At 36.2% G+C, this 65,990-nt stretch overlaps 7 protein-coding genes across 11 annotated transcripts; 4 read left to right on the top strand and 3 right to left on the bottom strand.

Annotated features, from left to right (window-relative positions):
• The first annotated feature begins 6,293 nt into the window (after window positions 1-6,293).
• On the top strand, window positions 6,294-7,059 carry LOC114302248 (pathogenesis-related leaf protein 6). The gene has a single exon (XM_028247243.2). It carries the CDS (start codon window positions 6,347-6,349, stop codon window positions 6,833-6,835), a length of 489 nt encoding a protein of 162 aa, XP_028103044.2. The 5' UTR covers window positions 6,294-6,346; the 3' UTR covers window positions 6,836-7,059.
• Window positions 7,060-10,301: 3,242 nt separating this feature from the next.
• LOC114301948 (putative xyloglucan endotransglucosylase/hydrolase protein 10) lies at window positions 10,302-12,917 on the bottom strand. Its single transcript, XM_028246912.2, has 4 exons — window positions 12,664-12,917; window positions 12,468-12,568; window positions 11,253-11,449; window positions 10,302-10,889 (listed from the first exon to the last, which is right to left on the bottom strand). Exons 1-4 carry the CDS (start codon window positions 12,854-12,856, stop codon window positions 10,484-10,486), a joined length of 897 nt encoding a protein of 298 aa, XP_028102713.2. The 5' UTR covers window positions 12,857-12,917; the 3' UTR covers window positions 10,302-10,483.
• Window positions 12,918-16,847: 3,930 nt separating this feature from the next.
• On the top strand, window positions 16,848-35,475 carry LOC114302256 (GPI mannosyltransferase 1). 2 transcript variants are annotated; one of them, XM_082914186.1, is made up of 5 exons: window positions 16,848-17,058; window positions 32,038-32,310; window positions 32,929-33,111; window positions 33,857-34,404; window positions 34,647-35,475. In XM_082914186.1, the coding sequence occupies exons 2-5, from the start codon at window positions 32,040-32,042 to the stop codon at window positions 34,959-34,961; spliced, it is 1,317 nt and encodes a 438-aa protein (XP_082770312.1). In that variant the 5' UTR covers window positions 16,848-17,058; window positions 32,038-32,039; the 3' UTR covers window positions 34,962-35,475. The 2 variants fall into 2 exon arrangements, with proteins under 2 accessions (XP_082770312.1, XP_082770311.1); XM_082914185.1 differs by lacking the exon at window positions 16,848-17,058 and adding an exon at window positions 30,991-31,268.
• Window positions 22,858-24,080, top strand: LOC114302039 (uncharacterized). The gene is made up of 2 exons (XM_028246997.2): window positions 22,858-23,356; window positions 23,445-24,080. The coding sequence occupies exons 1-2, from the start codon at window positions 23,096-23,098 to the stop codon at window positions 23,940-23,942; spliced, it is 759 nt and encodes a 252-aa protein (XP_028102798.2). The 5' UTR covers window positions 22,858-23,095; the 3' UTR covers window positions 23,943-24,080.
• Window positions 35,476-41,162: 5,687 nt separating the features above from the next.
• Window positions 41,163-51,905, top strand: LOC114302269 (uncharacterized). 4 transcript variants are annotated; one of them, XM_028247266.2, is made up of 2 exons: window positions 41,163-41,406; window positions 50,223-51,905. In XM_028247266.2, exon 2 carries the CDS (start codon window positions 50,289-50,291, stop codon window positions 51,750-51,752), a length of 1,464 nt encoding a protein of 487 aa, XP_028103067.2. In that variant the 5' UTR covers window positions 41,163-41,406; window positions 50,223-50,288; the 3' UTR covers window positions 51,753-51,905. The 4 variants fall into 4 exon arrangements, 3 of the variants coding, with proteins under 3 accessions (XP_028103067.2, XP_028103073.2, XP_028103081.2); XM_028247272.2 differs by having other exon boundaries at window positions 41,197-41,406; window positions 50,199-51,905; XR_003643362.2 differs by lacking the exon at window positions 50,223-51,905 and adding an exon at window positions 43,301-44,347 and having other exon boundaries at window positions 41,217-41,406.
• LOC145813127 (uncharacterized) lies at window positions 46,537-47,211 on the bottom strand. The gene has a single exon (XM_082908399.1). It carries the CDS (start codon window positions 47,209-47,211, stop codon window positions 46,537-46,539), a length of 675 nt encoding a protein of 224 aa, XP_082764525.1.
• Window positions 51,906-60,525: 8,620 nt separating the features above from the next.
• On the bottom strand, window positions 60,526-62,449 carry LOC114302290 (uncharacterized). Its single transcript, XM_028247297.2, has 2 exons — window positions 61,584-62,449; window positions 60,526-61,489 (listed from the first exon to the last, which is right to left on the bottom strand). Exons 1-2 carry the CDS (start codon window positions 62,174-62,176, stop codon window positions 60,799-60,801), a joined length of 1,284 nt encoding a protein of 427 aa, XP_028103098.1. The 5' UTR covers window positions 62,177-62,449; the 3' UTR covers window positions 60,526-60,798.
• Between the last annotated feature and the right edge of the window lie 3,541 nt (window positions 62,450-65,990).

The following is a 65,990-nucleotide window of genomic DNA, read 5'->3' as shown; positions in this document are numbered from 1 at the left end:
CTCATTCAATGTTATCAAGGAAAATTCACAAAAGACTCTCCAGAAGAAAATCCTAGAAAACTTCAAAGTAGATCTGGAAAAGTAATCCTAGTTTTTGGAGAAAACCAAGTACTTATAGAAATCTGGATTTTGAAGTTCGCTCGAGCGAGGAGCTTATCTCGCGTGATTTCCATAAGTGCCTTCGCTCGAGCCACAAAACCTTCGCTCGAGCGAACAATGAACACTTTCAGGTTTTTATGCAGACGCAGTTCTTCGCTCGAGCCACGAAACTTTCGCTCGAGCGAACAATGAACACTTTCAGGTTTTTATGTAGACGCAGTTCTTCGCTCGAGCCACCAACTCTTCGCTCGAGCGCACATTCAACTCTCTCAGGTTTTTGCCAAACGCAGTCCTTCGCTCGAGCGAGGACTCATTCGCTCGAGCGAGAAAGACAAAACAGAAAGGAAATTTTACAGCTCATTACAACTCAATTAACAAAGTTGTTCATGGGATTGACAAGAACAAGGGACCTAACACATATGTTCATAATATGTGGTGCACCCAGGCCGGTTCGATTGATGATTGCCCCTTCTAGCAGATTATTTCATGAAAAAAGTCAAAAAAAAAATTAAACTAGAAAAAATACAAAAATAATTATATATATTTGCAATGGATGAAAACCTGTTTACACATTTTGGATTAAATACCAAAGTAGTAGAGAAAAAGCCCGCCCCTTGACACATGAATTTTTTAGCCCGCTTACACAAGAATGGACACTAATGACTACTTATTAGAATGAGTCACAGAATAGTCAATAAAAAAACGTAATGAAAGACTAAGATTAAAACCAATTTTAGACTCGTATCCATATAAAAAAGTTGAATCTCAAATCGTAAGAAATGAAGAAAAAAAAATCATTGGTATTAGAGCTTGGTGCAGAACTTGAATAACAAATTTACTATACACAATGTGTTTGTAAGTAGGACGGCAAATGAATCGAGTTGTTCATGAACAAGCTCGGCTGGACTCGGCTCGTTTAATAAATGAGTCGAGTTCGAGCTCGAATATTAGACTCGTTTAGTAAACGAGCCGAATTCAAACTCGCACGAGCTCAGCTCGTCAAGCTCGTCTCATTTATCTTTATTTAAATTATATAATAAATATAGCATTTATATATTAAATAATATATATATATATATATATATATATATAAATAATATTTTTATTTAAATAATATTTAAAAATAATTATCGAGCCGAGCCGAGCTCGAGCCCAGTTTCTTATTGAGTCAAGCTCGAGCTCAATAAACGAGCTCAATAAGTAAACAAGCTGAGCTCGAGTTCAGCAAAGTTCGACTTAGCTCGATTTGTTTGCAACCCTATTTGTAAGTATCCTTCTCTATGTTTTGTGTTTTAACATATGTTTAGTATTTGGTCAAATTATATCGGCGGTCCCTATATTTTATTTCTTGTATCATTATGATCCATGAACTTTTAATTGACTCAATTTTAAATCTTAATTTTAGCTTTTGTTTCAATTTAGTCCAATTAATAATATTTGTAGTGTCTTTTAAGAAAATTCATCACTAAATTAGTTGATATTAACTAACTAAATTTAGTAAATTTATAATTTTACTCTAAAAATATGGCACGTGGCATTTATGTGCGTATTTTCTATAAAAAAAAATAATATTAAGAGTTGTAATTAATTAGACCAAATTGAGACAAAATTATAAATTTAGAATCAAAATCGAACTAATTGAAAGTATATCGACTAAAATAACATAAGAAACAAAGTACAGGACTATCATCATAATTTATCTTTAATATTTTAAATGTTTGATTGGTAATTTCAACTTATTAATCTTTGTAATTATTTATTTCATTTACCGTTATTCTAAAAAAACCTAGGGACATTTACACAAAAGTGCTAATTTATGAACTTATACTCCATTAAGTCTTAACTAAGATTTTTTAGACTTTCAAGTCTCATTAAATTTTTTATAGTTAAAATTTCCCTTCAAATAATGATTGTTCATCATTTATGATTATCTATAAAAGAACATGATGAACATGATAATTTGACATTTATTTTCATTTTGAAAACTTTAAAACATCAACTTTTAAATCGAAAAAACTAAAAAAAAAAAAAAAACTATGTGCAAAAAAAAAAACAATTTTTATTTTTTTTGAAAAAAATTGAAAAACTAAATTTTTTTTTATGCAAAAATGAAAATTGTGTATCTATAAAGGAGCATGATAATGGAACATTGATGTGCGAAATTGGAAAATATATATATATATATATTAAAAAATGAAAAAACTAATAATGTTCTCAGTTTTAAAACTAAAAAAAAAAAATTGATAATATCCTCAATTTTATTAGATAGTTGAATTAGACCAAGAAGTAGAATGACAAAAACATTTAATTTCATACTCTGTTTTTTTTTTTATTAGTTAGTGAAACAATTGTCTGGAACATTATTATGCAAAATTGATAATATTCTTAATTTTAAAAATTATAAAAAAATTGATAATATTCACAGTTTTACTAAATAAGACTTATTGATTCAAAAAATCTTAAATAAAACTTAAATAATCATAACATTTGTAAACACAACTTTTAGGTAATTAACTCAAAAACCGTATATGTTAAAGCCCCTATATCCTTAGATCATGGACCGTTCTGCCATATTAATATACAAGACTAATATGTATGATATTTATGGACTTCGGCGAAGTTAGTTAACGGTAGTAAGAAGACTTTTGGGAAGTTAAAAATTGATTTTTTTTAGTCAAAATTTATAAAAAGATAAAATAAGTTAAAATAATTAATAAGATAAAATATCACATCAAATCTATTATTATTTCACTTTTTCTCATAAATATCACATTCAATTAGAAAAAAATTTAACATTCTTCTCAAATATAAACATTTTAACCTAATAAAATAGCGAAAAATTAAAATAACTTATTAAAATAGTCAACTTTCCAAATGAAACTTCTGAGGATAAGAATTTATTTGTCAATTACTGAAGGGAAGGTTGCCTATTTATATAAGAGGAGGCGGATTTCAAAATTATATTTTGAAATTTACAACCTTATTTATTTACATTACTTGCATAATTATTTCAATACATATTTTATTTTATTAATTATTTATTGACATTTACTTTTGTCTAAAGTAATTTTAATGAATCACAAAAATAATCAACAAAAAAGTATAACCAAAGATTGAGATTAAGTCCTAATTAAGATTTTTTAGACCTTCAAGTCTCATTAAATTTTTAATAGTTAGAATTTCCATTCAAACAATGATTGTTCATCATTTATGATTATCTATAAAGGAATATGATGATTTAACATTTATTTTGATTTTCAAAACTTTTAAATTAAAAAACTATAAATATATATATATATATATGTGCAAAAAAAATTGAAAAAAATTGAAAAAACTGAATTTTTTTTTTTATGCAAAAAAGAAAATTTTGTGTCTATAAAGGAGCATAATAATGAAACATTGATGTGCAAAACTTTAAAAAAAAAAAAATTAAAAATGAAAAAACTGATAATGTTCTCAGTTTTAAAACTGATAATATCCTCAATTTTATTGGATAGTTGAATCAAACCAAGAAGTAGAATGGCAAAAATATTTAATTTCATGCTCTATTTTTTTTTATATCAGTTAGTGAAACAATAATCTGAAACATTATTATGCAAAATTGATAATATTCTTAGTTTTAAAAATTAGAAAAAACTAATAATATTTACAATTTTACTAAATAAGACTTATTGATTCAAAAAATCTTAAATAAAACCTAAACTACTATAACATTTATACACTGGATTTTTTGGTAATTAAGGCCAAGTTTGGGAAGACTAAAAAAGTGCACTTTTTGTCTTTTTGGACTAAAAAATTGAGGTTGAAAATATGAATGTTTGGGTTAACTTTTTGACTTTTTATTGAAAAATGTGTAATAAAAAATTGTAAAAATTGATTTGTAGAGAAAAATTTGAATTGGGAGTTGTGCAGCCGTAATTGTTGACTTTTGGTGAATAGTGTTAACTTTTTAGCTTTTTGAGTAACTTTTTGACTTTTTGACTTATTTGGGACTTCCCAAACTTAGCCTAACTCAAAAACGTATATGCCTATTGTATGTTAAAGCCCCTATATCCTTAGATCATGGACTGTTCTGCCATATTAATATACAAGACTAACATGCATGATATTTATGGAGTTCGGCAAAGTTAGCGAAGTTAGTTAAAGGTCGTAAGAAGACTTTTGGGAAGTTAAAAATTGGCTTCTCTTTTATTAAAATTTATAAAAAGATAAAATAGATTAAAATAATTAATAAAATAAAATATCATATCAAATTCATAATTATTTTATTTTTTCTCACAAATATCACATTCAACTATAAAAAAATTTAACCTTCTTCTCAAATATAAATATTTTAACCTAGTAAAATAGTAAAAAATTAAAATAACCTATTAAAATAGACAACTTTCCAAATACGGCTTCTAAGGGTAAGAATTTATTTGCCAATTACTCAAGGTAAGGTTGCCTATTTATACAAGAGGAGGCGGATTGCAAAATTATATTTTGAAATTTACAACCTTATTTATTTACATTACTTGCATAATTATTTCAATACATATTTATCTCAGTGATGATCTCACTTGCGTCCATCCCTCCCTCTATTTAGAAGAGATAACTATTATTTGTTGACATTTACTTTTGTCTAAAGTAATTTTAATGAATCACAAAAATAATCAACAAAAAATATGACCAAAGATTGAGATTAAATCCAGTCCTGACTTATTTAATAGAATATCAAGTACATTATTATTCTTTTGAACACCGATAAGGTTGATATTCTTAAACAAGTCTTTTTCGCTATATGTTGGTTAATGGAAAACGATAAGGTTAATATACTTGATATTTCTTGTTTTGAAATCACATTTTGAAAATGTGATTTTAAAATTGAAATTACATTTTTAACAGACAATTTCACCTTGAAATCGCATGTTAAAAATGTAATTTTAAAAAGTGAAGTCCACATCATCATAAATTGCATTTTCAACATGCGATTTTAAGGTAAAATTGCATGTTGAATATGCAATTTCAATTTAAAATTACATTTTCAAAATGCGATTTTAAAAAATAGGTTAGTTTTCCAAATAGTTTAAAAAGTGGGTCAATTTTCTAAATTATTTTTTTTTAGAATATTTATAAATAAAAAAAACTCTAACTTCCTATGGTTCATGCGATTGACCATGACCCAGTGGTGGCTATACATAACCATTTCCTAACACAAAATGGTGATCTCATTTATATAACTAATTAATCTTTTGAAATTAGTAATATGTCATATTGGAAATTTATTATGGAGTTTCTTAATCTCCTTTGATATACACAATATTAAAATAAAATTAAAAATCAAAAGTAGAGTTTAGCATCGAGAAGAAATGGGTTAATTATACTAATGGTTTTCAAAATATAAATTTGTTAAACAGTGAGTTTAGTTGTACATACACCAAACATAGAATGTGACACATATATCTCATATGGGATGGGTCCTATATGTATCCACATCATGTGGACCCCACGCTATGGAGGCGGGTTTTTTTTTTTTTTTTTTGGTAAGATGGAGGCCTAAGCCAAGGAACAAACTAAAAAACTCTCCAATCATGCGTCTCCTGAGCAAGAAGCTGTTTCAAACTTGATGACGGCATCTCCACTATTCTCAACTATGCATCCCCTTGAATAGCCTCCCTAGCTATTTGATCGGCACATCCATTTATCTCCCGAGTAATATAGCTGAGTCTACATTCCCAATTTTTGTCCTAAACCCTCCGAATTTGCAAGACCAGATTATTGGTTGGTCTTGGAATATTACTCCACATTGAAGAATAAGTGTCCTGTTATCTCCTAAAAAGAGACCAAAAAAGATGGTGGGTTTCAATGTTTCAACCAATAAAAATCAAGTTTGAATACCATATCAGCATGCCCCAGGAACAATGAATAATTTTCCCGCATTCAATCTTCATTTTTTTAATTATTTCATTTTGGTCTCTAAATTATGCAATCTATTACACTTAGTTCCTGATGTCAATGTCATTCAAAATTAGTAGGGATACTTTTGAAATTTTACATGAAATCTGAATAAAAATTAAAGTCACCATATACACACACGATCTCAAAATAGAAGGTTTCTGTCTAGGGGGAAGTGTGGATGACTATAGCTAATGGTTTCTCTTGTCCACATACTATTCAAAGTTAAATTTTCCTATAAATATCCCCCCAAACAAGCCTCATTTCTCATCAATTACTTGTGAAATCTTTGTATTCTAAACCAAAAGCCAAGATGGTGCTGTGTAAGCTTTCATTAGCTTTTGTATGTCTCTTGAGCTTAGCCTTGGTTCATCCTTCCTATGCCAAAAACTCACCACAAGACTACCTCAATGCCCACAACGCAGCTCGTGCCCAAGTGGGTGTTGGACCTATGACATGGGACAACAACATTGCCGCCTATGCACGAAGGTATGCTAATTTGAGGAAGCATGATTGCAATCTCATCCACTCCAATGGGCCTTATGGAGAGAACCTTGCTAAGGGTAGCGGTTCATTTACAGGTACCGACGGAGTGAACCTTTGGATAGGAGAGAAGCCTTACTATAACTACAACTCCAACTCATGTGTTAGGGGAAAAGATTGCTTGCATTATACCCAGGTGATATGGAGAAACTCGACCCGTCTTGGATGCGCTAGGGTTCAGTGTACCAATAACGATTGGTGGTTTGTGATCTGCAGCTATGATCCCCGAGGCAACTACATTGGACAACGTCCTTATTAGAGATTGGTGTACTTAATAATTGTATGCATGCTATTTATATATATTACTAGCATACATTTATAAATAAGCTTACAAATAATTAGCACAAAAATAAAACTAAGATGGGGGAGGTATGTTCCTATGTCATGGTTTTGAGTTAAAATAAGTGTAATTTTGGCTCTGTGCTTTGTTCTCTTTAATTGTTTGGTTTTTCTTTTGTTAAAGAGAGCTTATAATTTCATAAATCTGTCCTTTTATTGAAATGTTATAGCACTCATTGTACTAATTTTGTATGTGCATGAACGCTTTCCTGTAATTATTGTGAAGCTTTTTTTTTTTTTTGAGACAAAAAAATTTGGAAGCTAAAAAGGAGATTTGCAACAAAAAAATAAAAAAATAAAATAGTTGCGATGAAATAAATTTCAGGACATTTTCATTCATACTGTCATCATCCAAATTTTATTTATCATTAATAAACCATTTTAAGCATACTGTAAATAGAAAATGGATTCTCACCCGGTCATGCAAACAATTAGATTAATTTAATAATTGTAACAAAATAGTTGAAATCTTAAAAAAATAACAATCAGCATAATTTTGAAATAAGACTAATTTAATTTTTAAAAGATAAGCATGATAAAATCATATAACTAATATTGTTCAATCAATTTGATCTATGCACATGGACTAACAAAATGAACCAATTTGATTATGATTAATTTTTCGAATAATGTTGTGACAACCTTCTGCATTTGAAAATTTTACAAATTTTTTCTTAGTCACAGATAAATCCTCCTTCTGTTTTTTTTTTTTTTTCCTTCTTGTAATACAAACTAAATTTAGGGGCATGAAAAAAAAATCCTATTTTAATACAAGTAAAGGTGCCAATTAGGGATTAGGAAAACAAATTTAACTAAAAAAAAAAAATTATTAAAGATGAAAAAAAATGAAAATATACTGACTCAAATACCTGTATTATCAATTCTGAAATGAAAAGTTTATTATCGTTTTCTTTCATCTTTAGTGAACTTTTTTTTTAGTTAAATTTGTTTTGACTTTTTTAGGTGCATCTAATCTTGATGCATCTATAATGTAATAATGTTTATGAATAAATTTGAAAAAAAAGTTCACTAAACACTAAAAAAAAAAAAAAAATCAATTTTTCTTTTTTTGCATCCTTATTAAATTTTTTACATCACACATGGAGTTGATGTGTTGGAGATGTGTCGGATTTTGTTAGTTTTTTTAATGGAAGTTAGTCTAGGAGTGAAGTAGGAAGGATTGCAAACATAAATGGTCAAAGTGGGAAGAATTGCAAATATGAATGACCAAAGTGGGAAAAACCGAACTTAAAGGGTCAAAGTGAGAAGGATTGCAAACATGACGGGCCAAATTGAAAAAAAATCAAATTTAAAGGGCCAAAATGAGAGATTGATGAAACTTTAAGGGGGCAAAATGTAAGTTATCCAAAAAAAAAAAAGACAAATGCAAACATGTATGTAAATGCCCAAATTGAAATGGCCAATTTTATTTCGTGGTCCATCCATATATACCGAGTTAAGTGAGCATGCTTAGAATTTTGAAGTTCTCTTAAGGTCAAACTTGAGATGATAAAATTATTCCGATACTGGGCTAAGCTCAACATGAGATAATATTGTTGGAACAATCTTAGATCTGTGTAAAATAAATAACTTGAAACCAAATCAAACAAATAAGTGAGAAGGATTGCAAACATGATAGGCCAAATTGGAAAAAATCAAATTTAAAGGGCCAAAATGAGAGATGGATGAAACTTTAAGGGGGCAAAATGTAAGTTACCCAAAAAAAAAAAAAGACAAATGTAAACATGTATGTAAATGCCCAAATTGAAATGGCCAATTTTATTTCGTGGTCCATCCATATATACTGAGTTAAGTGAGCATGCTTAGAATTTTGAAGTTCTCTTAAGGTCAAACTTGAGATGATAAAATTATTCTGATACTGGGCTAAGCTCAACATGAAATAATTCTATTGGAACAATCTTTTGTGTAAAATAAATAACTTGAAACCAAATCAAACAAATAAAAATAAATTACTTACAGAATTTACTTACCGAAATGAATAAGTACAAAATTGATCAAGTCGAGTGTGTAACATTCTGTCCTTAAGGCAGATTCGCCCCGCTTCGGTGCTTACGGATAAATGGCTTCTATCTCTCAGGATGTAATGATCTATATACAGATTGTAGTAGCACTCCAAACAATCTGTATGACGAACTAGAACTTGTGTTCTATACTCTCAAAAATTTATCTAAAACTAATATGAAGAATAATGCAAAGAGAGAGCAAAACTAGGAAGAGAAAATGAATTTCTGGATGTATACAGCTGGAATGATCAAGTTGGTGACCATAGGATAGATCCGAACATATATGAATTTGAAATGAACAGGTATGGTTTGAAATTTTAATTGTTTGGTGCACTGTTTGAATCTGTTTGCTGGACTGCTGGAAATTGGACCGGACTGTTTGAACTTGCTGGATTGGAGGAGGCACTGTTTTTGGACAAAAAATTGAATTCAAATTTGGCGTAAAATTTGAATTAATTTCATTCAGAAAAAATAATTTTCCCACAATAAATTTTGGAAAAAAATTCAAAATAAATTGTGTCCAAAAAATTAATATTAGAACCGAATTGACCGACACCCAGCACGGTTCGGCCGAACGATGGTGCATGCGTGTGGTGGTTTAAGCCAAGGCTCACTTTGTTCATAACTCTCCCTTCTACAAACTTTGGGTGTCCCTTGGGGTCTAACCCAAGTATTTCTACTTAGAGCTTATATACCCACATAAGTTCACTTAAAGTTTCAATGTGGGACTATTATTTCAAAAAACCTACATTTTATACTTTAATTATCCATTCCACGAATCCGAAAATGATGTCAACTTCCCATTCACTCATAAATGATTTTGACGAACCGTGTGCACCGCGTAACTTGTCACGCGGCAAGGAACACATCACCTATTTGGACCCACACCAAAAGACGTGTGGGCCTCATTCAAATTTGAGCTCAAAGTTGATTCAAAATAAGCCTATAAAAAATCATAATTCCAACAATACATATGTTCATAATATGTGGTGGACCCAGGCCGGTTCGATTGATGACTGCCCCTTCTAACAGGTTATTTTATGAAAATGCCAAAAAAAATTGAAGCAGAGAAAATACAAAAATAGTTCTATTTTGCAATGGATTAAAACCCGTTTACACACTTTGGATTAAATACCAAAGTAGTAGAGAAAATGCCCGCCCATTGACACATGAATTGTTTAACCCGTTTACACATGAATTGACATTAGTGACTACTTATTAGACGATCATTAATTCGTATTTTTCTTTTATGAAGCCTGAAATCCTCAAGAATTAGACTGAGTTGCATATTCTCCATCTATAATGCAAACAAACAGCGGAAATATGACAATCTTGAATTTAAAATAGAGATACTTCACCAAATGAATTTTAAACCCTTTCCCATTCTTTCTAATGATTAACATTTTAGAGATAATACATGTTTGAAACTCATCGCCTATCTGATAATTAAAATATTTATACCTATTTAAGCCCTTAACAATCAATCATCAGGATGAAAAAAACAAAAAAAATGAGGAAAGAATGATTTTTTTTTTTTTTAATGATCAATACTTGGGAAGATAGCATTCCAAGGGAAGTTTGTTTTGGAATCTAACATTGTCTTGACAATAATCATATATGAGGTGGTACTTCCTAGCCCACTTGAATAACCTCCTCTGTGTCCCTGTTAGAGTGTTGAACCTCTCATTCTGCCACCAGTTAGTGGTAGAGTTGTCTTCCCCACAAGACTCTGCATCTCCATTCCACACACATGCATCAATTTTGTAGTTCTTGAATGAGGCTATGAATGGACCCTTTGACCAGTCAATCTTGTCGCGGCCACCTCTCGTTGCCCAGTTGTCGCCGTCCCATAGGCTGATTAAAAGTCTCATTGGCTGCCACTGTGGAAATGACACTCCCTTAGCTGTGTAGTTTCTATATGTTCTGATAGGAACCCAATCCACCATGAATCTGCAAGATCTTAAAAAATTAAAAATAATTAAAAAATGTACCACATAACTTGAGATTTAGGATATATGTATGTATATATATTCTGATCCTTCAGCCCTTGAATTCAATCACTTGAGTAATATTCAATTAATTCAAGTAGTTTAGCATTAGTAGTTTGTTAGATACATATCATCATTCATGATAACATTGAATATTAGTAGGATTGAGAATGAAGGATTTGAACTACTTTACATTACTTTAAGGTAAATAAAAACTGATATACTTCTAACAGAGTACATAAATGTTCTTTATCAATGTAATGTCACCTTTACCAAAAGTACTAAAAAAAAACTAGATGTGAAGTTTTCATCAAAACTGACTTACACAATTTGGTGAAGGTTCCATAAAATAGAGTAGGTATGGAAGTCCTTTGTTGGATCAAACCACAGATGAATTCTCTCTTCCCTATTTGCATTCCCATCAATAATAACATTGGTTTGGAGTATATATGGCTGTCCAATGACATTTCCAAGGAATTCAAAGTCCATCTCATTATCACCATTGGTTTGATTAGATTGGAGCTGCAACACCAAACACATGTTATAATTTATTTATTTATTTATTTTTAATATCCAAGACATTCCAAAGCGATCCATAACAAGCAAGCAAAAAGTTTGGGGAGTTATAAGCAGAAAAAAAAAAAAAATTAAAAATATATATAAAAATAATAATCTGAAAAGTTGTCAGAAAATAAAGTTTGGGTGTAATTAAAATTAAGTGGAAGTACAGATTATCCGTATTATTTGTCTCATCTTTTGTTTCATATTCATCATATATATTGTCATGCTATCAAAATTAATTGTTAGAAGAGAATGAGCCAGACAATAATACAAAGAGTAAGACAGATGTTCCCACACCATTTAATGTGATATGAGTCACATCTATAATGAATCTAATCTAGTCTACCTACTACATTTTTTTTTTATGTACTTTTGGAGTAACATTTTTTAGACTATGTAGCATTACTGAAAACTAAATATGGTGACACAATTTTATTTGGTTAATAAGACTGACGAAATGAATGGGGTGAGACTGACCTTGTCTCCCACCTAACTAACTACATAATTTTCATTTAGGTTCTGTTTGTTTTGATGTTTTACTCATTTTCTGTTGTTTGATTGAACAAAAACTAAGTAAAACATTTTTTAAAGAAAATATTTTTACATCATTTTCTCAAAATTGACTTACCTTTAAAATATCGTAAGTCAATTTTTATAAAATTGACTCTCGCTCACTATCTTTTCAGCACATTTAGCATTTTCAAATAAGTATCTTAACTCATTAAAAAGTCATAAATGACACTTTATTAAATCAAAATTTCTCTTTTAGGCAATAAAATATTTTTGTTTTAAATATCAACCAAATGCCGAAAAACAAAAATAAAAACATATTTTTTTGTGTAAAATATTTTATTGAAACAAACAAAACCTTAATCTTTTTAAATGTACATTGGTTAGTGATGCCACATAATATATATCAACGTTGCACTCAATAAATGAAAGATTAACATGAAAATGAAGAGAGGAAAAGTTTACTTACATAGAAGGCCACCACTGTGCCAGCTGAGTCACCTTCTATCAGCTTAATTTGCATGTTAAACTGACCAAATAGGAAAGTATCATTGGAGGCAAAGCCTGAGCCTGTAGAGAAGTTTCAAAGTCCAAAAATTAAGAGAATTAAACATTCAAGTGATTAGTAAAATTTGAAGTCTATGTAATTTTCTAGAGAAAGTTACCTGACTCATTGTCCAGCTTTAAGCTTCTCAATAAGCCATCTGCAGAAGTGTTTACATGGCTAGGAGACCACGTCACGAAGAAGTCCTTATCGAAATCTCCTTTTGATACAACAGAAGAAGCTTCTGAATTTTGAACCAAATGCATGGCAAGAACGCCGATAATGGCTATAAATCTCAGATATTTTTTCATCATTTGTGTTTTATTGAATTCAGATGAATGAATACAACATACATAATCAACATGCTTATAAGCTAGGTTTGTTTGTGTATATATATATAGGTATTGCAAGGTAGGGGTTGGAAGTGTGAAGAGAATTAATTAAGGTTGGTTTGGTTAAGCAAAATGATGTAATAAGAAAGCTTTAGAAGGAAGCAAAGGAATGTTTTAGCTAGCTGTAGCTTATAGTTGGCAAAGGAATGTTTTAGCTGTAGCATATACAGTTGGTAGGGTTTGTTCGGGTCCTCTTAGATCATTAGATAGGTGCTTTTTTTCAAAGTGTGTCTTTTGTTCGGAATATTTAACATCTAGTTAACCTTGGGTGGAAAAAAAAAAAAAAAAAAAACAAACAAAACAGAAAAAACAAACCAATAAATAGAAATTGTAAATCACACAAACAAAAATTCAAGATTATGTGATTCACCTTAAAATTAGAGTTACGCTGATTTCACTATCATTAGAAAGAGTTACAAAATGAAATTCAAAGATGATTTCCGGACAAGTGAGATTCTAATATGCTAGTAATTATTGCAGAGGATCTTGATATATTGTCTTTGATAGCAGCATAATTCATGTTATAACTATCATTTCTTCTACCTGATTACTCATTATTTCCTCTCAAGGGATTAAGAAATTCTCATTTACTTATAATTATTACATATTATTATCTGAAACTAAGTGCATGTTGCTTATTATACAATTTTAATTTTAATTTTGTAAGGTTACCTGCAGGGGAAGGGAATAGCTTTATGTCCAAGTGGCATGCTTTCAGGGGCTTTGAGGTTGCTTACTCTATGGTCATGTAAGCCCTTTTTTATGAACATGCCATTTCCAAGTTTGAAGCTAAAAATTTCACTTGGTGACAATAAGAAAAGTGGCATAGGAGAGGAAGAGATCTAGATGAGAGAGAAAATGAAAGAGAAAATATCATATCAAAGATAAATGGGGCACAAATTTTGCAAATCTTGACTGAATTGTAATTTTCTAAACAGTTAAAATTTGCATCCGAAAAAAGTTCTCACCCAATAAGCAGTCTTTTATACTGAATTGTTATTTTCCCAAAAAAAAAAAATGCAAGAAGAAAAGAAAATGCTTGGAAAATAATATTTCTTTTAAGTTTTTGCAAGGCCAAGGTATTGAAGTTTTACAGAAGACAAACTATGGCTTCTAAGAACAACTTCATTACTACTCATTTTGTATTAGTTAAAATACAGGGGGAAAAAATGTACACATTTTATTTTACCTAATCATTTTTTCATTTATGTACTCCAACGTTACACTTGATTTTATCTATTTATCTATACAAACTGTTTAAATTTTTTTTGTTAAAATATCTATCGTAATAGAAAGTTTGTTGAAGAGAGTAAAATAAGATGAGATTAGTTACAACAACCAATAAATCTTTTTTACAAAAGTCTAACAAATTCTATCAACAAAAGACTCTATTTTGCTTATAAATTTTATTATATGTTATGTTATGATAGGGCTTAATCATTATGACTTCATAAGCAATGAAGATCCATAGTAAAGCATAACAACATCATTGTCACTACTATGGACAAATGAAGGAACTGAGTTTTTCAAATTTTGTATCATTAGTCTTGGATACCTTGTCAGCAATTATATGGACTACCAAGAAAAAAAAAAGGATGCAAAAATCATCTGGAAGCCTTTTTCAGTCGATCAACCGGTTGATTCTAAGCTTTTTTCAGTCGTCCAATGACAGTTTTAAAATATTTTCATGATACACTTTTTTGTTGTCTCTAACATTTTCGTTCCTTATTTTGTACGAAAGAAAGTACAAAGTGGAGAATATAGGGAGTTAACTGTTACTTTAATCCAACTTCCAATCATTATCAATTAATGATAATTGTAAAAACCAGAATTAACACAGATCAAATAAGTGCAGAGTAGCTGCGGAGGAGGCAGTTGCAGAGGTTGAGTTCACTAGATTAATATTGAAAATCATATAGCAATATTGATTGCCCAATTGCAGACATAAATTCAACCTTTCCAGTGTAGATGAAATTCTAGGAATAAATGACTATAAAAAATAACTAGCTAAGAAATCATATGATCTTTTGAATAATATTTTTATGTGCAAGTTTAAGTTAGTTACAAATTAACAGATGGAGGATTTGCATTCAAACACTTTTCATATTTAAAATTAAGGAGAGGCTTGAGTTTGTGCCTTAACATTGTGTAATGTAATTTTTTCTTTTTTTTCTTTCCCTTTCTCTACCTTCCTATCAATTATAAAGAAACAATTTTTATAATTAATGGAATAAATTGAAACAAAATGTAATCAAGATGTTTGAATTATAATTAATTACATAATTGAGAGGCCGAAATGTAATTCAAAATAGGCTTAGTTGATACTACTTTCAAATTGAAAGTTGATAATTAAAAAGTAAAAATTAAAAAATTTCATTCTTTTTCAACAATTAGCTCTTTTTAAATTTATTTAATTTATTTTTATCTCATCAAAAGTTAACCAAACATTATGATAAAAATGGAACGTTTCGAAACTCCAAATTTATTTTATTTTATTTGGGTAACTAAACCCCGAATTTATATGGGTTCAAAAGATTAGTTGAGTTTTCAATCCTACAAATATATATATATATATAGAAAAAAAAAAAAAAAAACACTCTTACCAATGAAATTGTCCATTTTGATATTAGACTCTGTTAGTGAGTTGATTGTCCACTTAAATGTTAATCTCTTAATATTTGTAAATATTCTTTACTGATCCATTATAAATAAATATATAAAATATAGTTAATAAAAAAAAATAAAAAAATTACAAACCAATATATCTTTCAAAAAGTAATTACAGATATTATAAAGTTTAGGAACAATTACCCAAAAAAAAAGTTTGACTTTTATAACAAAAAATCTTAAGTTTTTAATTTTGTTAATTTAAATCATAATCTTTTAATTTGTTTTCAATTTAAATTATTTGACTATTTTCATTAACTAAAATTGACAAAAAGAACTTTATACTTCAGTCATTAAATTTAATATAATATATATATATAATATTTAAAATATTCATTTTCATTAGTTTACTTCTCTAATGACTAAAATACCTTCTTTTTTTTATCGATTTTATTTACTCAATACATCCCAAAATAATAGTTCCTTTTAGAAAATTTAACTTTTTTTGTAGTCCAATTATTGTACTTTAAAAATATTAGATAGCGTTTAGTAGAGTTTTAGAATTATGATTGAGAATAGAATTGTATTTTGAGTTTGTGAGTTTAGGAATTATAATTTGAGTGTAGAAAATTTGTTTGGTTATGAGTTTTGAAAAGTGTTTTGAATTGAGTTTGAAATTTTTGATATGACATATAATATTTGATTTAAAAACTTACAACTCATAATCAAGCACACAACCCAAAATTATATTCAAAGCTCATAAAAAATTTTTAAAAAATTTCAAAAATATTTTTTATTTAAAATATAAAAAAAATGTGCAAAAAAAAAAACCGAACACTATTGGTCAACTGGCTGGACGTCTGGGGGGACAACCAACCGGACGTCCGGGAGAATGACCGAGTAGACGTATTTTCAACCGTGGGTGTGAAATCAATTTTTGAAAGCTCTCACCAAACACCTCAAACTGTTTGGTGGAATTAAATTTACAAAGTTCTACCAAACCTAGTCTTAATTTTTCAAAATTTCCCTTTTAATAGTACATTTTTTTGAGAATATCAATTGTTGTAATTGTACTTTTTTGTGTTGTTAATGCATTTAAAATAAAGATAAAATATAAAATTCATATTATTTTAGTCATTAATTTTTAAAAAAGACTAATATTTTGAGAAAATGAAAAATAAAATAAAGAAGGAATAATATTTTAGAACTAATATTTTTAAAAAGGGAGTAATATTTTGGGTTCAAATAGTTCAGTTTAAAGACAAATTATAAAATTAAAAACTTAAAATTTATTATTATTATTATTATTATTATTATTATTATTTATTGTAATTTCTCCTAAATTTTTCTAACGATTTTTCATCTCCTGCCAGAAGAAGGGTCCTCAAAACATCACAAAAATTTCGTTCTCTTCTTCACTGGCCATAGCGAATGCCCTATCTGCTGCAAAACATTACATATACAAACCTTGTGTTGTGTGGGCTGAATCTACTATCCGCAGCAAACAGAATAACCAGGTATACAGTTACCTTGTTTGCCTACTATGATCTTTTAATTGGGTTCTTGGTGAAAGCTCTTAGGTTTTTTAGGGTGCTTTGTTTGACAGTATGTATGTGATTTCCTTGTTCTGTTGCCTTGCCCCAATTCAATTCAATATTTGGCTCAGCATATGTCCTGTCTTTGTTTTGATGTTCTGCTAGAATTTTATCATCTGCTCACCATGTGTTTGATAATATGCCCAACCCAATAATAACATACTTTCATTTTTTGATGATGAAAACCTTGTTTTTTTTTTTATTAGTTTCTTCTCCCTGCCTGGAATATTTTTTTACCACTCTAATCAACAACATGATTTCATTGGATTTTTTTCCCTTTGGGTTCAGACTTGTAGCTGATGAAAACTACACAGTAGTATATTTGTAAAAAGAAAAAAACATTGTGGTTATATTGGTGTAAATTTTATAAACCATTGGTAGTGATAAAAATTATGACACCTTTGAGCCACGGTTGTCTAACACATACCACAAACATTCGTAAATTTTACGACAAACATTTGCCCATCCCATGTTGGCTTTGAAAATGTTAGAGGTTTTTAGGGTTTGGAATGATGTGAGAATAAATCAGAGAAGAAGTCTACTATTTGAAGAAAAGAAAAAAAAAATTACACAAATGCATCTGGAATGATGTGAGAATAATATTTTCAATGCTATGTTATTTTCATCAAAACAAATGGCAGTAGTAGTATCAGTAGTGAATGTACTGATTATAATCTATAAAGCATATTTTGAGCATATCACCAATATTGTGGAGCACTCCTTCAGTCAGAAATTTACATAAAAAGAGTAGTTAACTGAAAATAACATCAATAATATATATGAAGTGGTCACTGGTCATTGAGTGTGTGAAAGCTTTCTAAATATTAATTAACTACATGAATGATGACAAGGTTGACTAACTCCATGTGGAGAGAATCTCAATTACATACCTACTGATGAATAAATTGTAGTGCTGTTTGGAAAACAAGGTCAAATTCAAACATGTCTCTCAAACAAATCCACAACATTGACAATTGGCCAAGTAGAACCCAAATTTTAATACATAAAGAGAAAAGTTATATCAGTTCCAAAAGCGATCCCAGTTCGTTCGCACTTGCAATCTATTTGATTGTTACAAGGAAAAAGAAATAATGGTTGTAGCATTGAAAATTACAAGTGGAAGTTTTAGTCATTGTGCATTGGTTACCTAATTTGGATTCTTTTCAGCGTATAGCAACATTTCTTCAACACATTCAATTAGACAGGACATCAGTAAAATATATATTTAAAAAAAAAAAAAAAAAAAAAAAAAAAAAAAAAAAAAAAAAAAAAAACAACAACAACAACAACAACAAAAGAGCACTCCAAGAGACAATCTCACAAGCAGCATTGGGAATATATGTAGATTAAGGTGCGTGTGTGTTGCTTGGTCCGTTTTGGTTTTTGTTGGTGAAATTCGTCCTCAGCATAAGAAGATTTTGATGGAATTGGTTTGGGAAAAGTTTCATTTGAAGTGGTGAGAGTTTTGAATTGGTTTGGAATGTTTGTGGTTTGGATTATTGAATTGAAGATGGGGGGAGGTGGAGTGTGGAGTTGGGTAGGGAGGGGCTGGCTTACTGGTTGGCAGGGTTTGGGTTGGGGTGTTATAAATTGGATTCGTGATTTTCAATATTTCAGTTTTCAAACACGAAATGCATCGCCACTATTGTAACTTTTTCTATTGTTAACACATCTGAGTACTTTTAACTGTTGACAATGTCGAAGGAGCGTTTAATTTTTTTTATCTTTATTTAAGAAGGTATAGCTAAATTCTAAAATAGATTTTATTTATTCGCTTCCAACAAACACTTCCTTGCTCCATTTTCCAACTACAAGTTTTGGAAGTCTGTGCCATAGAGAATCATCAACATTGATTTTTATTGTGGTATGATAGTCATGCTTGCTTCTCTTTACTTGACACATTGCCATTAAAGAATTTACTAGTAGGGGGTCCCGTGGTTCCTGGGACCTACACATATTAGTGTAGTATACCGGGCTCCCCGGCCAGAACCACATGTGCAAGTTTCCTTGGAGCCATTTATTCGCAATATTACTTGAATTAGTATAAGTGCATTAGCAATTATGTTCTCTCGGTATTAAGGATTTCATCTCACTTTTTTATTATTCAAGTTAGTATTGAAACTTTGGCACCAAACACAATTTGTGAAATTATCCTATGAGCAGAGAAATTGATGTTCTTTTCAAAGTATCGAAGAAAAAAGTCATTAGACCTGGAGATGAGTGTTTGCATGTTGGTCTTTTATCGCAATAGTCACAGTATTCAATTGTATCATATGTTCATTTAGTATGTGACACAAAACAAAATGTATCCTTAGTTGCATGAGATGTATAAACATAATATAGTCACTGAATTTAAAGATATATGGACATTTCGACATTTTTTCTCTTTGTTTTCTAATAATAGTTAGCTTCCTTGAGATAGAGTTCTGTGGGGATATGGTTTGGAAATACTCTTCTGATCCTGGAGAACGCTCGTGATCCTCTTCTGGTCACCTGAAAAGGAATAAATACTCCGGTCGGGGGTGCTGGAATTAGCACTCCGACGCACAAGTTAGAATCCACACTCAAGAATGCTTGTATTCTAAGTTAAGCACAACAATTCTCACTTGCCTTTTTTAGTTTGTTGTTCCTTTTTTTATACTTGTTTCGTGGGCCTAGTGGCCAGGCTCACTTGTCACTCATCATCCTCTTATTTACTCGGCTCCATGGTTCGGTATCTATTCGGCCTATCTATTATATTCGGCATTCTTATTGTATAGGATAGAGCCGTGTAACATCTGTCTTCTATAGTACGCTTCTGATTATTCCAATTATCCGGCTCTCACAATTGCCCCCCAAACACCTCGCTAGCATCAGTTAGTCGGCGTGTTTGGCTAGAAGTCAAAAATTCGGCGGTTAATCTTCTTCCCGATGTGTGTCAGAATGCGTACGTGTTTTTTGGTCACTGTGACGCTTTCCCGCCCCATTCATGCTTTTCTCGCATTTATTACGATTTGAAACTTAAGTCCCTTCGAAAACATACTTTTTCGAATATTTGAACCTCCTGGACTGCTAGTCGGTATCTCTTCTTCGACGCGTTTTCTGCAACTCCTATCCGTTCTCTCCTTGTCTCCTTTGCCTTTCGTAAGTTTTCTTCTCTTCTTCTTGCAATTCTATTTTCTGCTTTTATTTCTGATTTAGAATATCCTTGAGCCCTTATTAGAATGCCTAAGCATTTGAAAGACCTCCTTTCCGATGGTCGAATTTCTAGGTTCTGAAGACATTTTTCTATCCCTGAGAATGTCCATCTTTCACTGGTAACGGACAGTACCCTTGATATGGAGAGGGACGACCAAAACATAATCGTCTTCCCTCTCCTGTCTATTGCGGAGGGCGGAGTTCGCTTTCCCCCACACCCATTTCTCAGGGCCGTCCTCCGCTATTGGAGTCTGATTCCTTCGCAACCCAATGTGAATTTTTTTCGAATTGTAATGGGAATCGTAGAGTTAAACCTTCGCAACCCAATGTGAATTTTTTTCGAATTGTAATGGGAATCGTAGAGTTAAACCGGCGTCTCAGGATCAACCTTGGCATTCCGGCGATTCGGCATTGCTATGCTCTAGCCAAATCCTCCGGTCAGCTCGGGCGCTACTTTCTCAGGGCCAAGGACACCGACCATCACTTGGTAACGATGCTTGCCAGCTCTGGCAAACGAGTTGACGATGTAATGGTCAATGTCCGAGGCAACTGGGAGTTCAGTGAAGGCGAAGATCGCCTAGACCCTATTCCCAGACGGAGGGGTGAACCAGGTCGCCGTATAACTTCTTGTTTGTTGATCTTTCTTTTATGCGACTTTTTCTCCAAACCTTACCCTTTGTTCTTGCCTACGGATACGGATACGGATACGGATACGGATACGGATACGATACGATACGGATACAGCGATACGGCAAAATTTGAAAAAGTAGGATACGGATACGGCAGGAATACGTTCATAAAAAATATTTTTTTCACAATTTTTAGTAATGTAGCATACACAAAAATAAAACTTCAAATTCAATTAATGTAGCATCACCCATAACAACCATAATGCATCACCCATAACAAAAAATTCATCAATTCAATTAAATTTCAACAATTTTAACAGTATAGCATCACCCATAACAACCATAATGCAATTCAATCCCAAATTAAGGGGGGAAAAATTTACAAAGTTCATTTATTTATCAATAAGTTTATTTATTTATTTATTAATAAGTTTTTTTACCTTATTTGATTTATTAATAAGTTTACAAAGTTTATAATTTTATAAGTTGACAAATTTTATTTTTAATAAGTTTATTTATTTATTAATAAGTTTTTTTTACCTTATTTGATTTATTAATAAGTTTACAAAGTTTATAATTTTATAAGTTGACAAATTTTATTTTTAATAAGTTTATTTATTTATTAATAAGTTTTTTTACCTTATTTTATTTATTTATTTATTAATAAGTTTATTTATTTATTTGTTTTATCAGATTCAAGTAAACCGAATAATACATATAAGTTTTTTTTTTTTTTTTAATATCTTATTTGATTTGCAGAGTATACATACAACAAATTAAAATAATAATAATAATAAAAATAAATAGGCAAAACAGACATAGATAAGGGAGAGGGAGAGGGAGAGACAGAGGGAGAGACAGATCGATCAAGAAGGGGGGAGATGAGATTGAGATCTCCAACCAGACAGATCGAGCGAGAGGGAGAGGGAGAGGGAGAGGGAGAGGGAGAGAGTTCGTGAGATCGAGTGAGAGGCTGATAGAGGGAGCGAAAGGGAGAGAGAGAGGGACGAACCTGATCGACAATCGTGGAGCTCCTGTTCGCGAACCAGATCGACGATCGGCGAGCTGCTGTTCGAGACGACGACGAACTCCTTCTCCTCCTCCTTCGCGGCTGCTGTTCGACCTAGGTAAGAGAGAGTTTGGTTGTTTATTGGTTTTCTTTTTTTTGTGTTTTATTTCATCTTTTTTTCATATTTTACAATTTGACCCATTTTAAAGTTTTTTAAATTATTTTTTTGCCCCGCCGTATCCATACTGTATCCTGACCGTATCCTGATCGTATCCTAGCCGTATCCGAAATTCAAAAATTAAAAAAAAAAATTGGATACTTCATTTTCCGTATCTGATACGTATCCCGCCATATCGGGCGCATATCCATATCCGATACGCGTACGGGGGCTATTTCGGAGTATCCGTGCTTCATAGGTTCTTGCAGGCAATAAGTTGAAGAGGATTTTGACCTCGGCTGACGACGCAGTCCTTGCGGAAATTAAAACTGCACTAAAGTACTTTGGCCGTCCAAACATACAGAGGCAAGGGAGGGCTACCCATATTCTCCTGTGGTACGAGCCTACCTACACTATGTTCTCGGCCGCGGACGACATCCCGATCCCAACCGGCGAGCAACACCTTACAGCTCTTGTCTTCCCCAGTTTCAAGATCCTTAGGCAAATTGGTCTCGAAGCTTCTGATTCGGAGCAAGGCTTAGAGCCGGTTGTCGAGGTAGATGCTGAATTAACAAGGGCGTTCGCTGCCGAGGCCGAAGAGGTTGACGAAGCTCTGAAATTAGCATTTGAGGCAGCCGGTCTTAACCAGCCTAACTCACCGTCCACTTCGGGTCGGACGGAGTGTTCCTTCGGAGATATTTTTACAAACTTGGGAGACCTTCCCTGTACTTTTTTAGAGGGCATGGCTGGGGAGAATCTCACGCAGATGGCGAGAAAGAAAAATGTCGAGCGAATGGCCGCTCGAAAGAAGGCCGAGGCCGCTCGTTCTGAGCCTGCCCCGGTTGAATCTTTACAACCGGTTACTGGAGAAGAAAAGGCGTGAGTTGTTGTGGCCGAGATGGAGGGGGCTGAACAGCAGGTTATGGAAGAATAGCTGGTTTCAGAAGAGCGGGGCGAGGCGGAGGGGGCTGAACAGCGAGGCAAAAAATGTTCCGCCGAGGGAGGGGCCGCTCGGAGGATAGCCCTGTTGACAAACGGCCTCGCTTAGAGGAGTCCGACGTGGTTGTCCCCTTCGTTGTTCAACCAAAGATCAAAGACACGCCAATCTCCTCTGACTCATCTGCCATGAAGAATCCAGCCGTGGCGTTGAGCTTGGCCGCCTCGGTTTCGCTACCGGCTGACAAGGCCACCTTTCGAGAAGAGCCAGATTTGGTAGCTATAGCGTTCGTTGCCCAGTCGGCCCTCTTGGTATGTATACGATACTTTTCTTTTTTGTTCGTTTGGTTTGGTTTGCTTACGATGTTGCTTGATGTGGTGATCCAAACTTGTTTTGCAGACGGTTGGAAGGATAGCCGAACTAGGCTGCCGGCAGCGTGATGCCATTGAAAGAATTGGCCGCTTGGAGTTTGAAGCTGAAGGTGAAAGAAGAAGGGCCGAGTTCGAGGCGATGAGGGCGACAATGGAATGTGCTCGAGTCGAAGCTGAAAATGAGAGGGTTCGGACTGCTGACCAACTCAAATCCGAAGCCGAGGATAGGGCGAACGCGAGCGAGGAGTCGCTCAAGTTAGCCCAGGAAGCGCTTTCCAAGGCAGAGGCCGAGTTAGAAGAATTGAAGGCGGCCAAGGAAAAAGCCGAATCTGTAGCTTCTACGGCGCTAGAAGCTGGGAAGAGCGCCGCCCTGAAGGAATATGTAGATGAGGTCCCCAAATTCGAGAATCGGGGATTCAAGCATGGGTGGTTCAAAGCCCTTGCTGCCGCTGGAGTTACATTGGCCTTGCCAATTCCATACGAGGCAGTGGACGTTGAGCCACTTGAGTTTGATCCCGAGGATTGATCTGGGAGACACTCTAGTTTTATTAGGTATCTTTAATTTCAATGTACGTTTTTGTTTAGTGGATTCAAGGTAATTTTCATGTATAAATTAGTTACTATCTGCACTCAATTTATTAATGAAAATTTCCTTCCCGTTTCACTGTTACTTGTACATAGTTTTTGAATTTAATGAAGGGTTTTGCCTTCCACTACTTTGGATAACAGTGTAATCTTGGCCATTATATTAGTTTAATTTCAATTTATCCGAACAAGTAAATCGATTCATGAAGCGGCTGCGGCACTCAGGCCGAATAGATTGATGAATCTACCCTTGCCCCAGCTGGTTCATGAATTTCGAACGCCGAATCACACAATATTGATGAGTCGATTCGTGAAGCGGCTGCGACACTCAGGCCGAATAGATTCGTGAAGCGGCTGCGGCACTCAGGCCGAATAGATTGATGAATCTACCCTTGCCCCAGCTGCTTTATGAATTTCAAACGCCGAATATCACAATATTGATGAGTCGATTCGTGAAGCGGCTGCGGCACTCAGGCCGAATAGATTCGTGAAGCAGCTGCGGCACTCAGGCCGAATAGATTGATGAATCTACCCTTGCCCCAGCTGCTTCATGAATTTCAAACGCCGAATCACACGATATTGATGAGTCGATTCGTGAAGCGGCTACAGCACTCAGGCCGAGTAGATTGATGAATCTACCCTTGCCCCAGCTGCTTCATGAATTTCAAACGCCGAATCACACAATATTGATGAGTCGATTCGTGAAGCGGCTGCGGAACTCAGGCCGAATAGATTGATGAATCTGCCCTTGTCCCAGCTGCTTCATGAATTTGCCCTTGTGGAAGTTAAGACTACCTAAATCATTATTTGATGGGGGCACGACTCGGTCGGCTTCAGGCTGTTGAGGTTTCGATATTAGTGAGATTGCCTTGGAGGCGCTGCCCTCGTTAGGGAATCAATGAATGAAGGTCCTATTTAAGTGCTCAGTGAGCAACTCAGTCCAGGTCTTTGACGAAGGATAAACAAGCGCGAATGTCGAATAGACCCTTCTTTAACAGCAAAGGGGAAGCGAGGACGCTAGCTGAGCTGGGAGGAGACATGAATCGAAGTGGCGAACCTTCGTGCTCGGGAGGTAGGATTTCGAGGGATCGAGAGAGACGTCAATCTCTTCGTCGTCGAAGTAGGTCGCCTAGGAGGGACAAGAAGCCATAGGGCAAATCCCCACAACCCCATTCTAGAAGGGAGCCCGGTGAGAACCCACGCCCATTGAGTTTTGCAGTCTTCGTGGAGAATAGGCCCGTGACAGATGTGGACTCGATCGTTCGAGATTCCAGTGTGGTAGTCGAATTTGCTCGACAGATTTTTCCTCCCGAGGTCCAGCAGTCGATGGTAGGTCGACAGGACTTCGAAGTGTTTCGTGAAGGCATTCACGGTGCGGTGAAGGGCCTCTATACCGCCTACGAAATCGGCATGCGTCTCCGTGCTTCCCGCCGAGAAATAAAGAAGAGAGATGAATGCATCCGAAGTTCGGAGGCTCGCGCGAAAGTGGCTGAGCGTGAGCTAAGGAAGATCGAGGCTGTTCAAGCACAACCCGTCGGACAGGCTAACCCAATCGTGGAAGAAAGGGTTACCCAGCGGCTTATCAGTACGGCGCTCGCTAATCGCGATACGGCGAGCATGTTCGCGATGGAATCCGCGAAGGGGAGGGCCTATGAAAAAGGCTTCCACGATGGCTGGAAAGTAGGGATACAGAAGATCAAGGAAAAGCTCGCCAAGGAAGTTTGCCGATGCGAAAATCGTGGATTTAAGCATGGTTAGATCAAGGCACTTCAGGCCGAAGAAGCTCTCTGAGCAGCGGGTGTCGACTCGGCATTGCCACTGTACCAACGTAACCATTTTTCGTTTTCCGCCTTTGAAGTTGAGCAGAGTGAGGATGAGGGCGACGCCGTATAAAAAATATTCAATGTAACGTTCGAACGCAGATCGCGTTCATAATTATGTAATTATTGCCTGATTGAATAAAACGTTCTATTTTAAATGTTTCAGTGTAATTTTCATTCGGCACACGCGTGTTTGCATGCGTTTCATTGTATAAACATTGACCGGCTCGAATCAACTAGGCGTTTTAATTCCGAACGGTTATATGCCGGCTTGTTATGAGCGTTCTTCACTAAATATATTTTTGGTGTGTCACGCAAGGTCAATTGCGCCGATGAGGTTCCGAATTTGGAGGCTTAATCAGCTCAAAGGTGTCATGCACCAGGGGCTCTGAACCCGAAGACAGTCAACCCATCTATAATTGTTGTTTATATAATTAGGCCATTTTAGCTAAAGATTGATACATGGAGTGGCTGTGGCCAATATTGCTCGGCATCCGTTTTTTGGAGTTCAATGTTGATGAAATCGCCTCGGGACCACTGCAAGGATTGTAGAAATAAATCGCCTCAGACTTTTCGCTCTAGTGACTTCGCTTACTGTGTTCAGACTCGATTTAAAACGATTTTGTTGCGTGGGGTTAGATAGGTGTGGATGTCGAATGGAGTTTTTCTTCAGCAGCAGAGGAGAAGCTCGGACTCTGGCTGAGCTTGACATTGCAATGAATCGTAGCAGAGAACCCACTCGCGCGGGAGGTAGGACGTTAAAAAAACGGGAAAAACGTCAGCCTCTAAGTCGTCAAAGCAGATCACCTCGAAGAGAGAAACAGCAATGGCGAAGTTCTCCGCGATTGCGACCGAGAAATAAGGCCGACGTAGTGCCGCGACAGTTGAGCGTTGCTGTTTTCGTGGGGAATTCCTTTCTTGTCTTGGATCTTGGCCTTGATATTGTCGATGGCGTCAAAGGTCCCCGCCTTAAAGGTGGTTATATCGTCATTGTGAATCGTGGATTCAAGCGCGGTCAGATCAAAGCATTTCAAGTTGCGAGTGCTCTTTGATCTGCGCAGCCGCTTGTACCAACGAGACGCCGTATGAGAATAGACATTGTAATGCTTTGAATGCAGATTGCGTTTCTTGTAATTACTGTTTGATCGAATAAAATGTTTCATTCTAAAAGTTTTATCTCATTCTGAATTTTTGTATGCTAAATTAAGCATCTTATTTTGAATGCTGGAACGTTTTGACTTGTTCATGTGGTTGTACTGGTTCAACCTACATATCCCTGCTTCGACGTGTAAATGTTTTCATTCTGGAGGGCGCTCCGAATTCGGAATATTACTCGGCCCTTGAGTGTCGCTTGGTGGCACTATTTGGTCAGTCGAATTTGGAGGCTTTATCGGCCTGAAGACGTTGTGCGCCGATGGGGCTCCGAATCCGGAGCCTTTATTTGGCCAATCGTGACATCCACGAAGGGCGCTTCGAATCTGGACGTCATGCGCCAATGAGGCTCCGAATCCGGAGGCTTTATTTGGCCAATCGCGACATCCACGAAGGGCGCTCCGAATCTGGAGGCTTTATCGGCCCAAAGACGTCATACGCCGATGGAGCTCCGAATTCAGAGTCTTTATCGGCCCAAAGACGTCATGCGCCGATGGGGCTCTGAATCTGGAGGCTTTATTTGGCCAATCGTGACATCCACGAAGGGTGCTCTGAATCCGGAGGCTTTATCGGCCCAAAGACGTCATGCGCCGATGGGGCTCCGAATCCGGAGGTTTTATTTGGCCAATCGTGACATGCACAAAGGGCGCTCCAAATCCGGAGGCTTTATCGGCCCAAAAACGTCATGTGCCAATCCGGCTCCGAACCCGGAGGCTTTATTTGGTCAATCATGACATCCACGAAGGGCGCTTCGAATCCGGAGGCTTTATTGGCCCAAAGACGTCATGCGCCGATGGGGCTCCGAATCCGGAGGCTTTATTTGGCCAATCGTGACATCCACGAAGGGCGCTCCGAATCCGGAGGCTTTATCGGCCCAAAGACGTCATGCGCCGATGGGGCTCCGAATCCGGAGGCTTTATTTGGCCAATCGTGACATCCATGAAGGGCGCACCGAATCTGGAGGCTTTATCGGCCCAAAGACGTCATGCGCCGATGGGGTTCCGAATATGGAGGTTTTATTTGGCCAATCGTGACATCCACGAAGGGCGCTCCGAATCCGGAGGCTTTATTTGGAACACTTTTGAACTAGATTGCACAGTGAGTAAACAGGAATCTTTGCATTACGGAAGTGGAAAGTGTACATGGCGAGCCATTCAGAACCAAAATCATTCCCTACAGGTCGGGTTTAATGATAGAATTTGCGCAAGTGCGTTAGGAGCAAGGCCGCGTGCCTAATTTTCCATCAACCGGCCTCCTATCATCCGGAAATACCTTCGGGAGCAACTTTCCCGGCGTGTAGCGGCGCAGCTGGACGCGTTAAACATACGTCTTGGGAAGCTGCTACTGGTATCGCCTGGAGCTTCCGTGGCTTTTCGTCAGGGAGCCGTCCGACATCGTCGAGACTGTCTCGATTCGACACTTCAGTGGAGTTGACTTGCGTCTCCATTGGTGTCTTTCCAGAAAGGAGATAGCATGCTTGTGCGGGTTGCCAGGAACCACGGATTTGCTCAACGCCGTGTTTGGTCGGGAAGCGTAGCAGCTGATGATAGGTGCTTGGCACGGCCTGAATAGTATGCAATCACGTTCGTCCCATGATGAGGTTATACGACAAAGGGAGCTTGACGACCAAGAATTCCATATCCACTGTTTGGGAGCTCGCCCGAACGGGTAACGTGATTTTCCCCAACGGGTACTCTGGATTTGCGTTGAAGCCGAATAGTGGATGAGGAGCCGGAGACAGGTCTAATTCGTTGAAGCCGAGTTTGATAAAGGTCTCGTAATACAGGACCTCCGAAGTGCTCCCCTGGTCTATGAGGACGCGTTCAACGGTAAATCGGTTCACGTGTAGTTCAATGACCAATGGATCGATATGGGGGAGCGTTATGCCGATAAGATCGGAATCGTCGAAGGTAATGCTTGGAGCTTCGTGGGGCTGTTTTGTTTGTGTGCGTTGCTTCGGGGGGGCTGAATGAATTGCGTGTATGGTACGTGGTGCTGGAAGGCTGTATATCATATGTATAACGCCGAGGGGAGGTGACTCCTGCCTAAGGGCAACCGTTTTGATTGTGCTCTTCTGGACGTGTTACTGGAGCCGACTATCTTGCACCAATTCCTCAAGGTGGTCTTTCAAGGCATATCAACTGTCCGTATCATGACCGTGATCTTTGTGATATTCATAACGCCTGTCCTGCCTTCTTGTGTCAGGAGATCCCACCATCTTGGACGGCCATTTGAAGAACGGAAGATGTTGGATTTTGGACATAATCGAGCTGATTGGCTCTGACAACTCCGTATATTTCTTGTCGGCGCGCTTTGTGCACCTGCTATCGACCTGCAGTTGCTTATTCGCTTGGTGTGAGCATTGATCTCCGGATCGGCGAGAATCCCGTCTCTTGTCTCGTTTAGCCCACTGTCGTGGTTCAGGGCTCTGAGGTGGTGCGGAACTTATCGGCTGAGCGATTTCGAGAGGGGCCGTTTTGTTGGCCACGTGTCCGGCTTTAACCCGCAAGGCGTCATCTTCCATTTTGCAGTATTCCTTTACTTTCTTCATCAACCCCCAAACTGTTTTGGGGGGTCTTTTAGTTAAGGAACTGCGGAGGGCACTATCTGGGTGTAATCCCATTTTGAAGGCGGTGATGGCCATGGAGTCGTTGCAAGCGTCATCAACAAGATTGAAGCATTCCTAATATCGCGCCGAATATGCTCTTAGTGTTTCTCCTGGTAGGATTTGCATTGCCCAGAGAGAGTCGGCTTGCTTCAGCTGGACTTCGTTGGTGATGAATCTGGCCTTGAAGGATGTCTGTAGTTGGTGGAAGGTTTTGATCGAAGCCGGCTCCAGTTTATAGTACCACCTAACCGCCAATGGTCCCAAATTGCTGGGAAATATTCGGCACATGAGGGCCTCGTCGTCTGCATGCAATGTCATGGCCTGCTTGTAGTGGCGGATGTGGTCGGTGGGGTCTGATTTGTCGTCATACAAGATGAACGACGGTGCTTTGAATTTCTTGGATAGCGTAGCCTTTGCAATCCGTCGTACGAAGGGATCGTATTGGTCTTCGCCCGAACTGTTCCTTCTTCGCTTGTGCGTTGTACGGGGACTTTCTTCGGAAGAACTGGTGGTTTCATGTCATCCCTTCTTCCCGGGCTCCGGGGATAATGAGTCGGAGTCGCTATCAGTGTCTTGTCGTGCTCGAGGTTGTCGACCACCTGCCTTCGGAGATCATTCCGGATTTAGGCGCGCAGTTTGCTTGGACTTCGCCATTTCCAAGGCCAAATCTTCATGAAGACGTTCGTTTTCAGCGATCATGTTCTCCAACCTCTGTTCATTTTGCTTTGCTTGTTCCATGATTGCCTGCATTGTCTCGTGCTCCGAAGTCGAGGGTGAGGCGAAATTCAAGGCACGTCTTGCGGCGATAGTCTCTGTTCCAAGCAAGTTTGTTAGAGTGGTTTCGTCTTGCGGTATAGGGTCGACAGTGACTGTCGGAGGATCTTTCGTCACGCTCGCCATGGATGTGCTTGAGTATTCCCACAGACGGCGCCAATTGTGGGGATATGGTTTGGAAATACTCTTCTGATCCTGGAGAACTCTCGTGATCCTCTTTTGGTCACCTGAAAAGGAATAAACACTCCGATCGGGGGTGTCGGAATTAGCACTTCGACGGACAAGTTAGAATCCATACTCAAGAATGCTTGTATTCTAAGTTAAGCACAACAATTCTCACCTGCGTTTCTTAGTTTGTTGTTCCTTTGTTTATACTTGTTTCCTGGGCCTCGTGGCCAGGCCCACTTGTCACTCATCATCCTCTTATTTACTCGGCTCCATAGTTCGGTATCTATTCGGCCTATCTATTATATTTGGCATCCTTATCGTGTAGGATAAAGCCGTGTAACATCTGTCTTCTATAGTACGCTTCTGATTATTCTAATTATCCGGCTCCCACAAGTTCGTTTTGTAATTAGTGGTGGTACAAAACTAGAACAAATAAAAGTTTCCCTCGCAGCAATTTTGTGTTGCCATCAATATGACATTGTATTTTTTTTAAATGTAACACGACCCCCACGCGGGTAGCGTGAGGATCCAACTAGTTTCCTAAAAAATGGGCAATAAATGGCTTCCTTGGCTATTATGGTTGATCATGGAGGTCATAACAATAATTCAACCTCCTCTCCCAACAAATCCCTGCAACCTGGGTCGGATCTCTCTCTCTCTCTCTCTCCCCGGCAGGTGAATGTAAACGCACTGCTTTCGCACCCACCCAGGTCTCCAAATATAAGTGTTGCCTTGCGCATCACAGGTATTTTTTCAGTTAGTGTTAGCTAAAACTTCTATTTGCTTCATTATTGCCTCTAACTGTGTTTCTTGTCAATTAATTTATGTTCTATGGTTAGATTCATACTTTGCCTTTAAACATTACAAATTATTTTTTTTTGTTTTTTTCAATAATTTTATTGACAAATAGTAATAGATTTGTTAGCAACCAGGAATAGGTTTTATTGTTCTATTGAAAAGTAAAAAATTACAAATTTTAAAAATTTTAATCATGAAGTTGCCCCATTTTGACTGATTTTGCTCAGACCTAAATCTGATGCAAATTGATAGGTAGTTGTTTTGTTTGTATGTATATATCTCTGTGTTTGGTGGGCACCTGGTAGGAAATTCATGAGTTACATTAATAAATTGGTTTATTGAGAGAGAGTAGAAATTGACTTTGGTTACATTTGAAACAAGTTAAAGATAATGGAACAACAATTGACAATAATTTGTTTGAGGAAAAGTCATTTTAAATACACCCAAATGTTAACATGCATTCATGATTTTCAAATTTGTTCGACCCGTAACAGCAGCGGCTTTCAGCTATCCCTGCCAACAAGCAAAGTTGGTATTTTTGACTCTTCAACAAACATGAATCATTGACAACAAAGATGATTGAACTCTGATGATAAACAATACTTTTATGGTCAATTTCACAGAAACATTATATGCTATTTGCATCATAAGATTTTGTGTCAAGTCAAAGAAATTGGCTCCTAATTACATTTTTCTTTTCTTTTTTTTCCTTGCAGGAATGCCATCAATAAATATTCGTTCACTGTTTCTGTTCTCAGGAGTTCTTCGACTCCTTTTAATTGTCTATGGAGAATGGCAGGACACACATATGGAGGTCAGATACACAGATGTTGATTACCTGGTGTTTTCTGATGCTGCTTCCTTGATGGCCTCCGGCCAGTCCCCTTACAAAAGAACTACTTATCGGTACTCACCTCTTATTGCATTTCTTCTCATACCAAATTCAATCATCCATCGCTCATGGGGAAAGTTTCTCTTCTCTGTTTCAGGTATTGTATCTTTTTTTCGTTGATGGAGTTTTACATCTCTTGAAGAAAATAAAATAAAATAAGGAAAACATTTACATGATTTGTTTGATAGTTCGGTGTGTTGGTGTATCAGACTTTGTTCAGGTGTTGACTGATTTATATTTACTGTTGGATCCATATTATGTTATTGTATTTGAGTGGATGCTTTCAAAACTTTCTGGGGATTAACCACTTTTCATTAAGGATCTGATAAACACCTGGTGCTTATGATGATGGAACTATTGTATATGTTAACTGTACAAGGAATCCCAGCTATTTGCCGCGTCTTGTAACTTTACAAGTGTATGCTGTAAAATTGTCGGGTCCTAATTTTGTGGTACCTGTAACTGTGCTGTGACTATAACTGTTTATCAATCTATTTATTTTTGTTCAAACTTCAAGCCATGCAAGGATGGGCATGGGCTGCAGCACAACTCTTGATGGCTCATGAATATTTTAAAATCTGACTTTAACTTTAGATATTAACAGAACTCATGTTTTTATTTTTCCATTTACAAGTCGGTGACTTTTGTTTTTGTCTCTTCTATTTTGTTAGAAAACTAAGACAATTGTGAATCTTACATCCTGTTCACACTGCAGATTTACTTGTAGGGTTATTTATCCGCAACATTCTGAAGCTAAGAGGGGTGCCTGAGAATCTATCCACCCTTTCTGTAATGATATGGCTCTTCAATCCATTTACCTTCACTATTGGAACCCGTGGGAACTGCGAGCCCATTGTTTGTGCCATGGTTTTATGGATCATTATCTGTCTTATGAATGGTATAACTTCTACTTCTTTATATCACCTTCTCAAATAAATAACATTGTGCTGGTTTCTTAGGGTGGCAGTTATTAATCTTAAACGATGCCTTAGAATTGTGTTTGTAAAACTCTTCATCGACTAAATTCCAAGAGTAGATGCTAAAGAAATGACAAGACATTAAAGGAAGATGCTATATGCATGTTTGATATAAAGAGAGGAGAATTCTCTTGAAGAATCCTTGGAAAGAATTTTAATCTTTAGCTTAATCTTTAGCCAGATAATCTTTTTTAAATGCCAAAATGTCTCTTAGTGGGACTGTGGGCGGAAACATTTTGGAGTATGTTTTCCTGGTTGAACTGTAAGACGTAACCTTGTTTTGAACACAATCTGTATTGCACTATTCTTGAAATTGCAAACATTAAGTTTGATGCAGGGTTGGGGCTACTTTCTTTACTGTTTAGGAAACGAAAGCAAACCACTGCAGTTGGTAAACTGGAACTTTCTTTTACCCCAGATAGCATTTTAATTGAGAATTTTGTTGACATTAAAGGGGAAAGCATCACATGTTTGAACCTTAGAAGTTGAAGAAGAAATGGTCTTTCATTTGCCGACTTCCCTTTTGCACTTTTGGAACATGGAGAGTGGGTGTTGCAATGAAATTGTAGAAATTTTCCTTGATTTATGCACAAAATACTGATTCATCCCTTTCAAATCACTACAAACATTTATTAATCTCCCAACTTTATGTTTATGGGTTTGCAGGTAATTTGTTACAAGCTGCATTGTGGTATGGGCTTGTTGTCCATTTAAGAATCTATCCTATAATATATGCGCTTCCCATCATCTTAGTTCTTGATCCTCTCCACTTCCGGTCTCATAAGAAGCCTGCTCTTACAGAATGGAGTTCTAGTAACAGAAAGTCAGCCCAAAATTTCAGCGTCAAGGAAGTTACTGTTATATACCGTTTTTGGGTTGCTTTGACTAGCATGCTGACACGGGAGAGACTTATGTTTGGGCTAGTCTCTGGGTCTGTCTTCGTCATTTGTACTGGAATATTTTTCTATCTATATCGCTGGGAGTTCTTGCATGAGGCACTGCTGTACCATCTGACTCGTACTGACCCAAGACACAATTTCTCAATATATTTTTACCACATCTATCTTCATTATGAACATGAGTTTTCAGTTTTGGAAAAGCTCATCTCTTTTCTGCCTCAATTTATAGTACAGCTAGCTCTCGTTCTCCGCTTTGCACAGGATTTACCTTTCTGTTTCTTCGTACAGACCGTAGCATTTGTAGCATTCAATAAGGTATGTAAAATTTACGATATTTAGCGTATTTTACTATTGGAATAACTTTTTAATTTATGAACTTGGCTGAATGTACAATAGTATTTGCTGGAGGGACATGAGTGCTCTAGTCGGTCCTGAACAGAATGTCTCTGCCTACATCCATAAATAAGTTTTAATTATGAAAATATGGTCTTTATAGGGAAATTTGTACTTATCACGCATTTGGTTTTGTAAATTTAAAGGGTTATATCTTTTGACAGGTCATTACAGCACAGTACTTTGTGTGGTTCTTCTGCCTCTTGCCTCTGATATTGCCATGGAGCAATATGAAACTTAAATGGGAAGGTTTATCATCCATTTTCATATGGATGGGAGCTCAAACCCATTGGTTAATGTGGGGTTATCTTCTTGAATTCAAAGGCAAGAATGTCTTCCAACAGCTCTGGGCCGCAAGCTTAGTATTCTTGGCTGCTAATACTTTCATCCTGATCAGAATAGTCCTGCGCCACAGATTCTCTCCATTGTTCAAGCAGTTCGGGCATACAAGTGTGAAGAGACCAATGAAGCACGAGTGAGAGTATGGGCTCCCCAACCACAGGTTTCACTCCTCCATTCTTGTGTGATTTTTGGCACCTAAAATCAATTGAATATGGTTTTCACGAGTTTGGTTGTATGGATTTCTCGGGTGAAGAGAAGTTACACTCCATGTTATGAATATCAGGGTCCTGGCCCGTGCCCCTTTGAGATCCTATCTGAAGAACACTAATAACTTGCCATGTCAGCTCGAGTTTTGGAGTTGTATTCTCTTGGATATCCTTCGGTGTGACAAGCTTTGAAAATTTATTTTTGGATCGGATGACTCTGACTCGTACGGTGCCATTGGTGCTCGTTCTTTTTCTACTATTTTGTGAGCTGAAATTCTTAATTTTGCTGGTTGAAAATACTCTTATTATGCAGAGATTTTCTTTCCCATTCTTCCAAAGTTGTTTGCAAGCCTGAGTTCCAATCTACTTGTGGGTCCTCCACAATTTCAGAACTTTGATTTATTTTCATAATATTTTATTATTAATTTTCCATTATTCTTCTAAAGTGATTTTGACAATTTTTAATCCGTTCGTCAATATATATACCTAACAATATTTTGTTTTATTGTCAATTATTTGAATTGAACCTAACCACAAACATTTCTCTGTTCTAAGCTTGGTGTTAGAATTTACCATTCACACTCACCTACTACACTCCACCTACCACCAATTTACCCTCACCTACTCCTCACCTACTACCCAAACCCTCTCCTATATAATGCCACTCTGATTTGTAATACAACACACAACAATCTTGTAATCAATCAATAATACAGTATTTTTTAACATGGTATCAGAGCAAGGTTAATACCTTAGTATTTCTCGCTTCACCGGCGGGCGGCAACCTCGCCTTGGCCGCCCGCCGGACCTCAACCTCATCAATTTCCTCCCTCCCCCATTGCCTTGCTCGCTCGCTCCGAACGCAAGCAATGGAAGAAAGCCAAGCAGGAGGAGAAGAAGCAGAAGACAAGAATCTCAACAACAACAACAACCCCCACACCGATCTCATCAACACATTCTGTGCACTCACTTCTACTTCCCGAGACGAAGCCCTTTTCTTCCTCAAAGGCCACAACTTCTCTCTCGACTCCGCCCTCTGCACCTTCCTCGAACCCTCCGCCACCGGCGCCGCCGCCGCCGCCGACCTTCCCCTCCTCCCTCCGTCCCCCTCTGTGTCTCCGCCGCCTTCGCTCCGCTCGCAGCAGCCCACCCGCTCCAGTCTCCGATCGCGGCAGCCCAACAAGAAGCCCTCGGGGAGTCGTTCTGGAGGCATTCGGCCGTTCTCCGATCTGAATCGCCAGTCTTCGGCTGGCTCTGGTAGTGACTCTGATTACGAGCCTCAGGAGTACTTCACTGGCGGTGAAGGATGATCCTGAAAATGCTTCATTCTTGGAGAGCATCAGAAAGCCGGAGTGTCCAACCGAACTTCGGTAGAGGAAGGCATCTTTTTGCAGCTCAACCCACATGGGCACCCACTTTCCTTTTTCTTTTCTTTTTTTTTCGTCATCTTTATCAAATATTCTCGTCTGCCGACCACTTAGTCACCCCACCCCACTTTCCTTTTCTTTCTTTTATTTTTTTTTATTATTTTCTCTCCACTCACGAACAGTCATCACACCCCCACTTTCCTCAACATTGCCCCATATGTATATATATATCTATCTTTCTTTTTATTATAATACCTTACTCCAACCCCACACCATTATCATTAAAAACAACGACAAAAAAACAAAAAAAAAAAAAAAAAAAAAAAAAAAAAAAAAAAAACACACACACACACACAAAAACCAAAACAAAACACCCACACTTACAGTGGGATTTTTCTTCTCTACTCTGCTGCAGGTCTCTTCTTCTTGCCTCCGTCTTGGACAGTCCTTGACGGTGCTGCCTCCGTGTTTTCCACACCGCCGAGCAAGTTCACTCCCCCATACTCCTCCACTGCAGCATATGGAGGACCTCCAAATCGGAACATCACGGTGGCCTTCCGCTTCAGCTCCTTATTTTCTGCCCTTAGCACGCTTATCTCTGCTCGCGCATCCTTATACATGCGTTGGAGCAGAGCCAGCTGGGAGTTTACATGCTGCACCTCATTTGTTCTACTCTGCAGCCGGTTCGACAAATTTGTGACCGCCGTCATGCTTTCCACACATGCCTTCAGAGTATACTGATTGGCCTCCACATCTGACAGCACTGCCATTCTTTGCTCCACAGACCGCATCGGAAAGTTCAACGGAGTAAACTCCGGGGCGCTTGGTTGAGTTTCCAGTGCCACCGCACCAGTTCTCTCTCTCGTTGACTCGTTGAGGTCGGGAAAGAGGGTGAGCAGCCCGCGGGACGACGATGAAGCCATTCTCTCAGACAACAAAGTGTTACAGAATCTCTCTCAGAAATCTCTCTCAGACACGGCAGAATTTTTCAGAGATTTTCGCAGTTTTTTTTGCCTCTGCCTCGGCCTCAGGCTCCTACTTGGTTAAATAACCGAGTCAGCCGCGCGCATCGCGCGCCTCTTGCCACAAGCCGACAAACGGGCGCGCCAACCAAGGCACCCACGTGCCTCGCCATGATGACTCCAGCACACCTTTTGATAAAGTGGGCACGCCTTTTGATGGCACGCCTTTTGATAAAATTGGACACACCTTTTGCGAGTGCAACTTTCACCAACGGTCCGACATGACCCCATAAACTGTCCCGACATTTGATTCCGGTTAGCCTTCTACAACGGTCCGACATGACCCTATAAACTGTCCCGACATTGATTCCGGTTAGCATCCAGTGTCCTCTACACCGTTATGACACCCCCATACAGTGTCCTCTACCCCGTTATGACACCCCCTTCAGTGTCCTCTACACCATTATGGCACCACCATCAGTGTCCTCTACAATGTTATGACACCACCATCCAGTGTCCTCTACCACGTTATGGCACCATCTTTCAGTGTCTTCACCAACGGTCTGACACGACCATACAGTGTCTCCTATCTTTTTTTATTTTTTTATTTTTATGTATTTTCTTGTTTTGTTCCTCTCTTCAAACTCAAGTTGGTTAGTTTCTATCCTCCTTGAGTTTGCGGGGGGCTGTTAGAATTTACCATTCACACTCACCTACTACACTCCACCTACCACCAATTTACCCTCACCTACTCCTCACCTACTACCCAAACCCTCTCCTATATAATGCCACTCTGATTTGTAATACAACACACAACAATCTTGTAATCAATCAATAATACAGTATTTTTTAACACTTGGCCTGTTCAGTTCAACGTACAATTATTTGTAAATTCTGGTTGAAAGTGGATAATTAACATAACTATTTTGACCACATAAATTGTAAGCAAAAGCAGTCCCAATCACTTATTGAAAAACTAGTGTGTCCAATTAGGGACGGGAAACGAGTTAAATAGTTTAAACTTGACTTCAATTTGGTTTGTATAGTCAATTATTCCTTTGGTTTGATTTGATAAATTTGAAATTATGTAAAAATAACAAATGATTCGATAAAAATTCGTTTAAGATCAATTCAAAAGTTTAAGGAATTAACTTTAAACAAATTTTAAAATCTATTAAAATTTTCAAACTAAAGTCTCGTTTGATAACTTAATATTTTAAGTTAAAAGTTAAAAAGTTATTAAAAAAATTAAAAAGCCAATAATCTATATTAAAAAGTTAAAGTTTTTTTTCTCTCTTTACTTTTGCACATCTTTTTTAAAAAAATTAAAATGTCATTCCAAACATATTAACTTTTTTTGTCTCATATTTTAATTAAAAAAATTATTATAGTAGAATATTCCTAAACGAGTCCTAAGACCCTGAATCCAATATCCATCTAAACCTCACCCAATTCAACTTTGTCCACAACAATTTCAATAAAATGTCTTTAATTTTAAATTTTTTGTGAATATAGTGGCAGTTAATTAAGGGTTATTTTGAAAAGTGCTAAATAAGTTTTATTTTTTACATATTATAAAAAGACATATAAAAAATAGAGGGATAATTGGGCTATTTGGTATAGATTTTAAGAGGTAATTATAACTTATTTTAATTTAAGAGTTTGTACTAGATTGTTTAGTACAATTTCTGCTTATAATTTATCAAATAAAAATAATTTAAATAAGTTAATTATTTAAAAATTGAAAAGGAATATTTTTAATATCTACTTTTTAATTATCAAATTTTAACTTTAAAAAAAATATATCAAACAAGATCAATATAATTTACATAAATTCAAAAATCAATAAATTTGCTTATAAGCGACTATGAGGTTGAGTAGAGTAGTAGTCACGTAGCCAGGTTGGGCATTAACTGCAGCCTTCATTAATCCTGTGAAGGGAGGGAGAGAGGGGGAGAGAATACGGGTCATAGAATTGTCAACCCGAATGGGGCTAGAGAAAATCGGGTTACGGTAGTTCAACCCTACGGAGAGCATCCCAGCAACCTACTTAAATTTTACTCTAAAATATTATTAAAAAATTCATTTCTTATTTTAAGAATCACTTTTTTATTTATTTTTCTCAACAAATTCTTTATTTTTTTCCTAAAATATTATTAAAATATTCTTTTCCTATTCTTTTACTTTTTCATCTTCTTCTTGGATTTTCTGAACTAGGATAGTGTTCACCCAGATTTTCTTTCACAGGTTTTTTGACAAATTGAAATATATATACCCAGGTCCTTTGAAAAATTGATATATATACTCAAGTTCTCTCTCTCCATCTATCACTGTTTGTGTATATCTATACAGTATATGCTTCAATTATTTGGTTTAGTTGAGGATAGACAGAATAAAGGTGAGCAGTGAAGGGGGTGGTCGACCGTGCGGACGTCCGGGTGGTCGACCGCGCGGACGTCCGGGTGGACGACCGGCGAAGCAAGTTTTGGTTAATTCACTCAGATATAAGGGGGTTACATTGACTCCCTGCAGCAAATTTTAGTTTAATGAATTGTTTAGGGGTTCTGCTGGAGATGTATAAAACGATTTCAACTCCTTAAAATAGGTAAGGGGTGGGTTTGGAGGGATTGCTGGGATGCTCTAACTTGATTCCGAACTCCCTCATATTTGTCAGTCAAAACAAAAATTATTAAATAATTATAAAATATCATATAAAATTGAGAATAATCACACAGAATGCCCAAAATTAATTGATAAATGGGAGGGTTCAATAGCGGATATTTCGATCCATTCAAATACCAAACTGAACCGATCCACTGCATTTTGAACGGATGCGTGATAACGAATAGACGATTGCAGATTGATTTTTTTCAATCCGTCTAGTTTTGAACAGATGGCGGATTTGAGGTTACTTTGGCTGTAACCGAACTGTCAAACTGCGAGCACCCTAGTAATTTGTAAGACTTTGTGTTTTCAATTTGTTTTGATATTCTGTTTGTATTTTCAATTGAAAAATAGTTTGGATATTTTGTTGTGTTTTCAATTTAAAAATCTTTTTATCAAATGGCAATTGTTGATATTTGTATTTTTGTGTGGAAAATATAAGGCTTAATTTTATATTTAAAAAAAAGAATCAAATTAAATAGTTTTTGAATAAAAAAATAATGAAATAGTTTTGATAATGTATGATTTTTTTATATGTATTTATTATTGGTATTTGACAATTTATTTGATAATCTTTTAGTTATGTTGAGTTGGATTATTATCTAAAAAAAATATTGAAAAGTTGTTGTATTATGTTCAAAATTTGTAAAAGTTTAAACCGCTAAACCGATTCGTATCCATCCGTCAATTCCCCAATTCGCTCAATCCGCATTTGTCAATCCAACAGATGGATGCGGATTGATTTTTTTCAATCTGTCAATTTGACGGATAAATGACAGATTGAAAGTTATCTGTTCGCAACTGAACCGCGAGCATCCCTAATTAATGGATTAAGCCTTGGTTTGGTTTTTGAGTTAGGGCTAAATAAGCACTAAAAGACAAAAAAAAAAAATCACAAAATGACAAACACTTAACTTTTGATGAAAAATTATCAAATTGACCCATATATAAGCAAAAAGTAAAAAAACATCATTTCAAGTGAAGAGCAATTTTGTCATTTCAATGCAAAAAAAAATCAAACAAGCCAAATAAAAAAATCAAATGAACAAAAAAATCTCAAATTAAAAAGTTAAAAAAATCAAAAAAATAAAGTTTGCCATTGGACACCTAAAATTGAGTGGGTCACACCTAAACAACCCGCCCCATTTTATTGATGCCCCAAATAAAAAGTTCATTATACACTCTCTCTCTCTATCGCGATCACAAGTGCCCTGTTTCTGGATCCAAACCAAGTATCCAAAACACACAGAGAGAGAGAGAGAGAGAGAAGACAGTGGGAGAGAGCACCACATTCCACTCCTACCGATAATTGAAGTCCGAAGAAAACTCTATACATACCCGAAGGTGAAGCCAAAAACTACACGACTACATTTTCTTATCTGGGTATGTCCTTTCTTAAATTCTTTCTCTCTCTTTGTACTGTTTTTCACTTCTATTCTTCTTCTGTAAATGGTTTTTTTTTTTTTTCCTTTGATACGGTGTGGGATAAGATTAAAAGTGGAATGATGATCTATATGTTTCTTTCACTTGATTTGTTGATGTTAATCTATTGTTTTTGGAGATGGGTTTTGAGCTGTTATTTCAAAAGGTTTGATTTTTATTCAAGTTTTGTGGGGTTGGATTGTACTCTGTAATTGGGTAATAGTATTTCTTACTAGGGTTCTAGGGTTTTACAATTTTGGGCACCCATTCATTTATCACTTTACCTTCTGTTTTCTTCACTGTTTGTGCTGGGTTTTCTTTTGTTTTGGGGGTTCTTTATGATTTGTGTTGTGATCTGCTTTGTTGATTATGATTGAGAACAAGATTTGGTGTGAAGTAAAAGGTTTTCAGAAATTTGTATGTTGCTCTGGTTTGATTTGATCTCTTATTCTGTTATCTCAACTCTCTCTTTATATAATATTTGTGTAACATTTTATTAAAACACTTAAATATTTCGTTCTTGGCTGCTTCTTTTCTAATCAGTCTCTTGGTTTTGCTTCAGCTTACAACTTGCCTCTTGTTCCTATTTAGTCGCTTTCATTTTGTAAATTGCTTCAATTTCTACATCTCTTTATTCCTCTATTTATTTTTTTTTTGTTGATGTTTCTCTCTGTTTCCTAGTAAGAATTTTGTGCTTATTATTCTTTAGTTTTTAGTTTTAGACTTTTAGTTTATAATTTTATTGAACCAATCATATTGGTCCATGTTGGGTTTATGCGAAGGGAGAGTGAAATTTAAGCATATTGAACTTTGGAATTATTTTATAGCAAAAACGAACTGTAAATATTTTTTCAATTTTTAGAACCTTTCTTCTTTGACTCCACGCATCCTCGAGCTTCCTGGAAATCAATTTCCCAAAGCAGTCTTTGGGTAGGTTTCTCAGAAAATGCTGATTTTTGGCCTTTGGGCAGGGGTTCTCAATCTCAGACTTATGTTGAACTAACTGCATTTGTTTCTTCCAAAATTACCCTTGGTTTCGTCAGTGATTTGGAACAGCGTCAGATGTAGGGATCACATAAATACACATTTCATATTTCGGGAATTAAATTGATACAATTAGAACACAGGAGACCAAAATGCCACAGCACAGACATACATTGGGATTCATTAGTGTAATAGTCCAAATTTATATGTTGCTTTTGTTGATTATGATTGAGAAGGAGTTTTAGTGAAAGTAAAAGGCTTTCCAAAATTTCTCTGTTATGATTTGATGTCTTATACATTAATGCTCTCTCTGTCTCACACTTCAATTTGTAATTTGTCGAAGGCATAATGCAGCTTCAAATGTCTTCTTGATTGGTTTTGTTTTTTAACTTTTCATGTAATATTATTAGAACACATAAATATTTACTTTTTCGCACTTTTTTTTCCTAATCAGTTTTAGAGTTTGCTTCTGCTCAGAGATGTCATGCTTATTCTTCTTTTAGTTTTTAGTTTTTAGTTTTATTTTCTAAATTTATTAAACCGGTCATATTGGGCCATGGTGTACTTAGGATAAGGGAGATTGAATTCTCAGAATATTGAACAGTGGAATTATATGCACTTTAAAAACTTTGTTCTTTGACTGCATGCCGCCCCGAGCTTGCTGGGAATCAATTTCCAAAAGCAGGGTTTGGTTGTTGCCTATGAAGCATGGGTACTTCAAAAAAACATGTCGTACCCGTACCGGATACTTACCGGCTTATGGTACCTCGTATGGTGCTTATGCATATGAAACACGCACTCAAATTTTTTCTTCTTAATTTTTGGAGTACCCAAGCGTACCTAATGTATATATATATTTTTTGATTCATAGGAATAAAAAACAACCAAAGGTGCAAACAAAACAGTCCTGGGATATTTCAATCCCTTCTAGAGTTTACAGAAGCATGCACCATATCAATAATAAGAAGAGAAAGTATGGAGCTAGGTGGATCCTCCAAGTATATCAGATGTTCCTGTTGATTGGCTCTGAGATTTGCCAAGGCATCAGCACCTTGGTTGCCTTCTCGGGGTACATGTTGAATGGAGCACTGGCATCTACTGAGAAGGAAGTTTGCATCCTCTACAATGGCTCGAAAGGGTGATAAGCTTGCAGCACCATCTCTGATCAGATCCATGGCAGTTTGGGAGTCAGTTTCAATGGTGATGTTGGACATCCCTTTTTGCATGATGATAGTCAAACCTCTATAGATGCCCCAAATTTCTGCCTCCAAGCTGGTGCAGTGTCCTAGGTAGCCCTGGTAGCCTCACACCCATGAGCCCGCTTCATCCCTTAGTAGCCCTCCATAGCTAGATTGTCCTGGGTCACCTCTGCAGCAACCATCAGTGTTAAGTTTGAGTCTACCTGCAATGGGACAAGACCAGAAAGTTGGAGTGGGATTAGTATAATTTGGATTAAGGACATTCTGGAAGGCTTGTTGGGTTGCCTCTGCTTGCTGTAAAATGAGATTGACACTGACTGAAGGTGGTTGGATGTGGTTAGCAAAAACTTCTTTGTTTCTCTCCTTCCAAATGCTCCAAAGTGCTGTCAGGAAGAGAGTGGGCCATTGTATACCATTGTAATGTCCTTTGCTTCTAAGGTTAGCGTTGCAGCCCCTGAAAATTAACCATATTGCCTGAACTTTAGGACAACTCCTGAGTAAGTGAGGGACATCTTCTCTACTGATCTGGCATCTGGGACATGTATTAGTTGAAGAAAGGTTTCTGAGGAGCCTCATGTGGTTGGTTAGTAATCCATCTTTAATAAGTAGCCACAGGAAGCTTTTAATTTTCTGAGGGGCCTTGATCTTCCATAGCCACTGCTGGTCTTGACCACTGTCTTCATGCCCTGATATGGCTTGATAGGCTGCAGCAGTTGAGTAATTACCATTGGTAGAACCCTTCCAGGTGGGACTATCTTTGAAAGTTACATACCTAGGCCGGTATATGTTAAGAATCTTTTCCTTATCCCGCTGAGAAATGACCTCCTAAATAGTAGATATATCCCATTGACCTTCATCATCAATGATAGAATTGACCATAGCCCCATTATCAACATGAGGTCCTAGATACTTGTTGCAAAGGGGCTGTGACCCACACCACTAGTTAGTCCACAAAGTGATTTCCTCCCCTGTACCCACATTCCACTTGATATTCTTATCAAGTACATCTCTGTTTTTGATAATGCTCCTCCAGGTGTGAGAAGCTCTTCTTTTGCTGGGCCAGTTGGAGATGGAATGATTCTTGAGATATTTGGTCTTAAGGACTTTGCACCAAAGATCCTCAGCATTGTTAGTAAGCTTCCAGCCCAATTTAGAGATAAAAGCTGAATTTGCTCTCTGGCTTTCCTTATGCCAAGCCCACCATGTTTCTTATGTTTACACACTTGGTGCCAGTTAACAAGATGAACCTTTCTAGCACCTTAAGTACTGCCCCACAAGAAATTTCTATTCAATTTATCAATTTGGTCACACACTTTCCTAGGGATTTCCAAGGTTTGCATCAGATGATTAGGGATAGCAGAGGTTATAGCTTTAACCAGAGTAGTTCTACCAGCAAAGGATAGGTTCTTGGCTTTCCATCCTGAGAGTTTTTTGGACATTTTCTCAATGATATCTTTTATGAGGGATTGATTAACTCTATGGTGGAGAATGGGAGTGCCCAAGTATTTGCCAAGGTCATTAGTCAAGGATATGCCACACTTATGGCTGAGAGGAAGGGCTTCTCTTCTAGAAAGGTTAGGGGAGACAAACATTTTAGATTTTAGGAGATTGATTTTTTGGCCAGACATAACACAAAAATCAGAGAGCACTTCCATAATACAATCACAGTTTCTATTGTTGGCTTTCGCAAACAAGATATGATCATCAGCAAAAAAAAGGTGGGAGATAGGAGGGCTATCCTTGGCAGCCTTCAAGCCCTGCACCTACCTTTCTCAGTTTGAATTTTAATCATATTAGAGAGGTTCTCCATGCAAAGGACAAAAAGATAGGGAGATAGGGGGTCTCTTTGCCTGAGTACCCTTCCCATAGTTATGCTAGGGAGGGTCTCCCCATTCCAGATGATATTAGAGCTAACATTAGAAACACAGTTCATAATAAGGGTGATCCAGTCATCATTGAGTTTAAATTCTTTTAGGGAGTGATGAATGAAATCCCAAGAGATTCTATCATAGGCTTTTTCCAGATCAATTTTAAGAACCATATCCCCAGACTTGCCTTTCTTGTATCTAAGAGTGTGAAAGATCTCTTGAGTAATGATAATATTATTGGTGGTAGTTTTGCCAGGTATGAAACTGCTCTGGTTAGGACTAATAAGGTAAGGTAGGAGGGGTCTAATTCTGTTAACAATGATCTTGGTAATGGCCTTATAAGTGACATTACAAAGGTTAATAGGTCTGAATTGTTTAATGGTCTCAGGGTTGTCAAGTTTGGGTATGAGGACAATGTGGGTCTCATTAACATCCTTAGGGACTTGTTTGTTATGAAAACAATTCTTAATGAATTGACAAAAAGGGGGGCCAACAATGTTCCAGTGTTGATGGCAGAAAACAGCATGAATACCATCTTTGTCAGGTGCTTTGAAAGCTTTGATATTTTTGATGGCCTTCCAAATCTCAGAGTTAGAAACAGGGGCTAAGAGCCTATCATTATCTTCAATAGTGAATCTGGTTCTAGCAATATTGTTCCAATCCTCTAAAATGGTGGTCTCTTCATACTTAAACAGATTGCGAAAATGGTTAATGATATGAGCTTTAAGTTCAGTGGTGTCAGCAATCCAGTTTCCCTCATCATCCCTAAGGACATTGATTTTAAGCTTCCTTCTTTTATTAAGGGTAGATATATGGAAAAATCTGGTGTTTTGGTCGCCCATAGTAAGCCATTTGGATCTAGACTTTTGAAACCAGAGGACCTTTTCTTGAAAAAGGGTAGTATTGAATTGTTTGACCAGGTCCTTTTCTAAGATATGAAGACTGTGAGAAAAAATAGTAGCTTGGGCCTTCTGGATATCTTCTATACGAGCAAGAAAGGTTCTTTTTCTTTTAAAAATATTACCAAAAACATCCTTATTCTAGGTTTTAACATTGTGAGTAAAGGTTTTAATAGCTTCAATAAGGTTATTATTCATGTTAAGCCAAGAATGTTGAGAATGTTGAACAACTTCAGTAAAGCTAGGATGGCTAAGCCAGACAGCTTCAAATCTAAACGGTCTATTAGGAGGGTGAAGGGAGTGCATACCTTGTGTGAAAACCACTAGAGGGGAGTGGTCTGAGTATGTGCAAGGGAGAGTCCTTACAGTGCCTTCAGGAAAAAGTGTTTGCCATTGGGCATTGCTCATTGCTCTGTCCAAGCGCTCCATAGTGTTGGCCAGACTTTGTCTATTGTTAGTCCAGGTAAGTCTAGGACCTACACTTCCCAGGTCAATGAGGTTGCAGTTGTTTATTCTTTCTCTAAACCTCTGTGCTCTGGTAAAGTTGTGGGTGGGTGTAAAGCTCCTTTCACTGTGATCAATGAAATTGTTGAAATCTCCAGCAACTAACAAGGGCTGGTTCATGTTGCTAGCTGTCCTCTCCAGCTCCTCCCAAAGAATGTCTCTTGTTGCAGGGTTGGGACTAGCATACAATGCAGATAATACCCATTCTTCATAGTCTTCCTTGTGGATGGTGGCATGGATATACTGGTTAGAAACAGAGGAAGTTCGGACATTGACATGAGTCGTATCCCATAGTAGCCAAATTCCCCCCATTTTGCCTATTGGATCCACCACGGTGGAAGCTAAGAAGCCCAAGTTGTTGAAAAAATTCCCAAGGGAACTAAAAGTTACTTTTGTTTCCATAAGGACCAGAATTTCAGGTTTGTGGGTTCTAAGGAGCTCCCTTAAGTTGCGCTTGAAGGTATTATTTCCTGCCCCACGGCAATTCTAGATCAAAATCTTCATAGAATTCATGGATGGGTAGTTTGGGAGAGGTTCAGAGGCTAATCTCGGGAGTATACTCCGGATCCTACGGTGATCTTGGGTGACTGATCTCATGGATGCCATCTGAAATGAGTGGATTGGAGGCCCTGGTATGGTGCTCCATCCTGGTTCGATTCTCAATCTTAGCTGTTCAATCCACCATATTGTGTCTACGCGGTGAAGTGCTTCTGTCCTTGGTTCAAGTAACAGACTCAAGTGTATTGTCCTCCATCCTGTGTATTAAGCTCCTTGGTAGTGGTATCTCCCCGGTCACCGTGAGTGATGCCTGGGTCTGGTAGTTTTCTGATTCTTGAGGTTCCATTACCCAGAGAGGAATTGTGGTCAGTGGTGAGGGGGTAGGAGGTGTGGGGTTAATAATGTTTACAGGTAGGTCCTCCATCAAGATTTTTGAGGGAATCGTATCTGATGGCAGAGCGGTAGGGTTCTTAGGGCTGGATGGAGTAGGTAGCTTTGCAGGGGTACTGGAGACTTTCTCCTGGCTTGATGTAGCTGATGGATTTGAGATGACATGTGAGTTGGCGTGTAGTTCAGGGGACAAAATATTTGATGGGGTTGCTGGGCCAGTAGAGGGGCTGAGGCTCTTGTGGGTGTGAGGGATGGGCTTAATGGTTAGGCTGGAATGGGAGGCCTCTTTTTCGTGGCCTGATCTAGTGGTTTTCTTCCCTCTGGTATGTTCCTCCTCCTGATGGCTTGTGCTACCCAGTTTTGCAAAGTTGTTTCTGTTTGGCCAGGTTTCATAGGTTTGGGCTTGCTTATGGGCATTGGGGCATCGGTTCTTTTTCTGTACAAGCATCCATGGCCCAAAATCTTTAGCCCCTTCCTCTACTCCTGGTTGTTGCAGGTTACTGTTGTCGTCTGTAGGAGTCGTTAGGGTGGACTCAGTAACGGCTATTGGGTTGGTTGCCGGCGGCGAGGTAGAGCTCTGTGCCACCTGGGATGTTGGGTTTGCTGCCTTGAATCTGCAGAGTTCCTTACGGTGATCCACCCTACCACAATGAAACAAAAGGAGTGAATGGATTCATATTCAATATTGTAACTTTTCTTACCTAAAACAAATCTAGGACAAAGAGGTTTCCGCAGGTCCACTTCAATGCAAACTCTTGCAAAGCGCCCTCTTATGGCCATGATTGTGGTGAGATCAAGCTTCAGAGGTTTCCCTAGTTGCCTGGCAATGGTATAGAGGACTTTTTCTTGAAAGTACTCAATCGGAAGCTCCGGAAACTTGACCCAAACAGCTGTGGTGGTTTCAAAGGCTTCCGATGCCTTAAAATCAGGCTCCCATTTACCCGTAAGTTAATGGTCCAGATAACCCATGGTCCACCTGAATAGACCATCACACAATCCTCCTGAGATGAGAATTTAAATAAGAAATAGTTGTTGCTTAGATCAATTGAGGCGAAATCATCTTGTAGCCCCTAAAGTGTCTTGACTCTACCACACAGCAATCTATATCCTATACTCTTCCCAACTGATTAGATGATGAGTGCATTTGCCCATGGTCATCTGATTTCTTGTAATAACTTTCTGGGGAGAGCAATTGTGGGTATCCCATCGGTCCTCTGGGTGAGAAGTCCATCTTGGATGTCAGTATCTCCATCCTTATCTTCGTCCACAGAGTTGATAGTATCCTTTAATTCATCAAAATAGAAATCTTTGCTTTTGGGTGCTGTGAGGGCTTCTTTGAATGATTTAACCTTGGGCCCCTCAATTGGTGTAGACAACAACTTAGGGCTTGAAGATTGAGAGGGGGCGGGGAGGGTGTGTATGGATGGATCATCCGTGGGGATGTCCATCTCTGCTTCCCCCCATTGAATCTTTGCTTTTAATTTTCTTGGTGCTACGAATCAGATGGTCTTCTTCTTCTTGAAATTTTTCTTGTTGATCAAAGCTGACAGTTGAAGGTGCGCTCATTCTAGAGAGTAGAATCCTCTCACATATAGCATAATTTTCAAATTCCAACTAAACGTACCTAATATATACCCAAGTCGTACCGTACCTCAATTGAAACAATATTTTCTTTTACTACAGAGATAAAACTCCTTTCACTAGACTTCTTTTTTATTTTTTGTGTTATGCTTAGCATGATTTTAAAATTAAACTATGGTTTGTAAGTTATTTAATATATTGACATTTAATTTTGATTTATACCTTTACTTTTGACATTAAATGTTAATTGTAGGTTGGACCTTCATAAATTAAACCATTTAATTAATTTTTTGCATTAATCTAAATTAAAAATAAATATTTTTTTTACAAGCGCACCAAGCTGTACCCGTACTCTATTTTTTTTTTAATTTTACCGTATCGACGTACCCATATCATACCAGTACTCGTACTCGTACTTCATAGGCTGTTGCACTTCCTTAGCAACTCAACAACACAACCCCTTATTCACCCAAAAGAGAACAACTAGCCAAACAAATGATCTAATATTAGAACCCTCTCATGCCCTGAGAAGCTGGGCTACCATACACAAGACCCCTCATTTCAGTTTTGGTAAATATTAGAGCATTGCACAAAATTATCTTATTTAATTTTATGCTTGCTTAAAACCAAGTTTCATATTTTTTGATATGATTGTTTATCCCCTTTAATGTAAATCAGGTATAGTTCCTTTGTACCTATTGATTTCTAGTAGCAGTAGAAGTGGAATGGACTGGTCCAATTTTATCGAAACTTAAAACCATGAACAGCATTATTTCATATTTGATGATTTGATTGCTTTGAGTTTATTATTATTATTAACTTTTGTTCAGTTTTGCTACATATTGGTTTTTTAGGTAGGTTAAGTGACTCGTTCCAAAATTGGAAGAAGATGGAGATTGGATAACTCATGGAATACAATCATGTTCAAGCAGTCTCCTAGTAGAAACCACAGGTCCAAAGGCATCAAGGTTAAGCGTGTTCTTCAAATTTGTGTCCTGCTTGCTGTCTGCTTTTGGTTGGTTTACCAAGTCAAGCACTCCCATGACAAGAAGAAAGAATTTGATGAAAACGATGCAAAGCTATCACATGAAAAACATTTTGATGGTGAAATTTCGAAAATCGGAAGAAAAGCTATCCTTCCTGGATTGGAGGAAACAACTATGAAAAATGATGAAGTAGAAGAAGAAGAAACTGGAGGAGGAGGAGGAGAAGAAGAAGAGAACAAGCAGAATGAAGAGGAAGAGAAAAAAGAAGACAAGTCTGAAGAGAAAGAAGATGAGGGGAGAGGAGGTGGAGATGATCAGATAGCCGAACGTGATCAACAGAAATCTGAGATAGGGGTTGAGCATGAGATGGATTTTATCGATGAAGAGATGGAGAGAGAAAAAGCTGATGAGAAGGAAGCTGAAAGTATAGGTGTTCAAAATGAGAATGAGAATTCTTTGGAGGACCGTAATCATGATGGAGGTAATAGGAATGCTCATGAGGCGCGAGAGGAACATTATAGGGCTGATGATGCTTCCAGTGCGGTGACACATGAGACTGAAGGAAGTTTGGAAAACTCAAACAAGAAAACTGAAATGAATAGTCTAGGGGAGGAAAATAAAGTGAATAATGCGGAGGAAATCACTGTTGCTCAAAACAGGACAGGCATAGAGGATGCAAAAGGTGAAATGGTTGAAAATGTTGTTTCTCCAAATGTAACCGGGAAAGAAGAAAAGGGGTACAAGATTGGTTCATCCAAATCGGAGGACAGCTGGCTTTTGAATTCTACAATGACAACAGAGGCTAACAATCAACCAGAAATAGGCAATAATAACTCAACAGACGGGAGTTTGGAAACTAACAATTTGTCCCTGCAAAATGAAACGGAGACTAAAGCAAGTGCAAGTAAAGCTCAAAATGCCACGGTAGAGGGCACAACTTCAGAAGACTCCGCCTTACAAACCATTGCTCTGGGACAGGAAAATAATTCTAATGCAACAGCTTCCAAAAACAATCAATCCGACTCAAATTTGATGATTTCCAGTAATACTGAAAATTTAGAATCAACCGCCAAAGGAGAATTCTCAAATTCGTCATCTACTTCAGAATTATCTATATCAGAAAAGGTTGCAACATCTAATGCATCGGTTGGAGTAGAGGGTACTAGCACTACAGAGGAACACACTGATGCAACTCGGAATGAGAAGTCAGAAACCAGTAATGGAACAGATGTAAAAGATGAAAGACGGGACTCTGCCAAAACTGAGAATCCAGATGTAGTTCACCATGACCCCGTTGATTCTTCCATCCCCTTAGAGAAGGATGTCCGCGCGGATCTTGATACTTTGCCAGAAATTAGAACTGAAGGAAGCAACAATGAAGATGCTGCGGCTGAATGATAATTTTGATCAAGTAGTTATTAGTTTTAGTCTCGTTATAAAATTTTTGTTTTCCTTTGTTTTGAATTTGGTAACATGTGGGGTTCTAGAACCCTTTTTGCTTGATCGTGTGAATTATTGATTAATTGAGAGAAATATGGTTTCAACTTTCTAGGTGGAGTGTAGGCAAGTTGATGGTATTGAAGGTTTAAATCTGTATAAGCTTTTCTTTTCTGTTTTTTTCAATTTAACATGGATTGAAATGTTTTGAAAATCGGACCGGTAAGCAAACCGGAAAAGTAAACGGGTCACTGGTTCAACTGTCGGATTAAAGCGGTCGAATCATACCATTATAATTATATCATATATATATTTTAAAATACATATTAAAAATATGAGTATAAAAATGAAAAAAAATTAAATTCAACAAATAATAAAATTTTCAAAAAAAAAAAGAAGCTCAAAACCAATTCACAACAAAAACATCATGCTATAATAATTGCAATATGGAAGTTTATACAGACCATTAACAAAACATAACAATTATGCAGACCATTAAAAAAAAAACAACCGTGGTGGAGAACCCCAGTCTCCAAGCACCCCTACCACCCCTATACACACGTTGGGGTTGGTCATTGATGAAAAAAAAAAAAAAAATAGGCCAATCAGCTCCCTCTAGGGGTCTCCCTCCAGTGGGGTCCCTGTCTTTTTCCAAAAAAAAAAATTAACAAACAGTTTCACGTTGACCAAAACTCAACCCATTTCTACCAAATCCATGAACCCTCTCCTCTGTCTCTCTTTCTCTCTCTCTCTCTAGGTTTCTACTTTCATTCGCTAAACCCCCCACACACATATATTACTTTCCTTCACACATTTTCACAACTCCTCTCTCAAAAATGAGGAAATTTCATTTCCCCCAACGGGCACGCATTTTTTAATTCGACCCCATACTTTAGTTAATTTCAATTTAATAATTGAACTTTCAAAAAATTGATTAATCTAACCCATACCGTCACATTCCGTCTACAATTGGATGGAATGTGATAAGCTGTCCCTCTGAACTATCTTTTGGAAGGAATGTAAAAGGGCTTTGCTTACAAAGTAAGTTGGTGTGATAGACAGTTGAACTAGGGTTTTGTTGGGATCAAAATCAATTTTAAGGTTTTCAAATTTCTTAAACGAAATAAAAAAACAAAGTTCATCATTGAACGAAGGGCACGAACTAACATTGAATCATAGGTTGGGTTCGAAGAGTGAAGGATGGCAAGTGAAGGAATCGACCAACTGTTTATGGTATTTACTGTTAATATTTGTTTATTTTTGAAGCTAATGATTATGAAAAATTGATTTCCGATATAATACTAATTTGTTTTGGCATTTTTTAGAATAAATCTTTGTCTGTTTGTCTTTGAAAAGGATTTGTTTAATCAGAATTGTTTTACTTTAATAGTGTAATACTTGATTAGTGTATTAGTTCAATCAGTCCTTAAAAGAAACTAATTTTTTTTTGTAATGCTTTTTAAAAATCAATTTACCAAGAATACAACCCAGCTTGTAGCAAGCCAAAAGCGTGACTTGAGCCTACCTTGCTAAGAGAAGAGAGAGATGGAAAAGACAAACGGCAGAAAGCAATCCTTCCAACCAGCCTACCTGTGAAGTTGAACACTAACTTCAGCCAGGTTCTTCCATCAATCTCCTGGCGCTTGCTTAACTCCTTGTTCCGTAAATAGGTCGTTGGTTGATCTGATCGAATCCCGGACGACAAAGATTTTTTGACTTAATGTATTCATATATGGATTTGTTAAATTGGAACTGTCTTATGGTAATAGTAGTTTAATACTAATTGTATTTATTTATTAGTATAATTAGTCCATAATAGCATATTTTTTCATTTAAAAAATGTAGAGAAAGGATCTTCTTATTTCATAATCAAAATGCATCATGGGAGTTTGGTTAGTTATAATCCTTAGAGGGTTTATAGTGGTGGATTTATCAGTTATTTTGACTTTTGTAATTCTGATGAAATATCACTTGTGGAGTTGGATAATATGGCCAAGGGAGTAGGCTGCAGTGGATGTAACATCTATTACTATAAGGTTAATTATTGTGGTGGGTTAAAGTTAATGAGGTTGGAGATACTTGTGGATGGAAAGAGAGTAGTAAAGGTTTATATAGGTTATGTAGGAATGGATGATGTTATAAGTGCCCAAGTTAATCAAGTAGGGTCAAGTGCAAAAAGAAGTCAGAGAAATTGAGTACTTGTAAATATACAGGTAGCAGAAAAGGAAGATAGTGATGACTATGATCCTAATCCCTCAGACTCTTCCTCATCTAACGAGTTTGAGAAATATGAGGATAATGACTATGGATTTTCTGATGATAATGCATTGTATGAGGCTAATGTTGACAAAGATGTAGAGTTTACTGGTGTAAGAAGTAGTAAGAATGTAATAGCTAAGGCAGTTGATAAGCTAGAAAGCCTTGAAAGCTCCTCTAATGAGCTAAGAAGTATTGACAGCTCATCTGATAAAGGAGGTAGTTCTCATAGGAGGAAATACCCTATTTTTAATGTTGACTCTGATATGCACAATCCTCAATTCAAACTTGATATGGAGTTGAAGAGTCATGATATGTTTAGGGATGCTGTGAAGGAGTATGCAATTAAGTGGGGCAAACATATAACATTTACCAAGAGTGACAAACAAAAGGTTAGGGTAGAGTGCAAAGTTGGTTGTCCTTGGGTTTGTTATGCTACATATGTAAAAAGTGATGGGTTATATAGGATCAAAATACTTGTTGATCAGCACACTTATAATAGGTCTTTTGATGTGGCACATGTGACTTCCAAATGGATTGTGAAGAGGTACTTTGAAAGAATTAGGTTAAATCCTACATGGCCAATTCAGTCATTGGCAGACACTATTTCGAGTGAGCACAATGTCAATGTTGACTTACAAAAAGTGAGAAGGGTGAGAAAAAAGGTGTTGACATTGGTAGATGGTACTGACGCTCAACAATTTGCAATGTTATGGAGTTACATTAAGGAGATTAGGAACATCGATCATGAGACAACAGTGTGCATAAAGGTGAAACAAATTCCAAAGGTTAATGAAGGGAATAATCCAAGGGTTAATGATGGGAGCAGTACAGAGTCAAAGTTCAAAATGTTGTACTTGTGCTAGGGTCTATTAAATAAAGCTTTTATGAATACTTGCAAGCCAGTGATAAGAGTTGATGGATGCCATTTGAAGGGGCCACATGGTAGTATTCTCTTGACTGTTGTTGGGATAGATGCAAACAATTGCATATTTCCATTTGCCTATGCATTTGTTGAAAAAGAGAAGAAAAAAACATGGTTGTAGTTTCTAGAGCTGCTAGGACATGATCTGAATATTGTAAACTCTCATTGTTGTACCTTCATAAGTGATAAACAAAAGGGTTTGATTGATGCAGTGGCTGAGTTGTTACCAAATGCTTCACACAAGTTTTGTGTGAGGCATTTGTACAACAATTTTAAGGGTGAACACAAGGGGTTGGTGCTAAAAGATCTATTGTGGAAGGCTGCTAAGGCAACAACTGTTCCTGTATTTACCAGAGTGATGGAAGAGATTAAAGAAATTGATTGTAGGCATATGCTTGGTTAATAGAAAGACCACCAATTCATTGGAGCAGGAGCCACTTCAATACTTTTCCAAAGTGTGACATTTTCCTAAACAATCTATGTGAGTGCTTCAATTCAAGCATCTTGGAAGCTAGGAGTAAACCTGTGGTTACAATGTTAGAGAAGATTAGGTTATTGTTGATGGAAACAATTCAAAAAAGAAGAGATGCAATGCAAAGGCGCAATGGTCTTATATGTCCTAAGATTCATAATTTGTTGGAGAAAATAAAAGTGAATACAACTAGATGGATTCCTAGATGGAATGTCAATGAGCAATTTGAGGTTGTAAGGCCATATAGTGAGCAATACAAGGTGGATTTGCAAGCTTGGAGTTGTGGCTGTAGGAAATAGGATCTATCAGGTATTCCATGTGCCTACTATGTTGTGGCTGCTGCAAATTATTTGGGTCAAGAACCAGAAAAATATGTTCATCAGCACTACAAGGCGGAGACTTATCTGATGATCTATGACAACATGTTAAGTCCTATTAATGGTAGAGAAATGTGACCAACAACTAAGTATGCTAATGTGCTGCCACCTGATGTGAAGAAGAGAGCTGAGAGGCCTAAACAACATAAAAGAAAAGAGATTGAGGCACCAACTGAAGGCACAAAGCTAAGAAGGCAGGGCAGTAAAATGACTTGTAATAATTGTGGGAAGGTGGGACATAACAGGAGAAGTTGCAAGGTGAAAGGCAAATTCAACTACATGCAAGAAAGCCAATCTGAAGGGAGCCAACCTCAGGGGAGCCAAACTGAACAAAGCCAACCTCAAAGTCAATTAACTGTAGAAAGACCTAAGGTCAAGCCACACAGAAGATAGAAGAACCTGGCTGTAAGTGTTCTTCTTTCTTTTTCTTCTTCTTTTTTTTTTTTTTTAAATACTAACTTAACTATCATATATTTGATTTTGTTTAATTATGGATAATTCAATCTTATTGCAGGTTAAAAGGAGAGTGGTACAAGAAAGTCAGTCAACTTCATCTCCAATGAGTTCAACCAGCACACCAAAGGAGGGTCAAATGTTGTGGAGAGACAAGCTAGTGTACAATGCTAGTGGCCTTAAAATAACATCCACTGGACAAAAAAAGGGAGAACCTATAGATTGAATCCACTGCATGGAAGAAGGAAGCACCACTGCACAAAAGCTTGAAGTTTTTTTTTTTTTGGATAAAAGAAGGAAACATCCACATCACTTTGCCATTGGGGCTTTTTGTACATTTAATGGTTTTTTGTTTGGAATGGTTGCCCTGAACTTCTTAATTATGTAAAGGTAGTATTTTGGTTGTCACAAACAATTGTGTGTTTTGAAAACTTGAATGACAAATTTATGAATGTTGGTTTTGTGCATGATGCTGTATTTTATGGATGCTGCTCTTGATTTGTATGTAAATTTAGCTTGTGTTCGTTTTGGTTGCCATTTGATGATTTCATGCCAATTCAATAAGTCTTGGATGGATGCAATTTATTAGTGATGCCAATTGTGTGTTTTGAAGATTTCATTTAGCAATTATGCATGTCAATTGCGTGTTTTATTCATTGGTTACCATTTGGTGGATGAATGCCATTTGAAGGTGCCATTACAAGAGGCCACCAATTATTTTTTTGTATTTTATTTTTTGACTTTATGGTGACACTGTTTTTTTATTTTTATTTTTTATTTTTAATGATAATGCTTTGTTTTTTGTAAGGGTGACCACAAATTGTTTTTTAAGGAGACAAACAAATTATGTGATGCTCTGTTTTTTTTCAGAGTACAATCTTAACACAAAATATGAAATTTTCATTCAAAATACTTCACTCATTACATTTTATTCATAATATCTCCCCCCATTATATTCATTCATTCATAATAGTCCTCCTTATTACATTCTTTCTTACACTACATTACAAACTACATTGATAAAATGATGCACCATGAGGCGGCCAAGCATATCCACAGTTTTCTCTTCAATTCCTTGTTTGTAATCTTGCTTCTAACTTATTGATCTTCTTCAACAGCCCAGGGATGATTTGCACTGCCTGTGAGCACATAGGTGGGTCTACCCAGGTGAACTGATTACAACCATTACTAGGACAACTGAGGAACCTCCTACCAGGATTTGCATCAGTCCATGATGTTTGTATCACCTTTCGTCTTCTACAGCAGATGCATCTCATGTCTTCCATGTCACTTGGGCTCCATCTTCCTTTAGTTGAGCTCTATCTTCCCTGATTTCTTGACCCTCTATTCCTCATCCTCTCTCACCTACCGAAATGATGCTTTGTATCACCCTCTATTCCTCATTCTCTCTCACCAAAAGGGAAAGGTTGCATATGGCGAGAAAAGACTCTTATATTCCCTTCAGAATATAGTTCAATGGAACAACTTATCACATTCCGTCCAATTGTAGACGGAATGTGATGGCAGTGGTTAAATTGATCAATTTTTTGAAAGTTCAAATATTAAATTGAAATTAACTGAAGTATGGGGGTCAAATTGAAAAACGCGTGATAGTTTGAGGGCAAAATGATATTTCCTCCTCAAAAATCCCAATTCAATTCAAACAAAACAATAAAACAGAAGAAGAGAAGGGAGAGAGAAAAATAATAGGTACCAACAAAACAGACCGGCAACAGAGGTTGAAATGCTCACCGAATTTGTGTCCTTCGTTCATAGGAATTCTGTAGCTGTTGGACAAAGAAAGTGAGAGTCTGAAAGAGGTTGAAACCGGTGACACCCAGAAAAGAGAGAGAGAGAGGAGCCGAAAACCCTTATGTAGCCCTAAGATTTGGGATTTTTTAAGGGCTATATATATATTCAACAAAACCAGCCGGTTTTTAAAACCCAGTCCGGGTTGTCGGGTTTGCCGATTCAACCGACGGGTCTTTCATTTCTTGCATTTTATATCGGTTTTGCTCCTTCTTCAGGTTTAGAGGATTTTCTGGACCGGAACAAGGTTTGGTTATTGGTTTGACCGGCTCGATCGACAAATCCAATTTGGGTTTCTAAACATTGATGGATTGTTTATTTGTGAGAAAAAACTAAGGAATAACCTTGTTAGAGAATCAAGGGACCTACAAGCACGCAACAATACCAGCCCAAGTCCACACATTGCATGCCAATTCTTAATATATATTTTTTAGAACTTATATTAACTTAAAAGTTTTAAATGAGCCCGTCTAATTTGTATTAAGACTCTTTTTTCTTTTTCTTTTTTATATCAGATATAGGACTCTTCCTTCATATATATTTCAACAATTTTTCCCTCATGTGTGAACCAAATATTGGGCGTCGCCTTACTCCCCCTCGAGTTGGATATCTGAGACTCTATTTTCACACATACTTTAACAAACTTTACATATGATCATTAACACACTTTAGTTTAGTGTTTTTTTTTTTTTTTTTTTTTTTTTTTTTTTTTTTTTCCTTCTTAACATATACCTGCATGATTATAGAATCCCGATCCAAAAGAATTTTATGATTCTACGATTTCAATAGGCCAAACAATTCTAATTTGGAGAATAAACTTTACAAGTTTGACATAATTATATTACTTTTTTAAGATTTTAATTTATATAACACTTATTTTTTTTGTTTATAATTTATTAATAATATAGATGAAAATTGATATTGTCATATACTTTACCTTGTTTTACATCATCTCAATTAGTTCTGGTTTCTTAAAGTTGCGTGTTTTTTTTTTTAAACCTCAAGGGAATGGAAGCAAGTGTAATTTACAATAATTGTTTTAGAGATAAAAGTGACATTAATTCCAAAACTAAATAGGCAAAAAAGAGAAAATAAAACAATAATAATTTTATAACAATTCATTTTTTTAATTACCATAAATATATGAATTCAATAGATAACGCTTGGGATTTTGGGGTTTGCTCCATCCAAAATCTCAAGTTCAATTCTCCTCGCCAACCAAACTCTTAAAACTACGGATAGTAAGGAATAAACTTATTTTGAAAGACTTGTTCGAGTTGTAGAGGCACAAACTAACCTAAGACACACTACACATAAAAATCATTCAAACATAACTGGTAATACCCAACATATCAAAAAAAAAAAAACATTCAACCATAACTTACAAGAATAACCATCAACATAGGATTCCTATTCTGATAAAAATAAAGTTTTCAAACTTAAAAAAATAACAATAATAAAAACAAACAAACAAACAAACAAATAAATTAAAAAAAAAACAGAAAAAATCATTTTTATTTTTTTTTTTATATTTGAGTTTTTTTTTAGATGCATCTTATTAAAATGTACCTAAAAAAATTATTGATAATTAAAAAAAAAAAAAGTTTTTAGTAAACAAAAAACTAAAAAACATTTAAAAAAAAAAAAGTTTTCAATATCCAAACACAACTCACCTTGTTTTCATGTTTTTTTTATATTTTGATAAATTTTATTTTTTACTTTTTAGATACATTAATCTAAATGCACCTAAAAAGTAAATTATGTGAAATTTTTAAAAAAGAAATCACTAAAAATGTTTTATTTAGTGATTTTTTTTTGTCAAATTTCATCCCATGTAGTTTATTTTTTATGTGCATCTAGATTAACTATATAATAATAAATAAATAAAATTTATTCATATATAAAATTTATACAAAAAACTTGAGAAGAATAATATAACAATATTATTATTAGAATAAACTCATTTTCAATGGTGTGTTATGTTTCAAAACAAAATATTTACAACTAGCCACATTATGTATAACTTTTTTGTTTGTATAATATTACCTATTAAATTGAATTATTAAAAAAAATTACTAAAAAATACAAGAATATGAAATATAAGAAGCCATAATATACTTTTTGGAAATTAAACCAAACAAGGTAATTTTTATAATAAAATCACAAAATGGATAAATGAATGTACAAATGACTGGATCAATCTCTAAAATTTACATCACTGAAAAAACAACAATGCTACGTAACTCAAATTTTGTGGCCCAAAAGTAATTCAAATGGCCAAAACGACGTCGTTTTGAGTACAGAACAACATAAAAATGGCCAAAACGACGTCGTTTTGGCCATTTGAGTCACTTTTGAGCAACAAAATTTGAGTTACGAGACATTTTCCCAGAAAAGAAACAAAACAGAACAAAAAAAAAAAAACAGAAATAACAAATAAAATAAATTACAATTTCCAATATTTTTTTAAAAAATGGCAGGTGTCCAATTCTCAATAACACACAGCACAGCAATGCAAAACAGCTAACAAATTCTACCCAAAAAAAAATCCATATCCACCAAACCAAACACCCAACTTCTCCAAAACGACAACCCCTCCAAATCAAACGACAAACTCCTGATTCAGCTGCCTCACCTCCTTCCGAAATCTATTTATTTTTATAAAATTAAATCTCAATCATTCAAAAAATAATCTTAAAATCATACTAACAAAAATCAATCTAGAGGATTCGGATTTCTCAATTCCTTCCGGAGCCTCCGTGAGAAGGGCTTGCAGGCATCCATGCTAAGGTCCATTGCGGCGGCGAGCGCCACGAATGCCGCCGCATCCTCCGTGCACGTCACGTGCTGCACCCCCACCTCCACCTCCGGCTTACTACACCTTCCTCCTCCCTTCACCGTCGCCGACATCACGAAGCCCTGATACAAAAACTGTGCCCATGACCCGGACCCGGATTCCGACCCGGACCCGAACTCACAGCTGCTTCGGGGGGTTGAAGCTGGTGAAGCTCCAGTGCAATCTATGGTAAATTTGCCGCCATTTTTGGTGCTTAGACTTGAACTGGATAGAGTCACGGCCTCTCCGTCGCATGTGGCGGCGTCGGGGAGGAGCTCGAAGCGGTAGCCGATGTTGTTTCGGCTACCGCTCTCGAGCCACGCCTCGAGCCGGCCCCACGGCTTCCATGTGTGGTCTCCTGGTCGGAGAATGAGCCACGCACCCGGGTTTGATCGGCTGACCCGGTCGGAACCCGGCGACGGAACAAATGGGGTCACCATTGACGCGGCGGCGACCGGCGATCCTGAGAGGTCGTGGATGGTGATGGACCACCCTTTTCGCTCCTTCACTGGTTGATCTTGTCCATTATTGAACCAACTGTTCGAAGTACTTGTCTCCAATAGCGATGATCTAAAGTAAGCAAAATTATAAAACCCCAGATTAGAATTTTGAAAATTAATCAGATTCGAATATGGGTTTGAAATGTGAATCACAAAAGGCTTACCTAGATCGTAAACTATGCTCGTTTCTGAAACTGAGCTTGCAAGTGAAAACCGGTTGTTTAACATTCCCATTGACTTGAAACACTTGAGGACTACATTCTGGTTCGCCATCGAACTCAAATACAAATCTTGGATCGGGTTCGGCCTTGACATTCAAATGCAATTGAGACGCTTTTGCTTCTTCTCCGATTGAAACCCAACCGTTCTTAACCACACAAGTCCTAGACTCCACGGCACATGATTTCACATCCAAAGCCACAAAAACAGTTCCCAAAAGCTTTCCAGAACTCAACCCACAAGTGTTCCCTCTCCGACCCTTATAGATCTCGATCTTCAAACACCGAGGCTTTTGAACCAGTTTGTCGAATTGGGTTTTGTTGAGATTGAAAGAAATTGCTGGAAAACAAGGGACGTGATCTTCGTGTTGTGAAATTAGAGGAATCGAAGCAATTTGGGAAGGGAAGTTCTTGAGCTTGATTTTGCAAAAACATGGTGATGACGAAGGATGAACGCCGGAGAAAGTGGGTTTCGAGGCCACAGGAAGCTTCACTGCTAAACCTCCGATGACGATTCGCATGAAAGGACATGGGTCCATGACTACTACGTCCTTCAGTGCGGTGTCGATTGAGTATTTGACTCGCTCAATCTCTCTCTCGTTGAATGGTTGAAGAGGGAAGAGAAGAGATGGTGATTTGATTTGATATAAGAGTCAGAATATATAGAGAGAGAGAAAGTTTGTAGAGAGAGAGAGGACAGCTGGATTCTCCTGGATGATGAGGAAAATGGATTGGGGGGAGAGAGAGAGAGAGAAGGGGGCTGAGGAAGGGAATTAAAAAAAAATGAATAATTAATATTGGGCGATTGGGATGATTGAAAAATGAAAAATGAAAAATGAGCACTTTATTTCTTAAAATTGACACACAATCAAATTTAACTCCAAAAAAGAGAATAATCAACTCTGGCAAAAATGTCACTATTAAAAATGTTGGAAAATGATTCCAAAATAAGAAGCCATACATTTAAAAAAACGGGTGTAAATATTTGGATTATATTTCTTTCCAAAATAATTGACTAATACATATTCGAAACACTCTCTTAATTATATTGGATTTAACTTTTTTATTGATTATTTCTTATTCAACTTAAGATTTACTCATACAGTAATGATACATCCTCTGATTTTGGAGCTCTAATGACATGACAGAGAATAATAAAAAAAAAATTAAAAAAAAAAATCAAAACAACACCATCACTATGTGGCCTACACAGGTAGAGCTCTTTTAGAGCTCGTAAACGTTCTTCTTTACTCATATTACACAACTTAAGTCCTGGTTGGTAGAGCTGTGGGAAAGTGGTTATAGCTTATGCCTAAACAGTTTATAACTTATAACTTTCAACTTAAGTTGATTTCCACCTTATTCTTAAAACATCTCCTGCCCCACTCAAAGAATAAGTTGATTTCTGACTTCCGCAAAGTTATAAGCTATAAGCTATAAGCTAAACCAAACACATCAAAATAACTTAAATTAATCTGAAAGCTGAAATAAACTGTAAATAATTTCTGCCAAACAGGCACTTAGTAATTGAACGATTATTGCATTTGACTTTTGCTTTTATTTGAGCCGTTCATGTCATGTCATGTCATATAGTACCACTGTAATAAGTCATATCGCATCAACTAATCTCTTAGACTCACTTAGGCCCATTTTGGCACCAAAAAAAAAGGTCACATATTTTTCTGAATTTTTTTATCTTTAGTATTTTTTTTTCAAAATTATGTTAATTTTTTTTTTAATTTTTCTAATCCATCTTATCAAGATGATCTTATTAGTATATTTTTTTTTTCAAAAATTCCAAAAAAAAATCATTAAAGATGAAAATAAATAAAAAAAAATTGCTTATTTTTGTCTTCTTTGAATTTTTTTTAAAAATTATAAATTTTCAGTCGTCTTGTCTAACTAAATTTAAAATTTTAAAACTTTCTTAAAAAAAAGTTCACTAAAAATGAAAATAAGCCAAAAAAAAAACCTTTTCTCAAAACACCCCTTAACCCAATTAAAAAAAAAATAGGGTTCTTACAAAAAGTGTTAAGAGTAATGTGGTCATAATATTTTTAAAAATTGAGCCCTAAGCGTTTTGGTTTTATAAAAAATTACCAAAAAAATGTCAATAACTTTATATGTCAATTTTTTTACATGAACTGGTATGTATATAATTACGAAAAAATACATAACTGATTTTTACAAAATAAACCACTTCAAGGTACGTTAACATTTGATGACTTTTTATATAAAATATGTTCGAGACACTTTAAAAGGTCTTAATTTGACGCATAATATTGTATGATGTGTGTTAATTTTTTTATTTATCACACATTCAACTATATAAAGTTCAACTTCTTGTCATATTATTATAAGTGAATTTGTGAGTTTAATTTGTGAGTTCCGAACATTTTTTAAATAATATGTAGTGAAAGAATAATTATTTTAGAACAAGACAACATATCATCGTAAAATTGAATACCATTCTCTTATGGAGTGGAACCCATCAACGTTGTTAGTCTCATCTATGTAAAAAAGTTGTATTTAATAATGTGATGAATTGCTCATTTGAGAATATAAATCATTAGAAAAATACTTCATTCATACAATTTCTTTCATACAAATCTCTCCTAAAGACGTGATAAGAAAAATACAAATTATTGACTCACACGCCTATACTTTTCGCTTTTTTTAAAATTTTCTAACCAATCTTGCCATATCATTTCAGGAGAGTGTAAGAAAAAAAAATTATACGAATGTAGCATTGTTGAAATCAATAAATTCTTTCAAAATTAGGTCAGACAAATTAATATTTATTTTTGATTGATTGATTCTGATTTTCAAAGAAAAAAAATACTTGGGAGCACTAAAAGGGGATCACTAAAGGGAGCACTAATGATGTGGCAGTGGGCCCCGCCCACTTTCTATGCCTTGTTTTTATTTTTTTATTATTTTTTTTGCCATTCCCAATGTATTAGTGCTATTAGTGGTGTATTTTTTAATGGTCTAAATCATTGTTGTTTCAAAGAAATATAGGCCAAGTTTGGCATGTATTGAAAAAGTCAAAAAGTCAAAAAGTTACTATCCTATTTAAGTCACATCATCTTATTTAAGTCACATCACCTCTCTAACACATCACTTCAAATCCAATCTAAATGTAACCCATATTTCATAAAAAGTCAAAAAATACACTTATTTATATTATCTCAAATAACTCCATAATATCCCCAATTTATTTAAAAAAATTTGTAATAACCTAACATTAATTTATGCAATAAAAAATCATGCATGGGCAAGCGTGGGGTAGGGCTGGTGAGTGGGTGGGAAACTGGAAGGATGAGCTGTGCGCACGTACACAAAGGCGCCAGCGAAGCGATTAGGCAATTAGCAGCATCTCATCTCTCTCTCTCTCTCTCTGGCACTTTTAACTCACAACTTTGTCGTTCCGTTCCAAAATCTTGTCGTTTTGTATGTCTGTGCTTTTAATGACTTGGTTTGTATTGAAATCTACACAGCCCTTACACAGCTATGATGCTACCTGGGACCTTGTTTTTTGCCAGTTGGACCTAACTTGGACTTTAGTTCAAAATATTTGTTTGTATGGTCCTCCTTTGCAAAATTCCAACCCAAAAATGTAATGGTTCCATTAATCACCATCAAATTTATCACAAATGTCTCTGGATCTTTCTGGATTATTCTTCTAAAATATTGCTTTTTTAATTAAATGGGTATTTGAAGTTTGTTTATTTGTTTATTTTTTTTTTCTTCTTTAGTAAACTTTTGTTAAAATTTTTTAAAAAGTTTTACACTTTCAAATTTACGAATTGTTTAAAACAATATTTTTTTAATTTTTAATGCATAAAAAAAGTAAAGATGTGATATAATTCAAAATTTTTTTTAAAAATTGTACTAATATAAGGGATGCCAAATAATTCCTTAACTCAAAGAGACAATCCGAAAGACTTAAAAAAAATCTATAAAAAGTCTCAAAAAATAAAAATAAGAAAAAATAGTAGATTTTTTACTTTTTTAAAATTTTAATTTTTTTAGAATTGTTTTAAAAAAATTATTTTTTCAAATTTGTGTTTACCAAATGGATCAGAAAAATATTATTGATATAATTTTAAAAAAATACTAAAGACAAAAAATTCAAAAAAAAATGTGATTTATATAGTTTCTAAACACCCCTAAAAAAAGAGAATATTCAAGCAATTGAGGATTTGACATACGGATCAACTTTTTGACCATCTCCGGCGGTTATTTAAAATTATTATCAAATTTAAATTTGATAAAAAATAATTACAAAGTTTGTTACAACGGTTTTATTAAATACGTATGAAATTTAGAATATTTTTTTTAATCAAACTG

The sequence above is a fragment of the Camellia sinensis genome, chromosome 2, assembly GCF_055761805.1.
Source record: "Camellia sinensis isolate YWXY chromosome 2, ASM5576180v1, whole genome shotgun sequence".
In the NCBI taxonomy this organism is placed as follows: Eukaryota; Viridiplantae; Streptophyta; class Magnoliopsida; order Ericales; family Theaceae; genus Camellia; species Camellia sinensis.
Note: the sequence above shows the minus strand (reverse complement) of the source record. Positions and strands in the feature narration are given on the sequence as shown.

Bases quoted from the DNA above. Each gene is read 5' to 3' on its own strand.
- LOC145813127 (XM_082908399.1), bottom strand. From the start codon at position 47,211: ATGGGGGGAATTTGGCTACTATGGGATACGACTCATGTCAATGTCCGA.
- LOC114302248 (XM_028247243.2), top strand. From the start codon at position 6,347: ATGGTGCTGTGTAAGCTTTCATTAGCTTTTGTATGTCTCTTGAGCTTA.
- LOC114302256 (XM_082914185.1), top strand. From the start codon at position 31,082: ATGGCTTCCTTGGCTATTATGGTTGATCATGGAGGTCATAACAATAAT. The intron at 31,269-32,037 runs GTATTTTTTCAG...TTTTCCTTGCAG, and splicing joins TGTTGCCTTGCGCATCACAG to GAATGCCATCAATAAATATT. The intron at 34,405-34,646 runs GTATGTAAAATT...ATCTTTTGACAG, and splicing joins CATTTGTAGCATTCAATAAG to GTCATTACAGCACAGTACTT.
- LOC114301948 (XM_028246912.2), bottom strand. From the start codon at position 12,856: ATGATGAAAAAATATCTGAGATTTATAGCCATTATCGGCGTTCTTGCC. The intron at 12,569-12,663 runs GTAACTTTCTCT...ACTTCTCTACAG, and splicing joins AAAGCTGGACAATGAGTCAG to GCTCAGGCTTTGCCTCCAAT. The intron at 10,890-11,252 runs GTAAGTCAGTTT...AAGATCTTGCAG, and splicing joins TGGAACCTTCACCAAATTGT to ATTCATGGTGGATTGGGTTC.
- LOC114302269 (XM_028247266.2), top strand. From the start codon at position 50,289: ATGTTCAAGCAGTCTCCTAGTAGAAACCACAGGTCCAAAGGCATCAAG.
- LOC114302290 (XM_028247297.2), bottom strand. From the start codon at position 62,176: ATGGACCCATGTCCTTTCATGCGAATCGTCATCGGAGGTTTAGCAGTG. The intron at 61,490-61,583 runs GTAAGCCTTTTG...TGCTTACTTTAG, and splicing joins GAGCATAGTTTACGATCTAG to ATCATCGCTATTGGAGACAA.
- LOC114302039 (XM_028246997.2), top strand. From the start codon at position 23,096: ATGTTCCGCCGAGGGAGGGGCCGCTCGGAGGATAGCCCTGTTGACAAA. The intron at 23,357-23,444 runs GTATGTATACGA...CTTGTTTTGCAG, and splicing joins TTGCCCAGTCGGCCCTCTTG to ACGGTTGGAAGGATAGCCGA.